A 72,089-nucleotide genomic window follows, 5' to 3' on the forward strand; every position below is an offset into this window, starting at 1 on the left:
GCTGTTATCTACTTGTCAAAACATTTGTAATTTCGATCTTTTGGATCAAGGTGTTCTATTTCTCTAGTTTCAAATTGTATACATACTAAAAGAGAAAATGAACTGAAACACTGTTCATAAGAACAGTGTTCTACCGAATTTGCCCTCACATGTTTACTCTAATCCCGGTTTTGCCCTTATGTACACGTGTTGGTCAGGATTTCTATTTGCCGTTTGTCCGCGCGTCGCTCATCGCTCTGCATCGACTGCTTCTCGACTTTTCCCTCCGTTTCACTTCTCTAACAATTCCCTGCGTCCGACCTCGATTCCTTTTGCTCTCCAAAGCTGCCTTCTCTCCCTCTCCGACCTTACGATCTTCGTCTGACATATTACCAACCGCACTTTCTTTCTGAAAAACCACCCAACCTGTAGAAATTTCTTCGATTCTTCAGTTGGATTCGGAGAATTTTTTTACCCAGAAAAGCTAGCGTTTCCTGGTGAGTTTTACGGCTTTCTCAATTTAGGTGTTTCAATTTCTTTTCTGTGATTTTGGATATGCAGATGGGCTTTCTGTTCAAATTTATTTTTTGCGATTTTGAGGGTTTTGTTAGTACCAACGGATCCTGCATGTGGGTGTTTAATTCAGCTGCATGTGTGTGTTTTTAATTCGGCTGCATATGGGTTTTTACTTCAGTTTTGTTTTCGGTTTCAATGTTTTATCCTAATTTTTCTATCTCTAGGCCAAGAAATTTAAGGTCTTTGTTTTTGTTTTTGCTGCGGATCTGCAGGTTGGGACAATTTTTTTGTGAAATTGATGACTAATCGCATGCTGCTCAGATTATTGACAAAGAAATTATATTGAACATGGGTATGTTTCAAAACAGCCAATTCTCAGTTTGTATATGTTTGAAAGAAACCCTGAAAATTAGTTTTCTCTCTCTGTAATTTTTTACATCCCAATTTTATTTGTTTGAAAAAAACTGTGGCAATTTTTTTTCTCTGTTGTGTTTATGCTGGCTGTAAGCCTGTAACATTGATTTACTGTTTTGCTGCAAAATTGTATTTGTTTGAAAGAAACCCTGATAATTTGGTTGTCTTGAGAGTTTTTTTGGTTATTGGTTTAAATCAATGTCCAGAAACCAAAAAGCTTTCAAAAGCAAGTATTTAACGTTACTTAAGGGTTTTACAGAGGTTTAAAAGCTTGAATGCTTAATTAAAGTTTTGTTTAGATCAATGTACAGAGACGAAAAAGGTTTGAAAAGGAAAGTATTTAAGATTGCTTGAAGCTTTTACAGAGGTTTAAAGGCTTGAGTGACTAATTAAAGCTTAATTATGAATTCAACCATATATTTATTTAAGTTAATCGATCATGTAACTACTGAATTAAGGTATGTGATTCAGTTACCTTTCTGAAAATTAGTACTTTTTTGTATTAAGGATCAAGAACAATTTTTCTCAAAGATGAGGCATTTCATTATCTTTAGGGTTCTTTAGATATAGGCCCTTAAAACTCCCATTTTCCAAATAAAAATCCACCTAAATTTAAACATTCAAATAAAACCCAAATTTCAAATAACCTACCATGTAGACAAATATATGACCAACTATTACAATACATTTACACCTTATGCCACAAAATCCTAATTTACTCATCCTAATTATGATGACCAATTAAATCCATATGGAAATTTTGCCTTTCTTGTGTCAAAATTTACTCATCCTAATTTACCTACACTATTTTGTAGGTAAAAATTGTGTGGAACATATAGCTTTTGTTTTGTGTATTAGGGATTGGAGTATTAGCCGAAGTTGTTTTACGTTTATTGTTGCGTTGGTAGGTAAATATTATACTAATTTACCTACATTTAAATTAATTTACCTATTCCAAAAAAAAAAAAAAATAGTGATATTAGATAATGTTCGAATGTTGTGGGTTTGTGCTTGTAGGCAATTAAATAAACTTTTAATCTAATGCACATAAATCATGTAGGTAAATTAGACCCTTTAAATTTTGGTTTGATGGAATAGGTAAATTAGACTATTTTGTAGGTAAAAATTGTGTGGAACATATAGCTTTTGTTTTGTGTATTAGGGATTGGAGTATTAGCCGAAGTTGTTTTACGTTTATTGTTGTGTTGGTAGGTAAATTAACTTATATATTTAATGCACAAAATTATGAAATTAGTATTATTATTTTTCAATTGGCACGTTATAACAATTTGAAAGTTATACATTGAATATACAATGAATGGCATGAATTATTTTGTAAAATATATAAAATTAATTAAATGGATATAACAAGTAACTGATCCAAAAACCCCATCCAAGTATTAATAGGGGTAGTTTAGGCATTCAGAAAATACACAATCTGAAAAGTCAAACTTAATTAAAGAATTTGTTTAGTTGGAGGCTAGTTAATGGGCTTTATTCAAGTAAACAAAAGGGGATGGGTTTTAGTAGAGGAGAATATAGTTTCAAGGGGTAATATCAAATTTTCAGTTATCTTTAATTGTCAAATAATGTTATCTGGTGGTTGCAAAGTAATACATACATACATACATACATACATATATATATATATAGCGGGTTAATAATAAACAATCTGTTTGGCTCTAATTTTTTTGATAATTCGGTATTACTGGAAAGATAATGTTTCGTTAACGATACGAGTATTCCGAGTTTTGTTAATTCAGTAAAATGTATTGTAGGTCATTAAATTTTGACATCCATTTCACTAATACTACTTCTATTCTTAGCAAATATAACATGACCTTACATTTTTTCAATTTTCATCTGATACTGCTTTCTACAGAGAAGATAATCATTGCAGCAAACTCAATCTAACGATCCTTTTCCTGCTACTAAAAGCGTTCTCTTAACCTTCAACTTAAGTAAGTGCTCAATTTTTATATATCTACATGGTTTACATAGTTTTTAACCATTACATCGCCCATTGTCTATAACTGTGTGTTGTTTCTAATTGCTTACTGTACTGAAATAATTGCTCAGTGTACCTATATAGTTCTATTTGAACTCAGCTTTTTTTTTTTTTTTTTTTTTTTCAATTTAAATTTTATTTCTCTGCATAGTCTAGAAAAATTCTGCTTTCCTAATTATGTCACACAATTTTGTTTAGTTTTAAAAGTTTTGCTGTAATTTTCTGTGATGAAAGGACATTCTGTGACCAAAAAGTTTATCTCCAATTCGAGGTATTTTCTCCCATTGACAACTTAAAATCAACTGCACCTCTATACTTGCATAACTCTGTTTTTCTCTCCTCCTTAAATTCATATATGGAAATAGGAAGTTTAAGAATCTTTGTTCTTGCTAATAGGTTTAATAATAGTGACATTTGAATGATCTTTGTTTCCAGGAAACTGATTTTAAAGAATGGTAATTGGTGATTCAGAAAATAGTTAGATATTTCAAAGCTGACACAGGTTTTTATGAATATCAGGCTTTGAGATACAATGTTGTTCTAGGCTGTCATCCAGATTCCCAACCACATGTTTCCACGGCGGTTTCCAAGAGGTCCTTGAGACGATCAGATGCTATACTGAGCAGCCACCATTATAATAAGGTTAAGTGTTGAGGTTTTTCCTCAACTTATTTTTCTCTTGGAATGTGAAACCATATGTTTTTCCTGCATGTTGGTGCATGTAAATAACACAATGTTTCATAATCTTTTACTTAGAGTTTAATAAATATGATAAAAGTGGATCATAATTTTTACAATAACCTAACATGGCTATTTTTGAAGGTAAGAGCGAGTGTTATTCTCTTGGTCACTAGATGCCTCGAGAATTTATAGCCACTCACCCAACTTGGGATTTGAGTAATCATGAATAACTTGATTTCATTTTACTATGTGATGTGTTGGTGAGAGGACTTGGGGATGGGAGGGAGGACTAGAGGGAGATGTTTAGATTTGAGAAAGGCAATTGGTATTGGAAATTGAGATGCCTGTATACCATGGCAGAGTCGGTTCCAGCTTTTTCTCTTCCTTGGTATGCATTCTCCCTCTCTCTTAATTTGTTTGTTTAATCTATTTCTGAAATTTGTGTATGAAAATTCTTGAATTTGCCTAACGGATTGATAATTAACAATAGTAATAGTTGAGTTCACTTTGGATAACTGTTGCTGACCAAAGAGAGGTCACAGTGTGCCATTTTGTATGAACTCTATGTGTATAGTGATAGATTGTAAGATGATTGAGATTTGTGCAGGTAATTACTATAAATACAAATGGATGGTGCATACAAATTACTAAAACTTCAAGAAAAAAATAAAACAGACCCAGATACCAATTCACTTCAATACCCAAACACCTTGATCCGTTCCAGCTTTTTCTCTTCCTCGGTATGCATTATTCCTCCCTCTCTCTCTCTTAATTTTTTTTTTTCGTTTAATTATTTATGGGATGTTGGAACCTGAATTTCCAGAATTGTTGTGATGTTGGAACCCTAATTTGGTATGCATGTAAACTGAAAGTCTTATATATTTGGATGATTTTCTCCCTTTTTTTCTTTCTTTGATATGCATGATTGGGGCAAAGCTGGAAAAGACCTATTGACATGGATAATGTCACCACTGTCCTCAAGTTAAAAGCTTGGTCTCTTTTCCATAAATTAATCTCATTTCTTTGCCTTTTGAAGCGTTTTATAATGTTTATAAAAGATCCCTTGCATTTTTCTTAGAAAATTGGCTTCACTAAAGATGAAGAAATATTGTAGAACCAATTTCAGGAATCACATCATGCAATTTGTCTTCAAATCACTACAGTTGTTGGGCATGTTTTCTTATTTTGGAGATAGTTTTGAGAGATAATTGTTTAGTTATAGCATAAAATCTCAATATTTACATTTACAATATTAGATTGCATTGATCTAAATAAGTGACTATCAAATCACTAAAAAAAAGTCCTCTCTAACTGGTATAAAACCAGATTCTTTTCCACCAATAAAAAACACTAGGTAACCATACTTTATCCTTATTTTTTTTATAATATAAACCTGTTGATGTATAAATTAATTGCATGTATTTTAATATTTCATATTTTTTCCTTGCCTAGGTTGCTTTCTTGACAATCAAGAGTAATGGTGGGAAACTTTAGGTGCTTCCGTGAATGACTTATTTTTTTCTATGCAGAGACAAGTTCTACGATTGTGTGTGGACTGTATCTTCAAACATTTTTAATGTAAGTAATATTAATCGTCTATGACATAGTTTTTCTTACAATTTCTAATCCCGCAGCAATGCGCGGGGTATCAATTTCTAGTGTAAAACAATAACTACGTTATATATCTAGTTATAGACATAATCTAATGGATGTTACCTTCCATAAATTTTTATCCCTCAATCGTCGTCAATTCATTTGATCCGATAGTCTAAAATTGAGAGTGTAAAAGATAAAAAGAGGTGTGTAGTTAACACCATCGTATTTCTATTTCAAAGTCATGTTTTTTGTTTTAACAAATAATATTATCTACGCTAAAGGGGAGGGGTGAGCTTAGCCTTACAATGGGTTAGCAATAATGTGGTTCAAATTTGCATTTGGCGAGAATGGAACTTAAGATCTCTCATTTATTAGTAAATAAGAATATCACTAGACTGTAGTACTAGTGGCTTCGAAGTCATATTACAGCATAACTATTGGCAGTTGCTGGTTAAAGGACCAATATGATTAGAAGTTAGAACATAAGTAATTACCACCAAAGCATCCATTTTCTGAGGACATCAACGACTTCTTTACAAGATCCATTTTTGTCCCATATAATCACATATAAGTTGAGAAACCAGGAAGATAATACAGACTCGTTATACAGGAGGAAACTTTAATACTCATAAATCATAAATGACTAATTAAACTCATAGGATCCCAATAGAAATCCTCCACACACAACTGGAACCCCCCCTTTCCCATTGTAAAACAGAAAATTACCGACGGTGAATGAAATAGTATGTTTGTGAGATAGTAAGAACGGAAAGGGAAACTGCAACAATGAACGATGTCAATGGCCGTGCCTTATTAAAATAGGCATGAGTCATGACTCAAGCTCATTTAAATAAGGCATTGCACGACACGATTAGCAATGAGTGACTAGGTTGGTCCTAAGGTTTAAGTCCAATAGGCCAGCCTTGCCGCAATTCATCATGGCCAAGCACAGCCCATGACGTGGGATCATTATGATGACCATCCCATTTAAACTAATACATAATTAAATATGGGAACTGGTATTAGCATTCTAAAAATCTCATTCTACACTCCTCATAAGTGTACTTTTCTTTTTAATTATAGAAACTTTGAAGTGCCAAATGAGATTTTTGTAGTGCTAATAATAATTCCCTTAAATATTAATATATTTATTCATTATTTTTCAAGTAAAACATATAGTTTGGAGCTAATAAGACTAAATAATTGTGATATTAGGCTTTAAACTAGATTCAAATAATTTTTTCTAATAATATAAAATAATTAAAGTTTGTTGAGCCGCTTGTTTAGTGGCACGGCCCAAGAACGGCTTAGGCCCATATGATACTTTTAGGTGTTAGATCGTTTGACACCTTTTAGTTTTTAGGACAGAAAAAAAATCGAAAAAAGATAATTTGTGTTTGTTGACCAAAAAAATCAACTTTTGACAAGAATTGAATTGAGCCAGTTCAGACTGGTTTCAATTCAGGTTCTCAACTTGAAAAAACTAGCACGGTCGAACTGAACCGGCTAATATTAATTTAATTTTTATGTTTTTTTTTAAACAAATAATATTATCTACATTAAGAAGAGGAAATGATAATTCAATTTTTATGTTTTTAAATATTCAATGAACATAGCCCATCTAATAGTAATATCTCGCAAGGCCGACCAAATTGAAGGTCCAAAGGCCCATAGCCTAACTAAACCCAAGTGACCATATGTCTCTTCCTCTTCCTTTTCTTTATGCCGTCTGGCCACCAAACCAGTCTCACATTTTGTCTTTCCCCCTTTAGAGCCAGTCCCTCTTTTCTTCTCTCTTTCCTTCTTAGCCCTCTCGTTTCTTCTCTACTAGTCTCACAAATCTTGCAGGTTTATGTTTTTACCTTGTACACTTCCAGTAGTTTGGCTCAAATTTGTAAGAATTTATCGGTGGAAACATACTGTTGGATGTTGAAGCAGAACTCGGAGGAAAAATATATCTTTGCAATAGAATGCCAGAAGATTACTTTGGTGTCTCAAGCCCCTTAAACCTAAAAACAAAAAAAACAAAAAACAAAAAACAAAAACAAAAAAAATAAAAAATAAAACGTAATGTTAGAACAATAAACTCCAGCGTAAAAGTGAAAAAGGTTTTTTAAAAAGAACAATAATTGACTACTTAAATATGAGTAGTATTTTAATCACAGAGTTTTGTACTGATGATTCGAACTGTTCATACTAAATATCATATCTGCAAAAAAATAAATTATTTCTATACTAAAACCCAAACTCGGGTGTACTGTTCACGGACAGTAAAGTGTCAAAAATGCCCTTGGCTGCTGCTAATTCTCAAGCTTTTTTCTCTGTTTTGAACATTGAATTTACATTTTGCCCCGATATCCACGTGTTGGTCATCGTGGAAAAGGAGTTGACGGGTCGTACTCTTCTTCTTTCTTTTCTGCTTCTCTCGACTTTTCTTTCTTAGAAAGCCTCGAGTTCACTGACGCTGTTCCTCCGCTTCTTCTTATCAAACGTCAAACGTTCGCATCTTTCTCTCGCCGATTATCCACGGCTGTTTTCTTCCTGGAAAACTGCCCCACTCTTTTGCGAATTTCTTTCATTGAAAACCCTAGAGCGGCTAGAAGTTTCTCGACTTTTCCTTCCGTTTCCACTTCTCTGTCACAAATCTCTGCTTCAATCGGCTCGCAAATCTCTGCCGACGGCGGTTTTTCTTGCCTGAGAAACCCCTGAAGGTTTTTTTTTTTTTGATTCAGCAGCTTCTTGATTGTTCAAATCTATGGTCTAGGTTGTTGGGGATTTCTGGGTTTTTTTTTTGGCTTTGAGGTTTGGGTTTATCCCTTTGTGCCGTCTGCAACAACACCACTGCGCTCAAACACACACACTTTCTCTCTCTCTCTCTCTCTCTCTCTCTCTTCTCTTTCTCTCTCTTGCAGTCTCTCCTCCCCCATACTCAATCCTCTACTTCTCTGATTCATGGTTGGGTGATTTGTAAAAAGGCTTCGAGTACAAATTTGGTATGGGATCTGTGTTTTCTCTGCATTGCTTAAATTTTGCATATTTTTTTCTGGATTTCAATTAAGAAATGAAAATATTTAGTTGTAATTTAAAATTTTGATTTTTTTTTTCAATTTTATTATTTCCTATGCAGAACATCTTTGATCTTCCATATGACTGCTTTGCGCTGCTTCCGAAATATCTCTGTCTCGACTCTCGATGTGAGTAGGTTTTTTTTGAATCTGTGTGAATTATCCAGTTTTTTTTTCTTTTCTTTTTTGTTAAAATCCAGTTGTTGAATTTGATAAAGAATGTGACTTTGAAATGACAGAGACAGAGAGAGAGGGAGAAGTATGGTTGTCCTAAAAGGGGTAGGATTGAGCGATTGGAGACAGGCAAAGAGTGAGGGAGGGATGGGTGTAGGGCTGATTTTTTGGTTCTACCCAAAGACCTACTACAAATCGCACATTAGTGTTTTAGGCTTTACTCCACACAGCAGACGATGAGAGTTCCAGAGACTCCAGCCCTTCGCCGCTGTCTCTCCCTTTTGTTGTCGTCAGCTCATCCGCAACCATGGTATTTTCTCGGACCAATTTTCTCTTATCCTCTGTTTGATTCCTGTAAATTGAGCTGGTTTCCACTATTTCCAGGGCTAAGTTCTACTAGGAAAATTTCGCTGATTACTATTTACTTTTATCTTTCCAGTATATTTGGATGCTGTATACTAACATTTACAACAAAACTGAATCTATGAACTACCATTTTAGGTTATTTTTCTTAACATTTCTCTAAAAAAGTTCGTACTTTTTGAATGGATCCTGCAATTTTGATGAAGCTGAGGTATAAATTTTTATTTATAAACAACAAAAAAAACTTATTTCTTAGCCTATTTTTTCTTGAAATGTAACCCACATTCATGATAGACTAGGCATTGGGCATATATAATAAGTAATAACCATAATAAATGATTTACTTAGGTGAATATTTGTTGATAATCCCTCTATGCGGATTGAAAAATATGAGTATCTTTGTTCTGATTATGCATCTTTTGAGGTAGGCAATAACAAGAAAAAAGTCAATGGCTCTGATAACATGTCGCTGGTAAATGAGAAGCAGAGTAAGCAAATTACAAAGATACCTCCAGAAGAGTACAAAATGCCATTGGTATGGATTGACTTGGAAATGATTGGTGAGGGTAATATTGCTCAAGTATGTATGAAAATGTATGACTAAATAACATTGATAATTTCTTCGCTACTCTTGGGAACTAATTTTGTGTGGAATTTTGTTGTATGGACTGTGGAGTAAATACATGTTGCATGATATGACTTATTTGAGTTTATTAGAGGGTCGTGGGGATGCCCATGGAAAGACAAGCGCAGGTCCTTTCCATGTTCTGTTGTAATCTTCTTTTCACAGTTGTAAATGGGGAGGTTTTGTTTCTGGGATGATATTTGGGTTGGGATTCCTATTTCAGTATCATTTGCTCCCATCTCTATAGGATCTCTTTGCCAATCTTCACAAAATTACACAGGTTGTTCACTGTTCGGCTTCCCTTCTCGATGTTTCCTCTCGCTTCTTTCTTGCAACAATTTGTTTTCTGTCTTAATATTAATTGAGAGTGTTGAAGGGATGTGCAAATAGATGGGAAGAAGTAGAATTCATTTTGATTAAAGAAAGTGAGAATTAACCTTGCTGTTTTATACTTCTTGGTTGTTTTGATGAAGTTGGCAATAAATTAAATAGATTGACTGTAACTACCAGTATATGGAGGAAGGAGGAGAGAGGGCATAATAATTCAATTTGGTTTCCATCTGTACATTCTGCATTTCCAATCGCAATTTCGAACCTTTTCTTTTCTGCTTCTAAATTTTTATGCTTTCTGGGTTTTTTATGGCAGTTTTGAGGAAAAGCATAACAACGAAGAGTACTACTACAACGATGTGAGTACCCTTTATCCTTAATATGGTCAAATGGGGGTGCAAATTTCATATTTTTCTTAATATGGTCAAATGGTATGCAAATGAGATTGGGTTAAGCTTTTGGGTTTAACTCTTTCACTCTCTTTTCGTTTGGGTTCCATTTATGGTTTTCTTTCTTCGTTTCTCTATTTTAGTTCTCCTTTGGTTTTAACCCCTTTTTTTTTTTTTTTAATTTTGTTTATTCATCTTTAACTATTATCGGCATATGATGAGGTTTAGAGAAAACTGAGAAATTGAAAATTTTTGAATACTCAAAGCATGCTCTTCTATCTAATGCTCTCACAAAAAAGTCCCATGGCCACGAGGGGAGTATATAAAGATTGATGAGTGTCAAGTATCCATATAAACTATAAAAGGATTGTGTATCCAAGTATTTGGAATCTTAAGAAAGAACAATAATTTACTATTATAGAAGGTTTTGACAGTTAGTTTTGATCCGTGGTCTTGATTGGTATTTTTGGACAAGTAACATATTCTCTTTATGATAATGATGATTGAGATAATATTGTTTAAATCATTATCTCCTTATCTCTAAATCTTTTTGTGCAATACTAATAATTTCACTGCTAATGAGAACTTTACTTGGGATTTTCTTTTGTGTTGTCGCTTCTGATTTTACTGATTAATGTATTTCTTGAAGGTAGTGATGTAATCATAAGAAAAAGTCGAGTTCTTTAGTTCATTGCAAGTTGACCCATCGCCATTCATTGCAAGTCGACCCATAGTCAGGTATCTCTCTCTCAAGATATTACCAATTAGGTGTATTCATACTCTTATTGGATGTGAATTTTTAAAATAGTGATGTAACTGCTTGATAACCTATGCATCATTTGGAGTTAAAATATACCACTTAAATTGTGGTTAAATGTAAATGTGAAACTTATAAACTATAACCTCCTCCATCATTTATTTTAGACATCACTCAAGTTGTGAGGAAATGTAACTAGCCAATTTATGAAAATTATTAGCACTTAATGTACAATTGTATTTCATAATTTTTGTGAATAATCTATTTGACAGCAGAATGTGCTTTAAAGAAAAAACAGTTCATAGAGTAAGAGAAACAGCCAAGTGCTACTGTGTAAGATTCTAGGACTGCTGAATTGGAATACTCAGAGAAACAATATGCATAGGGATCACTAATAATGTTTTTTTGGTGTATGTATCTCATATGTTGAAGGCACCCTAACATTGAAAACAACACTTCTTTTTGTACAAACTTTGCTTTCTGCTCCTCACGGATGATCCTCAAGATGTTTTGGTGGCAAAACAGGTTAAACTCGCTTTTTTACTTTAACCAAATATGTGTGTGGATTGATGGTGGACTATGTTTAGTGAATGTGTATTTGAGCTCTGTAGATGATTGCATGTTGTGTTGACTTCAGATTTTTGTTATCAATCACTCTTTCAAGTGCTTATTTGAATCATTTAATCCCAAATTCAAAAACCAGAAACTGCCTGATAATCTCAGTAAGTTCTTATTTTCTATGATCTTTAAGATTGTGCCTTTTAGATGCTTAACCTCTAAATTGTTTATGGTGTTGAGTTTCTGCGTTTAATTTGTTTTTGTTGCCTTTCGCATATGATGATGAAATGGTCCATCTTTGATTATGCCTAATTTTGGTTTTAAACTCAAAATTTTCTGGAATTGACATGGGCTTACTGAAATTTTTTTATAAAAAAAAAACCATTATGCATTTAAATGCAGAGATTGTTGGGTCAAAAATAAGAAAATGGAGAGAGTAGCACAACACTATGCGAAATTGGCTTTGGGTAAGCTTCCACTCTCTTCTATTTATAATCTCTTTGAGAAGTGATTTTGGTTGGTGGTTTTGGAAGAGATAATATCTAATTCATATATGAACTAAGAAAATAATATGCATGTATAATGAAGTGGAATTTTTCATGGTATTATTAACATGCATGTTATAATTTAGTTGTTGATTTTGGCTTGGCATGAAGAATGGCGTGAATAAAAACTGAAAAAATAGAGCTACTCTACTGTTTATGTAGCGAGGGAAGGGAAGGAAAGGAAAAACAGTTAATTTAGTGCTCCCTTTTCTCAATTGCTCTCCACGTTTTCTACAATCTCAATCGTTCGTATCTTTCAAACTTAATAGTTTTTACTTTTATATGTATATATTCTGGCTTGCATTCTTTTATTGGGTTTGAAACTATAACTGAGTATACCATAGCACTACAACTTTCCATTAAGTGGTTCCAATAATATAGTTTCATATATAATACATATAATACTATTACACTCTTTTACTAATTTTTGTTACACTATCAATCACTCACACGTCATGCTATTTATGGAGTGGTTTAAAGAATTCCAAGAGCTTCATTCACCCAATTTCTGTTCTTCATGTAAAAATTCTTTCAAAAAGCTCAAACATCTTTCAGTGTAAATAACGTTAACCTTCTTTAACAATTTCTTATAACTTTGAAACATATTTATTTCATATGGTTTCGAATCCCGCAGCAACGCGCGGGCAATATTTGTAGTATATTCTATGCTGGTAAGCAAGGAGGTTTTTTGTTAGAAATATTAGTTGCTGTTTTCGAGTTGCTCCATTTTTTTCAAAGTTTACTTCCTTAAGGGAATTAAGGTGTATGAAACAACAAGTTATTATGGTTCTGATGCTTCTAAAATTTATGTTTACAGGTTTCATTTGGCGGTTTGTTTTGCACGTGTCAATTTTTCAAAGTAAAGGACGTATGCAACACCTCCCACGATTTTAGAACACTTGAAGGTTGAAGGTGAGACCTAAGAAATAAAATAGCGGTTTGAAAAGTTGTCATGGCATGTTAATTCCCTTTTTTGTGAACTGATTTTACAGCGTATTTACCTATTTATTTTTTCATATTTTGTTTACATTTGATTTATGATAGATTACACATACTTAACGTGTTTGCATAAATTTAATGCCTTAAGCTTACACCTTAACAAATACCTATGAAATCTGCAGTATTATCTAATTGAATTGGTCAGTTTTGATTTGCATTTTGTTAATTTGTATATTTGTAATAGTCGACTGTTGAAATTTTAGTGTATCACTTTTTGTCAACACTCTGCTTCTTTTTCTTATTATATTTTCTGTGTTTAAATAGCATGAACATACTAAAAACCTGTTAATTACAGACTATCCATTACAAGTTTGTACTACCTGTTTTCTTCTTTTACATCCAGTAGTTTTAAGACCCGCAGCAACGCGCGGGCACTATTGCTAGTTAAAACTAAAGTTGTTTAATCAATCTATTATAGCAAATAAATAGACGGTTCGTAATGCTTTTACCAATACCGTTCATTTGTTTTTAAACAGTTTGATGACCAAACGACCTTAATTTTTATTGATTTTTTGCAAAGGTGATTTTTATAGGATGATTTATAATATGAATGGTTATGATTATAAACATGAAGTTCTATAAATTAACAACGAACAATTTTGAGTAGGAGTTCCAACTCGTTTTTGAGTAGCCAAGTATTATTATTACTTTTTTGTCCCATTGTTGCCTCATCCCATTAGCTCTCCATGATTGACAAAGACGATGACGTTGAGGCTATCGTCATGCGTGTAAAAATCTCCTTACCCTCCGTCATCTCCAATAGCGAATTCTCTAAGCCACTTGTAATATTTGGCCACGCTAAGGGCCATTCATAAACAATGCCAGGAGAGCATGAGTGATATAATGGAGCAGGAGAGGATATATTTTTTTGTGTGATCGGAATACGAGATGGTATACTACGTGTTATTATATAAATAATGGGATATATGTGCTAAAAAGTTAATAATTTTTAAAAAAAAAAATTTAACCACTTATATAAAAATACTTTATACGTGATATATCATCAGTATTCTAGTCCTAATGAAATTTTTTTCATGAGGACAGCGTTACACACGGAAAAAAAAGAAAAAAAAGAAAAAAAAGACAGTAGCTTTACGCCATAGGCCCGCAGGTATCAGTTTTAACCCGTCGTTTTCGTCCTAACTCTTCGGAGGCCCCCATGCCCAACAAAGACGATAACGTTGAGAGGCTATCATCATGCGTGGCAGAATCTCCCTCCAATCGCAAATTCTCTGATCCACTGGGAGGCAGCATTATGCCATAGGCCCATATAAGTCGATTGAAAGATAATATGTGGTCTCCAATCCTTTTTATGTTTCCCAAGAGCACTAGGTGTCGGTCCTTATAAGGCGAATTACACACAAAAAACGAAAGAGGCAGCTTTATGCCATAGGCCCATATAAGTCGATTGAAAGATAATATGTGGTCTCCAATCCTTTTTATGTTTTCGCAACAGCACATGTGTCGGTCCTTAAAAGGCTAATTACACACAAAATATAAAAAGACGTAGCTTTATGCCATAGGCCCATATAATCGATTGAAAGATGATGTGCGGAAAAATGATGATATCACATGGCCCACATAACTCAATAAGCCCCTTGAGAAACGGCTCATATTTTTTTTGTATTTGTGTTTGTTCCTTATTTTAATGGTTTGTATTGCATCCACATGTTAACAATTAATACAATTCAAACTCAAACTTAAACAGTTAAAATAATTGGTGAAACGACCTGAAACTTCATTTCAAAGAAGGTATCCAAAAGTCAGTTGTGGGGGGTTTTGGCTAAGGAATCTTCGATGCCAAAGTTAGAATTTGAGAGAAAAAGTGTTTGGAGAATTTTTGGGAGAGAATGAACTTGGGTTTTTGGAGAAATGTGGGGCTATAAATAGGGATGTGGTCGGTCTTATTTGGAGAAATAGGGACCGGCTACTTATGGTGGTTTTTCAATATAATTGCAAGATATTATGTCAAATAATATATTGCATTCAATTTTGTAATTAATCAATTCATTTGGTAATTAACCCCAATTTGAAAGGAATAATTGGGAGTTACCTTGTGGGTAGGATTGGATGAGGAGTGATGAAAGAGTTTTGAATAAATACCATTTTGGGATCACCTTTGACCTTGATTGAGCCGTTATTGTCTGTTGCTTGCGCGTGGGAATCTCAGTGTGCCTCGAGGGTAATTTTGTCTTTTTAACCCAAAAGTCCATGTGTCGCATCCAGAATTTTCTTGATTATTTTAGACTCCACAAATGCCCCCACACCATCTGCCATGTCTGCTTCTTACGGGTAAAAGGGTTGTCCGAACTCTACTTTCCACTTGAACGTTTGGTCCTTCCTTCGTCTTGGCATACAATATTATACAGTTTGTGCAACATGAGTTTGAGATTGACCCTTACACAACTCGCCATGTCTTGCATGTCTGGCAATGTTCGCTATTTGGTTTACTGCAACATGAGTTTGAGATAGGGATGGTGTAGACATGTAAATTTCATTGCATACAAATGGTGCATTGCAAAGCTCCACGTGGCATATGACTCATCACAAATGAACAAGTCATCAATGACATATGGCACAAGACAAGCAAAGGAAGTATAAAACTTCCGCAAAATTCGGCAATAAGGGAGGATACCCCTTAAATTCAGCTAGGGAATCCAAATTGATCCTAAAACTAGAAAGAAAGCCAAAGCATCTTCATAAAACAAGCAAGAATTGAAGATTGCTCACAAAATAAGCAACAAGTGCTCTTAAATTCGGCCAAGCAAGGGAATTAGGATACAAAACATGCCTAAATTCTCCCATGGATGAATTAGGACATAAATCAAAGCCAAATCCACCGAAGGGCAAGCCTTGAGAAACTTATAAATACAAGGTCCTACCACAAGCATAAGGGTCAAAAAATCTCAACACAGAATAACCTCCGCCAAAACCTTTGAAGACTAATACGCTACCAAAGCTCTCTTTGAAGAACATTCAACCAGCCGAAGCTTTCTCTCGACCAAAGCCAAAGCAATTCCTAGAAGAATCAACAAGCGCTTGTGTTGATTCCTTTAAGACTTTGTTGCAAGCTTATAAACTTGTAGCAACGTTCGTTTCAAGATCAAGTCGCCCAGACCCTTGAAGCAACGAAATCCTGCATCCACACTATCTTTGCCGCAACTTGAGGAGAAGATTATATTATACTCGCGTTGTTTTCAAGCTCAAAACTTGAAGCAATCATTCAACTCGTTCGTCCGAGATCAAGTCATTGCGACCCTTAGATCAACAATCAACCATCTACATCAAATTTGAAGACTGAATCAGAGGAAAAGTTGTAAACAGAGATTGTAACCTACAAATTTAAATCAATACAAATCTACTTTGTACACGTGTTCTCACCTCATTCGATGCAGAATTTTCGTGTTTATAGATGACAATCCTAACTGTTAAACCCGATAATCGTGAATAACTGTCCAAATGGATTGGATTTGGGTAAAATTCAGGTATATTTTGGATATGGGGAAAACCTGTGAATAATATTCGGTTATGGTTTTGGATATGGTTATAGGGGTTCCCAATCCGTATCCATCCTCGAATCCGAACCGAATTATATATAATATAATAGTGAATATATAATTATATAATATATACATATATATATATATATATTATTCATTGAATCCATTACCTTGATAATGCAAAAGTTGCACTATGCGAGTTGCATTTTGTGGACAAGTTAAAAAGTTTTGATATGAATCAAAATCTATGAAAATCTAGACCAATAGTATTTATGGAAGATATCAAAGATCAGCCAACATTATCAATGCTTAGCTTTAATTTTTATGGTTCACAATATCCATTTATTAAATCATTTTATACATCAAATATTTAATGCCAAAAATAATATTACTAAATTACCATGCATCAATTGAAGAATATATTTTTTGTATTGAAGATGGGTATAACCATTAACCGATGGAGAATCTGGTACCAGGTGGGTATGGTCGTCCCCTTCCCCCCTTCTCTCTCTTCTCCCCATCTTCATCTTCTTCCCCCTTTTTGCAATTGCAACCCAGAAAAAAAGGACAGAGAAAAAAAAAATCAATTTGTTTTCCCCATTCCCCACCCCCTCTTCTCCCCGCACCCAACCTCTCCACCTTCGCACCCACCCTTTGCACCCAACCTCGCACCCATTACCTGCAACCAATAAAACAAAAAAAAAAAAAAAAAAAAACCCAGATCCGAACGAACTGGGTTTTGTTTTTTTGTTTTTTTTTTTTTTCCTTTCTTCCTTCTCTCTTCTTCTTCTTGTTTTTCTTTTGCGTAGGGTGGGTGGGTATTTGGGGGAGGGGGGGACGAGAGTTTCCCTTTTTTTTTTTTCGCTTCCTTCTCTTTTCTTCTTCTTGTTTTTCTTTTGCAGGTGGGTTTTTTTGTTTTTGAGGGGGGGGAGGACGAGAGTTTCTCAATTTTTTTTGTTTTTCCTTCTTCTTCTTCTTCCTCCTTCGGGTTGGGTTGGGGTTGGTTTTTTTTTTTTCCTTCTTCTTCTTCCTCCTCCTTCTTTTTGGGTTGCAGGGGGTTGGGTTTGTGGTGGGGGAAGGAGGGACGAACTGGGTTTGGTTTGGGGTTAATTTTTTTTTTTTTTTTCCTCTTCTTCTTCCTCTTCTTCTTCCTGGATTGCAGGAAGATGGTGAAGAGAGAGAGGATGGAGGGACGAAAAGGAGAGGTTTATTTTTTATTTTTTATGTACTTTTTTTTATTATTTTAATATTTAAATAATATTAAATGATTTTTTTTTGTTTTAAATATTATTTTATTAGTTTTTTAATAAAAAATGGGTCCCGGATCAAGCCACGTCATCATTTAACTGAAAAATAAACGGCCAAACTAACATAAGGTATAACATTGACACAATTTCTAAAGATGAGGTATGACATTGTCAATTTTAAAAGATGAGGTATGAAAGTGTCGTGACACCAATAGTTGAGGTAGTTTTTTGTACTTTACCCAAAAAAAAACTCAAGATCTTAGCTTCTAGGGTTGAGGTAGCTGAAGCATCAGCAATAATGGAAGGATGTTGCCTTGCATCACAGATTGGTCTTGCGAGGATTGTAATAGAGTCTGATTCAAAGGAAACAATCCTATGTCTCAACAACTTTCCTATCTCTGGTAGATGGGAAGCATACCCTATCCTTCAAAAAGTTCTTCAACTAGGGCAAGCTTTCCAGTTATGTCGCTGGTCATGGATCCCCAGATCACCAAATAGGGCTGCTGATTGGCTAGCGTCCTTTAAAAATATGAGGATGTGCGTTTCTACAAAGGTTGATCGGCACCCATTGTCATTGGTCCATATTTTGAACAAGGGTGGTCTCCCTTGTCCACCTTGAATGTATTGTAGAGGGGTGCCGGAAAGAGACATTACTCTTTGCTTAGTAGTGTTACGTCCTTCCTATCTTTCCAGCACTCTTTTTCTTTTTCGAAGTTTGAGTTTTCTCTGTTAGTCCCTTGTTTGGGCTTTCTTATGTACTTTGATGTCTTTAGCCCTAGAATATAATGTCTAGTTTACCAAAAATAATAAGAGGTTAATTGTAATTATTTTTTAATTTGGTTAGATTCGAAGTTGGTTGGCTTGTATCTAATTTGGTTGTTTGCTTGCACAGGTTGAAGTCACTGGTTTTATTAATGTTGGTGATCAAAATCAATCCAAGTTAATGTGAAAATGATATCATTATTTTGTTATGGTGAGAACTGATTTAAATTAAGAAATTGAATTACTTTTTCATACCTCTTTTGTGATCATTTACTCAGAATTTGTTAATTGTTTTAATATATATGAGGTAGGATTTCTACGTTCATTTCCCATCTTTAGAGATTGCTGAATTTCTACATTCATTTCTTATCTTTAGAGATTGTTGGATTTCATATTGTCAAATAGTTTATGGATTTTCATATTAAGCGCGTTTATATGTTGTTGCAGTAATTCAATTAGCATGTTTATGCATGCAGTTTTTGTTTCAGTCCTCATAGAGTTTTTTTGGCCGCGGGAGGGATCGTTTTTGGTGAGTTTTGGGGGTTTCTGAACACAGATTTTTGTATTTTTTTGGTGTGATTTTCGATTTGTAAATGGATTTTCTGTTGAAATTGTTTCTCTTCTAATTTTTTATTTTATTTTTTTATTTTTTTGGTGCCGTCGGGTTTTGCATAAGGGTGTATAATCAGGTTTTCTTTTGAATTTCAGGGGATTCAGCTTTTTAATTTTCTGGAACTTTTGTCTGCAGCTTTGGATGACATTGTGCTTAAGGTGAGAAACTTTGGTTGCTCGCTTTTGGGTTTTGTTGTAGAATTAAGGTTTTTTTTTTTTTTTTTTTTTTGAGAGTTACATTCATGGTAATTCATTTGTTCTTCTTTTTTCCTGCATCTGAAAAATGCCACCTGATGTGAGTTTATAATTAAATATGAATATCAAAATGGGTTTTCTGTGCAAATTTTCTTTTTTCTGATTTTTGGGTTTTTGTTTTCAGGCTTTAGCGCCGTTGTTTTCCGAAACCCTCTATACTCAAAGGTAAGCAATTTAAATTTTTGGTGGATTTAGATTTTTGTTTTAAGTTTTGTTAAATTGGAGTTAAATTCGGTTGCACCTTGGAGTTGGTTTTGTTTAAGCTTATATTGAAGTTGAATTTGGTTGTTACTTGGGGTTGATTTTGTTTAGTTTTATTTATGCTTTTAACTTAAGGAGTAATGCGGGGTTGATTGAAACAAGCATATGCTACATGGCATATGCCTGACATGATTAGGACATTAATGTCACAATACCAAGAAAGACATCTCTATGTTCCTACTGAGTCAAGTAAGGCATCGTCGATGATATCCGTTGTTAGTATCTTGGGCAATCGGCACTCTTCTCATTATAAATAATAAATAAATATTCCAAATGTTAAAAATGTAGTCCGCTTATGCTTCAGTTATAGGTATTAATCTTATACATCTGTTATAAGCTCAAGACCTTTTCATTTGATGAAATCATATGTATACACCTTTCGACTTGCTCTTTTAATTTATCATTCTACGAATTTTTATCTTATTTCTTTTAACATCTCTTTCTTTTTGTTTTCTCATTCAAATATGCATTACTGATGTTTTGTTATGCACTTAGCTTTTTGCTTCCGTTGTCTACCATCATTTTCTACTATTGTAACAGAACTTTTTACATGTTTTATAAACTTTTAAAGCCCGGAACAATGTGCGAGCTCTACTATAAGTACGCCCAACTCTAATTTAGTGTTCATTAACAGTAAACTGCCTAAAACGCCCCTAAAGTTAGTCTTCAGTCAATGCTTTTTATACAGTGATTTACCGAATTTACCTTTTCTATTCAGCTATCCATCATCCGCGAAGCCTTTCTTTTATCCTGTTCATGGTTTTTTAAACCCACGCACATGGTTCGTGGTACAGAAAAAGATGAAAAAACAACAATAAAAAATCGGTTGTAGGACGAAAAAATGATTAAAAATATCAAAAGTTAAACCCGGCCACAGGATTGTGGCACAAAAACGATAAAGAACGTGTACACGTGTTGGTCATCGTGGGAAGGGATAAGGTTGGGTTTTCCATTTGTTTCCAGAACGAGGCCTTCCCAGTTGTTTACTGAAGGATCTCTCATGTTCTCAGTCTCAGAACCGCGAACCACAAACCATGATATCCTTCTCCGTTCGACAACATCTCCTTCCTCCTCCTTCGTTGTACAACATCTCACCCTCCAGGCTCCTCCCTTCTTCTTCCTCCTCCTCCATTGGGCAACATCTCCTCCGCTCCTTCTCATGGGTATTTTTTTCATCTATGTTTTTCCTCAGATCCCTCTTGCTTCTAACTTTTAATGAGTTTGATTTAAAAGTGGGTACTTTTTGGTTATTTGGTGAATTAGGTTTTTGGAGTTTTAGGAGAATTTTTAACAGTGGCGACATCTGAAGGAGCTGTTGCAGTGCTACACCACAAACTGGGTAAAGGTCACAATAAGTATTAGTCACTCCAAGAGTGTTGGACTGTCCTCATTCTGGAACAGGTTTAAGAAGGCCCTGACACTGACATTGAAAAACAATTGAATTCCAACCACATAATTAAGATAGCAAATCGACAACATAATAAGACAACATAATAAATCTAATCGTAAATTTTCTTTATGCTATATTGTCTCCGATACCTCTGTCGTCCCCAATCACGAATTCTCTAAGCCGCTTGTAATATTTGACCAGGCTGAGCCACTCGTAAACAATGAATTACACACAAAAATATGAAAGGTGTAGCTTTATGTCATGGGCACATAAATCGATTGAAAGGTGATGTGTGGGAGAAGGAGGATATCACATGTTTCTATCAAAAGGGAAATTACTCGATAAGTCCCTGAGAAACGAGTCATGATTTTGTTAATTAATGGGATAACTTGATATAGATTCAATTTTGTGAGCCACTAGTCGGATTAGTCCACTTTATTGAAATATGTCCAATAATTGAGATTCTATGTATTCTTATTTGTGGTTTGTACCATATTTACCCATTAAGCTTACGAATTGTAGTAAATACATAAACTTTCTTAATTATGGGATTATTTATGGTTTAACTTATCCCTTAATTGTAGGATTAGTTATAGCCATATAATCCCCTCAACCCCCAATCCGTTTCCCTCCTTCTTTCCTTCTTCCACACAATTCTCTCTGTTAGATCATGGAATCAATCCTCCTCTTTTTTGTCTCTTCTTTTCATGTGTGATATTTTTGTGCTCTTCCCTCCAAATTTGTTCCTTTAATGGAGGTATATTATATCATATTTATATTTCTATGTTCCGCCATGTAGGTTCCCAGAATTTTTCTTCCAATACAATAGGTAGTTTATTTTTGTTTTGCACGTAGATTATATCTGCTTTGTAGGTATAAAACATCTTTCTTCCTATACAATAGGTAGTTACTAGATTATATCGGTTTTGTTTTCTTCATAAATAGTAGGTAGTTACTAGATAATATTTTAGTTTGAGAATTTAAATATTCAAAATATAAAAACTAAATAAATGAAAAAAAAATTTAAAGAAATTAAATATTTTTATTTGAAAAGGCAAAATTGATATCAAAATTTATAATTGGATAACTAGATTCAGTCCCAAAAACTACTTATGTTTTTGGACCTTGATCCAAAAGCCCCTAAATTAATTACCCAAATACAACGCTATCAACTTTTAATGATTAATCATTGTCAATGAATGAAATGAGTCCACTGTAAAAAAAACAAAAAAAAAAAACCACCAAAGCAGATGAAAGAATAAAAATGCATATGAAATCAAACTCAAAAGAAGAAACAAATGGGACCACTGTAAAAAAATCACAAAAGCAGATGAAAGAATAAAATGCAGGTGAAATCAAACCCAAAAGTAAAAACGAATGGGACCATTGTAAAAAAAATTTCAAAAGCAGATGAAACTGAACCCAAAAGCAGAAGTCTTTTGATTATTACCTGTTAGACAATGAAGGGCAATCTATTGAAGAGAAGGGGAAGACAACGGTAGGGTTTCGACGGTCTGAGAGTTGAGTGTGAGTGAGTGAAAGGAAAGGGGAATCTTATCTCTACTCTGATCTTTTTTTTATTTTTTATTTTTTTGGGGTTAAAAGTGATATATATCCATCAATTAAACACTCAAAACGGGACTACAAAAACACCACCATCTATTCTGATTAAAACAAACAAAAGTAACCACGGGTCAATTCAGTTAACCGATATCCAAGAATTATAGGAACCTCATCAAACCTACCTTAGTCGGTGCGCATCGGTTTACTCACCAAAAAAAAAAAAAAAAAAACCAATTGGTTGAGTGGGAAGGGAGACAAATTATTATTAATTTGTTGAGTGGGGGACCTACAAATTAAAGATCAAATTTGGGAAGAGCATAAGTTAAGAATTTATATGTAAATAATTTGTGGTTCAGTTGGTTAAAAATATTCGTTCATGTGGTTTTGTGTTCAATTTTGTCACATCCTGGCCCGGGTGGGACCATTTCCCGGGCCCGCTCCACCACCGTAGCACGATATTGTCCGCTTTGGGCCCCGACCACGCCCTCACGGTTTTGTTTTTGGGAACTCACACGAGAACTTCCCGATGGGTCACCCATCCTGGGAGTGCTCTCGCGCGCTACTCGCTTAACTTCGGAGTTCCTATGGAACTCGAAGCCAGTGAGCTCCCAAAAGGCCTCGTGCTAGGTAGGATGGGAATATACATTTAAGGATCAGTCCCCTGGGCGATGTGGGATGTCACAATCCACCCCCCTCAGAGGCCCGACGTCCTCGTCGGCACATTTCCGGCCAGGGATAGGCTCTGATACCAATGTCACATCCTGGCCCGGGTGGGACCACTTCCCGAGCCCGCTCCACCACTGTAGCACGATATTGTCCGCTTTGGGCCCCAACCACGCCCTCACGGTTTTGTTTTTGGGAACTCACACGAGAACTTCCCGATGGGTCACCCATCCTGGGAGTGCTCTCGCGCGCTACTCGCTTAACTTCGGAGTTCCTATGGAACCCGAAACCAGTGAGCTCCCAAAAGGCCTCGTGCTAGGTAGGATGGGAATATACATTTAAGGATCAGTCCCCTGGGCGATGTGGGATGTCACAATTTTTTTTTTTTTTTTTTTTTTTGTAATTTAGTTAAATTTAATATAAATTATCCTATTATTTGTTAAAAAATAAAGATAAGAATTTATGTAATAAAAAAAGTTTAAAAAGCCAAGATGACCGACCGGTAAAATTTTTGTAGATATTTTTTTTTTCGGTAAAGTACAAAAAACTACCTCAACTATTGGTGTCATGACACTTTCATACCTCATCTTTTAAAATTGACAATATCATACCTCATCTTACGAAATTGTGACAATGTCAGACCTCCGTTAGTTTTTCTGTTAATTTTTCTATTAAGTGCTGACGTGGCTTGATTCGGAGCCCACTTTCTATTAAAAAATTATTAAAACTAAAAAAATATTTAATATTTTTTAAAGATTAAAAAAATAAAATAAAAAAACCTTAGTCGTCCCTTCCCCCCTCTCTCTTCCCCATCTTCATCTTCTTCCTGCTTAAAAATAAAAAATAAAATAAAATAAAATTTGAAAACCCAACCCCCCAACCCTCCAAAAAAAATTAAAACACCCCCTACTGCGGAAGAAGAAGAAGAAGGAGAAAAAAAAATAAAAAAAACCCCAACCCAACCCAATTCGGTCCCCCCCCAACCCAATGCGCACTCATCTCTCCTCCCCTATTTTCATCTTCTTCCCCTTTTCGCTCTACCTGCAACCCAGAAACAAAATAAATAAATAAAATAAAATAAAATTTCAAACCCAGTTTCGGCCCAAGAAGAAGAAGAACCCTCTCTGTCTCCTCCCTATCTTCATCTTTGTCCCCCTTTCCCTCTACCTGCAACCCAGAAACAAAAAAATAAAAATAAAAATAAAAACTAGAAGAAGGAAGAAGAAGAAAAAAAAAAATTTTGAAAACCCAACCCCCCAACCCTCCCCCCCCCCCCCCCAAGGAGAAGGAGGAAGATCCGAAGAAGAACAAGGAGGAGGAAAAAAAAATGGAAACTACAACCCAGAAAAAAAAAAAAAAAAAAAAAAAAAAAGGGAAAAAACTCAGAAGAAGGAAGAAGAAGGAGAAGGAGGAAGAAGAAGGAGAAGGAGGAAGAGGAAGAAGAAAATCCATCAACTCAACCCCCCCTCCCGGCCTGCCCGTGGAAGAAGAAGAAGAAGGAGGCAAAGAGGAAGAAGAGGAGAAGGAGAAAAAAAAAAAAAAAAAAAAAAAAACCCCAACCCAACCCAATTCGGTCCCCCCCTCCAACCCAATGCGCACTCATCTCTCCTCCCCTATTTTCATCTTCTTCCCCTTTTGCCTCTACTTGCAACCCAGAAACAAAATAAATAAAATAAAATAAAATAAAATTTCAAACCCAGTTTCGGCCCAAGAAGAAGAAGAACCCTCTCTGTCTCCTCCCTATCTTCATCTTCGTCCCCTTTTCCCTCTACCTGCAACCCAGAAACAAAAAAAAAAAAAAACAAAACAAAAAACAAAAAGAAAAAAAAATTCATACCCAGTTTCGGCCCAAGAAGAAGAAGACGAAGAAGAAGAAGGAGAGAGAAGAAGAACGAAAAAAATAAAAGTGACAAATCCAGTTTCGACCCAGGAGGAGAAGAAGATGAAGAAGAAGAAGGAGGAGAGAGGAACAAAAAAAATTGAAATTAGTGTGGGTGAAGGAAAGGGGATGCCGCATCCCTAGGATTTTTTTTTTCTTAATTTTTTAATATTTAATTATTAAAAATATATTTAATTATTTTTTAATCCAGCTGGATTAGTGAGTGGTTCCCATCTCTTGCCACGCCAACATTTAACATAAAAATTGACGGAGGTATGAAATTGTCACAAATTCGTAAGATGCGGTATGACATTGTCAATTTTAAAAGATGAGGTATGAAACTGTCGTGACCCCAATAGTTGAGGTAATTTTTTACACTTTACCCTTTTTTTTTCTTTTTCCAGTGGGTGTGGTAGATAGTCAGCGATACTATAAATAGCAAAGCTTATGAGCTACTGAACTCACACCAGCACTTGATACAAAGCAATAACACTTGGCTAGTTCGCTTCAGGTTTGAAATCTTTGAAATATGTCTTCTGTGGAAGTTCCACTATCTCAATCTTCAAACCCAAATGACACTTTTGATGTTCATCAGCCTAAGCCTTCAGCCACTTTTTCTCCCAGCATTTGGGGTGACCATTTTCTGTCCTACGCTTCTTTGGTAAGACTTCTTTCTTAGTACAATAAACTATTATATATTTTGAACACTATATTATTATGAAAATTAAATTTGTAATTTTAAACAAAGAGGAAAAAAACCAAAGAGTACTTTAATCATTTAAAATGCTACTGATTCGAAATCATTTTATCTAACTTTTCCTTCCTTAATGTGGCAAACATGTTGCGAATCTAACTACCAAAGTTAAATTCACACTTTTTTTTTTTTTTTTTTTTTGGGAAAAACAAGTTCTTAAAGTCATGAAAACTGCCACGCAATAACTATTTCAGGCTAGGTGCCTCTCTTTTCTCAGTGTTTACAATTTAGAAATTGACATCATAAGGGTTATGTGTTTTCTAATGTGTCATCAGACTTATAATCATCTTATATTAATTGTAGTCTATATCTTTTGGTACTTGGAAACCTCCTCATTCAAACATATCATAAAGGTTATGCGTTTTCTAATTTCTTAAATCAAAACGTGATCCTGTGGAGGAAGTGGATGCTGAACTTGAACAACATGTACAAGAACTGAAGGAAGAAGTGAGAAGGATGCTAACGACATCACCTGAAAATGTTTCCCAAAAGTTGAACTTGATCGATGACATTCAGCACTTAGGTGTGTCCTACCATTTTGGAAATGATATTGAAGAAATTTTACAGAAAATTCACAAGAGCTCTTATGATTTGGATGACCTGTACACAGCTGCTCTTCTTTTTCGATTGCTTAGACAACAAGGTTATAACGTTTCATGTGGTAAGTAATCTCGGATGGTGGTTTGGTCATATATTTTGTTGTTTTTCGTTTTTTTGTTTTTTATTTTTTATTTTTTATTTTTTGTCTAAATGCTTCTTGAGGTTCTGAATTTTCCATTTTGTTGGTCATGCAGACTTATTCAACAAGTTCAAGGACGGTGATGGAAATTTCAAGGAATCACTCGTTGATGATGTTGTAGGACTACTAAGCTTGTATGAAGCCACACACCTTAGGATACATGGAGAGGAGATACTAGATGAGGCTCTAACCTTCACCATGACTAATCTCGAGTCGGCGACATTCCGTTTAAGCCCCCCACTTGCAAAAGCAGTAACCCATGCCTTAAATCAGCCGCTCCGAAAGGGTTTACCAAGGGTTGAAGCAAGGTATCACTTGTCAGTCTACCAGGAACTAAGAGAATCACCGAATGAAACTCTTCTAACGTTCGCCAAGTTGGATTTCAACCGACTGCAACGAGTCCATCAGAAAGAACTAAGCGAAATCACCAGGTAAATTAATTCCTTTTTCATCCAAATACATCACTTACTAAAGAGTTGAATTCTCCACCTCTAGCTACAAATAAATAATTATTTTTGTAACTCAGGTGGTGGAAGGACTTGGACGTGCCAAACAAGCTACCTTTCGCAAGAGACAGATTGGTTGAGGTCTACTTCTGCTGGAGTATGTCTGTCTATTTTCAGCCTCAGTATTCCTTTGCTAGGAGAACATCATGCAAAGTTACTGCTGTAGCATCCATTATCGATGACCTTTACGAATATGACACAGATGAACAACTAAAGCTCTTTACTGAAGCTATTGAGAGGTATGAATATATCATTAGTTAAAATTATCTTATACATAAAAGAGTTTATTTCAGTTTACTAAACACAAGTCTCGTGGTTTTCAACATTTAGTACATAAAGTTTTTTTCGTCTTAGAGTCATACCTAAAATGTTAACTTTGAAACAGTTTCATACATCTATTAAGTTTTTCGTTAGAACGTCTGTTAACTGATGACGTAGCGCCCACGTGGACCATTACTAAACCTCACGTGTCAATACGAGCCCACTTCAATATTAAAAAATTATACAAAAAAAAAAAAAAAAAATCCGTACCCACCTTCTCCCCCGTACCCTCTCACTCCCTTCTCTCTTCTGCAACCCCCTTCTCTCTTCTGCACCTGCACCACCCTACCTTCTCTCCTCCGCAACCCGCACCACCCACGTCTCAAACAACAATCTCCATCCTCCACATCTCATCACATCTCACGAATCAGATCAGAAACCCTCCCCCCTCTCTTTTCCCCTCCCTAAATCTTCGCCCACAATTTCACGTCTACTATTAGGGTTTCTGAAAATGTCAGGTGCAGCAATAGCGGTGAGCTACTTGAGCTCCTGGGCACGCGCCCTCGTCCAGATCTCTCCTTACACTTTCTCCGCTATCGGCGTTTCTGTCCTTGGCGCCGCCTGGTTTTTCCCTTTTCCTTGTTTCCTATCCATTTAGTAATTAAAGTTCTGATCTTTAGATTAAATACTGATAATGAATATTATTGGATGGAAATTAGGGGGATTTATATAACTGGGAGGGTGGCTACGGGTGCTACCGCATCGGGTGCGCCTTCGCACCCAAAAAAGAGCATACCTTCACCCGAAAAAGAGCATACCTTCATCCAGCCCTCTCTCCTCCACCATGCCTCCTGATACGGCATCGATTTAGTCCCCATTTCAATCCCCGATTCCACCACCACGGCCAAGACCTTGATCAAGCAAGGCCCCTTCGATTGCATCATCCACAAGAGAGAAGGGAGGGAAAGGGTGCGGGTGCAGGTACAGAGGAGAGAAATGAGGGTGGTGCAAGTGCAGAAGAGAGAAGGGAGGGAATGGGTGCGGGTTCCAGAAGAGAGAAGGGAGGGAGAGGGTGAGGGGGTGAAGGTGGGTAGATATATATATATATATATATATATATATCTATTTTAATATTGAAGTGGGCCCATATTAACACGTGTCAGTCAGTAATTTTCCACGTGGGCGTCACGTGAAGTTCTAACGGAAAACTTAATAGATATATGAAATTGTTCCAAAATTAACATTTTAAGTATGATTTTGGGATGAAAAAATTTTCATGTATTAAATGTTGAAAACCACAAAACTTATGGGTAGTAAACTGAGATTAACTCTATATAAAATATCTTCCCTTACATCACCATCCGATCAAAAGGAAAAACTAACCTAATTACACACAACTGATTTATGTATTACTTGATAAGGTGGGATGTCTCAGCCATGAATCAACTACCAGAGTATATGAAAGTCTGCTATAAAGCGTTGTTAGATGTATACAATGAAATTCATGAAAAGCTTTTGCACGATGGGAAGCTATATCGCATCCACCATGCAAGAGAAGCGGTACTAATCCTCAATATGAATTAGCGGTAGAGATGATTTTTGAATTATTATAATCTCATGATCTGGTATGTGTCAGATGAAAAAACAAGTTAGAGCCCACTTCGATGAAGCCAAATTGTTCCACCAGAAGCACATACCATCACTGGATGAATACATGCCTCTATCACTCGTCACCAGTGGCTACCCGTTGCTAATAACCACATCCTTTGTTGGAATGGAAGAAGCTACAATAAACTCCTTTGATTGGTTGTCAACTTTCCCTCAGGCGGTGAAGGCTGCATCAAAAATTTGCAGACTCATGGATGATATAGTGGACCACAAGGTACTTAATCGTATATGTAAATTCTATTAATGAGTATTGTCAAATGCAACAAGTCTCACACTAAAAACCTGACAGAACAAAATATAACCTCATATTAAGTGGTTCCACTTCTAAGTACACCGAACGTTTTTATGACAAAATTTTACACTTGATGGGCTAGCAAATGGTTAAGTTAGAATAATATCCTGTTTGATCAATTAGTAGTGGCCCCTCCCCTCCCCCTTCCCTCCCCTTCTCTCTGAAATCTTGACAAAGCACGACTATTATGATTGGATTAATACTTATGTTACTTTTTATCTTAATCCTCATGCATGACTAGTTTGAGCAAGAGAAAGAACAGTTTATCTCAGCTGTGAACTGTTACATGAAGAAATATGGTGTCACAGAAGAAGAAGCGATAATTGAACTTAAAAGACAAGTGCATAATGCATGGAAGGACATAAACGAAGCATGCCTCCACCCTACCGCTGTCCCCATGCCCCTGTTAATTCGTATTCTTAATTTTGCTCGGCTCATGGATGTTGTGTACAAGTGTGAAGATGGCTACACTAATGCTAAGGGCGTGCTAAAAGATCTTATAGTTTCTACACTAGTGGAACCCGTGGCTTTATGAGCCTGAAATATCTAGGTGTTGTGATGTTTCTTTTAAAAGTAGTCTGTAGGGCCTAAGTTGCCTACAAAAAATAAGGAGTTACGATCCGTTAAGACCGTAAAAATGTAATTTGGGTTGTGCGTTTGCTTTACATATTATGATTTTATGATTAATAAAAGAACTTCTATGCAGTTGGAAATGAATCATATATTAATTATTCAGCTCAAATAGCACACTAAAACATGCATTTATATGGCTGTTGGTGCCAAAACTTGGACGGAGCTTGGTTACGCAGTTTAACACGTATTTTTCCTGAGGATTGTTTTTAGTCTCAGTGCCACAAGATTGTTCGAGAGAAGAGAGAATATGTGTGCCTCTGTTGGAGACTGTCAACATAGACAATGTTTGTGTGTTGTGCATGTGTGCAAGTTACGTGTTAATCTGACTTCAGAACCACACTACAGGACAGCACCACATTTATCGCAGTTAATTCACCACGGACATAAGAGACTCGTTGTAGAATATCCAATATTACCACGGACATTTAAAATCCGTTGTGAGTAAATGGTTTTAACAACGAGCAAAATCGGTCTGTAATAGAACATGTTAAAATAATAACGCGCAAGTAAAGCTTGTTGCAGTTATTTGATATGACCACGAGGATAGCTCATTGTTGAAATAAATTTAATCACAGCGCCTTCTTGAAATCAATCACGGTATATGAATGTTGTAGGTTAATTTATTTAATATTACTCCAAATTTGTTATCAGAACCAACTCTATCTTAAACCCAATCTATATACCAATTCCAGATCTGATACCACCAACCACCCAGTCTCACCCATTCGCTTCCTTCGGCGGTTTCTCTGAAATCTCCAAACTACTCATTTCTCTCTCCAAAGCCCCGCCCCCCTCTTCTTCGAAATCACAACCGTCTTCTGTCTGGTGCTCACACAAGAACTCGTCACTGATGTAGAGCCCGCTGGAAGCTTTCCCTAGAGAACAACATGTCGGTCGCCGTCCCTATGGCCTCGCCCAGTCGCCGGCTCGACTTGGATGACCAGCCATTCCTCAATTCCAGGATTAGTATGTCTCTCGATTTCTTTGTAAAGATATTAAAATTTAATTCCGTTCATTGAAATGATACCGGATTATTCTGCCATTAAAGTGTAATTATGAATAAGTATGTTTTTTTACAATTCGATTTTGGCTAAATGTGATAAATATTAAAGCTTTACTTAGTTTTGGTTCAATACGATAAGGTGCAAGAGAAAGGGATATGTTGATAACTAGGAGGCAAGCATGCCCAAGCATAGAACGAGCAGTGTGAAATTTGTTGGGGTCGAATTGTGCCCTGACAATGTGGCTATTGCCATGGTATTTTGTTCAAGGTGTCCTAGGCCTTGCAGGGCTTGCTGTCAGTACTGAACGAAATCAAGTGAAAACTAGAAAACTCGTCAAAAACTGGGCAAACTTTAAACGTTCATAACCTCTTCAATACTGAACGAAATAAAGTGATTCAAAAACAAAAATCATATTTCCCGACGAGACGAAGAGAATAGTACCTTTTTTAAACGGCTAACTTGTCGTGGTTTGGCTGGAAAGCAACTCGAAAGTAGCTATCTTGGAATGGAAGAAGCTACAATAAACTCCTTTGATTGGTTGTCAACTTTCCCTCAGGCGGTGAAGGCTGCATCAAAAATTTGCAGACTCATGGATGACATAGTGGACCACAAGGTACTTAATCGTATATGTAAATTCTATTAATGAGTATTGTCAAATGCAACAAGTCTCACACTAAAAACCTGACAGAACAAAATATAACCTCATATTAAGTGGTTCCACTTCTAAGTACACCGAACGTTTTTATGACAAAATTTTACACTTGATGGGCTAGCAAATGGTTAAGTTAGAATAATATCCTGTTTGACCAATTAGTAGTGGCCCCTCCCCTCCCCCTTCCCTCCCCTTCTCTCTGAAATCTTGACAAAGCACGACTATTATGATTGGATTAATACTTATGTTATTTTTTATCTTAATCCTCATGCATGACTAGTTTGAGCAAGAGAAAGAACATTTTATCTCAGCTGTGAACTGTTACATGAAGAAATATGGTGTCACAGAAGAAGAAGCGATAATTGAACTTAAAAGACAAGTGCATAATGCATGGAAGGACATAAACGAAGCATGCCTCCACCCTACCGCTGTCCCCATGCCCCTGTTAATTCGTATTCTTAATTTTGCTCGGCTCATGGATGTTGTGTACAAGTGTGAAGATGGCTACACTAATGCTAAGGGCGTGCTAAAAGATCTTATAGTTTCTACACTAGTGGAACCCGTGGCTTTATGAGCCTGAAATATCTAGGTGTTGTGATGTTTCTTTTAAAAGTAGTCTGTAGGGCCTAAGTTGCCTACAAAAAATAAGGAGTTACGATCCGTTAAGACCGTAAAAATGTAATTTGGGTTGTGCGTTTGCTTTACATATTATGATTTTATGATTAATAAAAGAACTTCTATGCAGTTGGAAATGAATCATATATTGGAAATGAATCATATATTAATTATTCAGCTCAAATAGCACACTAAAACATGCATTTATATGGCTGTTGGTGCCAAAACTTGGACGGAGCTTGGTTACGCAGTTTAACACGTATTTTCCCTGAGTATTGTTTTTAGTCTCAGTGCCACAAGATTGTTCGAGAGAAGAGAGAATACGTGTGCCTCTGTTGGAGACTGTCAACATAGACAATGTTTGTGTGTTGTGCATGTGTGCAAGTTACGTGTTAATCTGACTTCGGAACCACACTACAAGATAGTACCACATTTATCGCAGTTAATTCACCACGGACATAAGAGACTCGTTGTAGAATATCCAATATTACCACAGACATTTAAAGTCCGTTGTGAGTAAATGGTTTTAACAACGAGCAAAACCGGTCTGTAATAGAACATGTTAGAATAATAACGCACAAGTAAAGCTTGTTGCAGTTATTTGATATGACCACGAGGATAGCCCGTTGTTGAAATAAATTTAATCACAGCGGCTTCTTGAAATCAATCACGGTATATGAGTGTTGTAGGTTAATTTATTTAATATTACTCCAAATTTGTTATCAGAACCAACTCTATCTTAAACCCAATCTATATACCAATTCCAGATCTGATACCACCAACCACCCAGTCTCACCCATTCGCTTCCTTCGGCGGTTTCTCTAAAATCTCCAAACTACTCATTTCTCTCTCCAAAGCCCCGCCCCCCTCTTCTTCGAAATCACAACCGTCTTCTGTCTGGCGCCCACACAAGAACTCGCCACTGATGTAGAGCCCGCTGGAAGCTTTCCCTAGAGAACGACATGTCGGTCGCCGTCCCCATGGCCTCGCCCAATCGCCGGCTCGACTTGGATGACCAGCCATTCAATGCGATAAATATTAAAGCTTTACTTAGTTTTGGTTCAATACGATAAGGTGCAAGAGAAAGGGATATGTTGATAACTAGGAGGCAAGCATGCCCAAGCATAGAACGAGCAGTGTGAAATTTGTTGGGGTCGAATTGTGCCCTGACAATGTGGCTATTGCCATGGTATTTTGTTCAAGGTTTCCTAGGCCTTGCAGGGCTTGCTGTCAGTACAAATCAAGTGAAAACTGGAAAATTTGTCGAAAACTGGGCAAACTTTAAACGTTCATAACCTCTTCAATACTGAACGAAATCAAGTGATTCAAAAACAAAAATCATATTTCCCGACGAGACGAAGAGAATGGTACCTTTTTTCAACAGTTAACTCGTCGTGGTTTGGCTGAAAAGCAGCTCGAAAGTAGCTATCTTGGTCTCGAGCCATTTTTTGGCCAAACCAAGGCGATTTAGTCATCAAAAGGGATACCATTGTCTTTGTCTCGTCGAGAAGTATGATTTTTGTTTTTGAATCACTTGATTTCATTGAGTATTAAAGAAGTTATGAACATTTAAAGTTTACCTAGTTTTCGGCAAGTTTTTCAGTTTTCACTCAGACCAGTCAACTTTGAGGCTATTTTTTGGCCATCTCTATCAACCATTGGGCTTCCAAATAGGTATAATCTTATTCTACACTTTTCTATCTTCATTTTGATAAATTATGGGTCGATTTGGTTAAGAAATGATTGAGTTACGAAGTTTTGAAATTTGCCCAAACTTCCGACCAAGAACTCCAGGACATAACGGAGTTTTTAACAGAATGACCAAAATGATGGATGGTGCACAATTTCAGGGACCACTTCTATTGATTTGAAATCTCAGGGGCCAAATTGATGTGTTATGCAAATCTCAAGGATCATTTTGGCAATTTAGCCTTGTTTGAAATTCTCTCTTTATTGACCTAAAGGGCAATTTTGTCATAGTCAAACAAAAATTTGAGAAAAGTCTAGGGCTTAGACTAGTTTACGTCACTTAATACTATGGTCTAGTAGTATTATTTTTTATTTGTAAATGAAAGGTCTTAGGTTCGATTCTAACCAAAAGCGAATTTGAACCACATTATTGCTAGCCCATTGTGAGGCTTAGCCTACTCCCCCACTCCTTTAATATAAATAATATTGATTGTTCAAAAAATAGATAAAATAGTTTATCGTTTTGCCAGTCAATACTAGAGTCTGGTGATATTTCTCTTTATCAGTAAGTAAGAGGTTTTATGTTCGAACTTGTAAATGACAAATTCAATACCTAATGAAATTGCCTATCTTTGATTTTGCATTTTGGTTTCAGGAAACATTCTTCTTCGAGTTTTAGGGTTTTGTTCTTCCTAGCTTTTTCTGGGTCGGGTATATAATTTATCTCTTTGGTGTTTTTTTTAAACTTTTTTTTTTTTTTTGGGGTTTTTTGATTGTTTGTGCTTCGATTTTTCCCTCAAACTTAAAAAAAAAAAAAAAAAAAAGAAAAAAAAAAGAAAAAAAAAAAAGAGGAATACTGTTGATTAGTTTTTGGGTTTTGCTTTGTATGTTTCGGTTTTGTACTGTGAGTGAGGAATTTTTTATTTTGGTTTTTTAATTAAGGGCTAAACATTTCCAGCAATACAAATGGATGATCATGATTAATTTTTGGGTTTAATTTAGCTTTTGATTATTGTGGATGAGTTGCGAAACTTCTTTTCGATTATGTGATCTGTGCCTGTTATGTTGTTCTTATCTTGATTATATTTGGTTGAGGTCATGATGATTTATGGGTTTTTTTAAAATATGATCCAGGTTTGAGCATTCTGGTTAGCAGGCCCGCTTAGTTGAATCAGCTAAGTTTCATGTCTGACATCGACGTACTGCTTCTAATGCGTTTGGTATGTTTTCTGTTAACTCGTAACTCATCTGAGAGATCATTTTTTTATTGAATTCAATTGAATAAGTTTTTTAATTGAAAACCTGGGTACCTAGATGCTCCAGAGATCATTTTCAATCATCGATACAATACTGTTGTAATTTAGTAGTTGTGCAGTTTGAGAATTGGTGTGTAGTTGTTCCTTCAGCAACCTGACTAACCTGATATACTCAAGAAACCAAGCAAAATTGCTTATCTGGGCATTATTGACAACCTAAATGGTTTGGTTTGGCTTGGCTATAATTCATATGAATTTGAAGTCGTTAGTTCTGGTGTCTTTAAGATCTGATTTAAAAACCTGGAGCAATATGCATATATACTGGTGAAAATATAAGGTTGTGAGTGTGGTACTGATTCTTTCTTTGTATTAATTGAGCTTATAATATATTTTAAGGCCTCAAATATAGATTTGTTTTCCGTATCAATTCTTAACTTATCAGTGTTAATAGAATTGATTTGGTTTTGTAGATCAGAATTTTTAAACAACAAAATTAACCTGCAAATTCAGTTCAGGTATCAATGCTTACGCTTATTTAGATTGTTGAATTCATCTTTACCTTTATTAGATTTTATTTTTCAATGTTGTTTGATGCATTATCGTGTTACTTTATTATTAATAAAACTAATTTGGTTTTGTAGATTAAGATTTTTTAGCGAGAGAATCAAGTTCAAAATTCAATTGAGGTATGAATCTTTTTGCTTATTTGGCCTGTTGAATTCATGTTTGCCTTTGCTGCATTTTATTTTTTACAGTTGTTTGGTACATTATGGTATTAATTTCATTGTAATTTTATGGATTTGAAGTCGTTATTTGGATTTTGGACTGTGAGAAGGATCTGGTGGGTATAAAGCTTCACTGCTTTGTATTGCAGCTCATTTTGATAACATTTATAATGGTATATAATCTGCTGGATTAATATTCCAGTTTAATATTGTTGTTTATTATGTGTGACAAGTTATATTAGTAACATTTACACTGTTATCTGTCGTAGTTAGACTTGCTGACCATTTTTATCCTGTTTATGACATTTTTGTGCTAGGGTTTTTGAGCTTTGTTACTTACCCTTTCGTTTTTTTTTTTTTTTTTGGTTGCTTGATTTGTTTTGCAGGTTGCATTTGCAAAAGGGAGAACAACATCTTAGATAGTTTTTGTGCTTATGAAACATTTGAGGGTAAGATTCACATGGTTATTTAAATCTGTGGGTTTTGTTTCTTTGATTTTAAAATAGAAAAAACTTAACATTTTTTTTCCCTAGATTTTAATTAGAATGTGTTGTAAAGCTTTTTATGCATTGCTGTGGTTTATTGTAATAAGTTGGCAACTATGTATAAGGAGCTATTAGTTTTGGATTTACAGAAATTAGGTGTTCAATTAGTTGAGATTATTTGGTTTCCCTTCAATTTTCTTTGCTTTCTACTTTCTCTTATTGTCATGTATTTTTATGACTTATTCTTATTTTGCGGTTTAGTATTATGTTAGTTTGGCAGAACATTATTATTTAGTCAGTGGTGGTTCTGTTTATGCCCAGAAAATGGTTAGCTAAAGTGTATTGACACATGGTCTTTTTTATCAATGTGTTGTAAATTTTTTTATATGTTGTGGTTTACTATGGTAACTTTTAGCAAGTATGTATGGGGGGAAATGCTTTTGCTTTCCCCTATTTCCCTTTCTTTTTTTCGCAGAAAAAAAATTTCATGCAATATTTTTCTGTTTTTGTTAAAATAATGTCCTGATGTGATTAAGTGCCTAAAGGTTACACATTTGGTCTTAAGTGTTATTGTTGACTACAAAAATTACAGAACCTACGTGGCGCGCAGGCCGAATAACTAATGAGCTAACTAATGTCCTTCGGTTGAATGCAGGGCGTGCCAACTCGTCGGCCGAGCTCGGCCGAGGAGTAAAATTTGATGCGGTCGCGTTGAGCGCGCTGTTGACTTCTGTATCTTGCGATTACGACCGAGTAAGGAACGCTCTCGGTCTCTGGATTCTATAGCCTGAAGACAAGGCTACTAATTCTACGGAGTTCACAACTCGTCGAAGCCTGATTCGGCCACTGTGATTATATTCGTAAGAGTATAAGCACGCCGAATTGAGACCAAACTATACGGGCACAGGTACTCGAATGTGATGTATGTCTTAATGGTAAACGTAGTTCGGCCGTCGGAATGCCGAACCCTGAAACTTACTTGTGAGTATCCAATCATAAACTCACTCGGCCTCCAATGCGCCGAGCAAGGTAATTCGTAACACCCAACTATGCCGAAACGGCTAAGTAAGATGACCTCTACCAACAAAGGTTCGAAAACCTTCCTCGGCCGAGACTTAGATAGATAATCGGTCGACCTCGACGCAGTGCTGTTTATCCAAACTGAAGGTGTGTCTTGGTCGGCTGATTCTGCGGCAGCAGTGCTGTTTATCCAAACTGAAGGTGCTCACCGGTTGCTTCCACAGTGCTGTTTATCCAAATTGAAGGTGTGTCGGCGGGAAAAGAAAAGGAAAAATCTCAAGGTGTTTGAGAGAATTTGCGCAGGGCAATTGTATGCTGATTGTGTAGGTCTTTCTATTGCGTAATTTCTTGTATTTATAGCACCTCGTTCCTTGATTCCCATTCTGATTCGGATTGGGAGTCCTTGTCCCATCTTACCTTGAGCAAAACAATCCCAGTCTTATTGGGATTCTGAATTCTCCTACTTTTGAGGTTCTATCCCTTGCCGGTCGAGAATCCTGGTTGCATCAGGATTTCCTCGACCCTTCCTCGTTTATCTGGACTACTTAAGATCGGATCTGGCCGACCCTGCCAGCTGGTCCGAGTCTCATTATTTGGCCCATAGCATGTGTAATTACCTTGGGCCGAGCACATCCTGCTGCTCGGCCCAATCCCAATATTTTGGGCCCAAACATTGCCCCCTCGCTTCTGAGGTCGCCGACTGTCACTCTTAGTCGGCTCTCGGCCTTGAAGAAGCGAAAACATTTATTGCTTTTCTGGACCTTACTTCATTAATGACCATTATTCCTGCATATTTATGAGACATGATTGCATCTTCCTCGTTGCCCCCAACGCATGGCCACGCGTCAATTCTCCGTCTTTCAAAAGCTTCGATCATGGGCCTCGAAACCGTGCACTAATGGAACCGTCTTATCCTCATTAAATACATTGAACTTGTCGCCGCACGCAATCGTGCGTCCTGGATTTTCGACTCCTCGATTCCATTTTCGCAGGTTCCCGAAATATCCGAAATGATTGCAGACTTTCCCGGTTAACTTTCCCCCCAATTTGGAACCACGCTTTTCAAATTCCAGTGTCTTTCAAAATTCAGGCGTTTGATTTTCTATCTGAAAAGCCTATAAATACCCACATTTCAATCTATTCGCTTCTTACGCCTTCAGATATTCCAAACTCCCTTGCTTGTTCAAACCAAAACTTCTAGTCCTTCTGCAATATTCTCTCCAGTTCTTCTCCCTGCAATATTTCCTTCCAACACACCTCTCTTTTCCACAAATGGCCTCCTTCATTTCGAAGCTTTCCGAGGAGATCAACAAATGCAAGGACTTTATCGACCGGAACACAATCAAAACGGTACGCTTCGAGGATGACATGGCCGCTTCTCATCAAATTCTGGGCCCAATTTTCAAAGATGCAGTGCCGTCGTGCATCACCGACCTTCTCAAGGAGCAGTGCCTCACACCCCTGCTTCAAGGGTTAGACTGGTCAAAATGGTCCTTGGCTCGGCCTCAAGGAGCCTGGCCCTCGACCACCACAGCTTGGGCCGCCTGGGTGGACCGAATGAGATCATTCTTCGGCGAGGAGTGGAAAGCTCTTGGTATCTATGATGCCATCATGCTCTCGACCATGGAGATCACCATGGACAAAGAGCTGCTCATGGCGGCCTTGACCCTGTGGTGCTCGGCTACCAACACTATGATCCTTCCATTTGGCCCCCTAGGCCCCACAGTGCTCGACGTCTCGGCTATCCTTGGGACATCTCCATCCGGCCTCCCAATTGATGCCGCTCTTTCAGGATGCCCCTCCTCTCTCGACCTGAAGGCGCTTTTCGACGAGCGGGCCTTCGAAACGCTCAGCAGAGGCGATCGGGAGCCCTCGAGAGAAGAAGTTCACAAGCTTCACAAAAACTTCTTCAATTACAACACCCTCATCCTCCATTTCGCCGGCCGGGGGGAAGAGAATCTCAGGAAGGGGGAACATGAAGCCTTCCTCTTCTACTGGTACAACAAATTTATTTGTTGTACCAGGTCGAACAAGTGCTTGGTCGAGAATATGCCGGTGGCCCAGGCCCTGGCTAGTGGTCACTCTTTGGCGTTCAGCCCGGCTATTCTTGCCAACCTTTTCCGTTGCTTGGCCGAGACGACCATCAACAAAATCGACCCGCACCAGAACGGGCCCCTCTGGGTCTTCCAACTCTGGCTGCAGATCTATTTTTCCACTATTCGGCCAGAGATCCCCGCTTTCCAGCGCTCGGCCGCTCTCGGCCCCCAACTGGCCTCCCGACCGGCACCTCCTCACCGGGCTGACGAGGTCCTTAAGCACTTTTTCAGTCTCGACGTCCTTTCGGACGACGAGTTCCTGGTGTGCCGGCGCCAGGAGTACCCTGCTTCGATTGGGCTCCCGACGGCAGCCTGGGCCGAGGCCGAGGATGCAGGCCTCCGTCAATCCTGGGGGTCAATCGTACTGGCTCGCGACCTTCCCCTTGGTTGCGACGCCCGCCGAGCCAGCTGGGAGGTCTACCACCCCCACTTTGTCGCCCGGCAACTCGGCTACCTCCAAGGTTGCCCCGTTCCCTTGCTCACCTCCCGTTCCCTCTTGAGCCGGGGGCGTCTTTCTGGTTCTTCCGAGAGGGAATGCCGGTCGATGGAGCAAGAATTCCAAGATCGGTGTAAGAAGTTCCGTCCTCGGCCGATCGTCCCGGAATCCTTGGGCACCGAGACCTTTGGGGATTGGTGGGACGAGTACACCTGCGACTTCTTCGGCGCCTCGGTCGAAGACGTGGTGAGCAAAGTCTTTGGCGATCGGCCCGAACTAGCGCCCTCGACCCAACCTAAGGAGTCGGCTCAAGGTATATTGTTGACTAATTACTTTGTCATTTCAAAACTTGCCCTTGTTAACAATTACTTTGCCTATTTCAGGGGGTCGTGGGGCGAAGAAGGTTGAAGTGGTTGCCGCGGCGGCGAGGGTGAAGAAGTTGGCGCCCAAGAGGAAAACCATCGCCACCGAGCGGCCAATCCCCTCCAAACGCCCCCACCGAGAGGCCGAGCCGGAAATTGATGCCCTTCGCCCTTCTAAACGCGTTAAGAAATTGGCGAAGAAGGGCGACCGGGAGATTCATGTCGTCTCCAGTGACGTTACTGGGACGCCTGCTTCTGCCGGTTCTCCTACTGTGCCGGTTGCCCCGGCATCTCCATTCCCGATCTCTCCGGTCGTTCCCCTCCCTGGAGCCACAGCCGATCCAATCGTCGCACCAGCTCCAGCTTCGGAGCCGGCCGTGGCGCCTGCGATGGGTAAACCGGCTGCGCCTATTGGTGCGCCCTCGACTCCCACGGTCATTCTGGAGGTAAAATTCTACTTCCACTTGCTTCCTTAGGTCTCTGGTCGTAATGCTAAATGTTCTCTTTATGTTCAGGATATCGAGAGCGAAAGTGACGAAGTCCCGCTGGAACGCCGTCGCGGACGAGTTAATTCTTCTCTCGTTCATCCTCCTCCAGTTGTTGAGGCGACCGCTCGACCGACTCCTCCTGCGGCGGATCGCGGCAAGAGGCCCATGGCCGACCCTGAGGCCACGGCCGAGTCGCCGATCCATCCGCAGGATGCAGATCTCCCCATTCCTCCGCAGGAAGTCTCCTCGGCCTATGTAAGTCTTCTATTTTTTGTATTAATTTTCCAATGACACGTTCTTAAAAGATTATTAAAATGTCAGGTGCCCGATCATTCATTTCACCGGCAATTTTATGCGCCGAGGGGTGTTATTTATATTTCCTGGCCGCCGTCGTGGCCATCAAATATAGATAACCTCCATCGGCCGCGTGAATTGCGTAGCGGTCTAAGGCACTGGGCTCGGCCATTAAGTTCCCTGGGTTCGAGCAATGACCCAGAGGGCATGGCCGAAGTCTCCTCTCGGCAGGTCTAAAACAATCCCCTTTTCCTTTATGCATTATATCACGACGTCTGTCTTTCCTTCTCACCGATCTTCTTTTATGTGCAGCCGTCGTGGGAAGTAGAGCTTGACGCCCTTCTTCAGAGCACGACCGGTGAGGCTGGTTCTTCTGCTGCTCCAGCCGAATCGGCGGGAACTACGCCTGCCGAGGTCTTCGTGAAGCTGCACGAAGTCTTGTCTCTGACTGCCTCCCAAGCTCTCCGGTGCAAAGGCCTCGACTCCGTTGGAGAGTGTCTAAATGACCTCGCCAGCGGTGGTCATCTGAGCCCGGAGGGTATCTCTTTTCTGACCGACCTCCTGGAACGAACTCGACAACACTTCTACATCTTCGAGCGAGCCCTTCAAGCTGAGGATGACTTGAAGGCTGCCAAGGTCGCGCAAGAAGCCGGCCGATCTGAGATGGAGGCACTTAAAGCCAAGAAGGCGAAGCTGACAGAGTTTGATCGCCAGATTTTTGACCTCCAACGTCAGATTTCTGACCTTCAACGGCAAAGGTCCGTTGCCGCTGCCGAGCTTGAGAAGGATTTCGAGGCTAGCAAGGCTCGGCTGACGGCCTTTGCTGCTGGTGCACGGCATGTCCAGCAGCTGCAGCTCAACAAGAAGACCAGGCAGGCCGAGATCATCCTGGGCGAGGCGAAGTGGCTGGAGCTGAAAGCTGCCCTTGAGACTTTCCTCCCCTCGACCCCTTAGGAGCCTATCATTGTATTTGTATTTGTTTTTTGTAATAAATCTTTTTGCTATCAATACAATGATCCTTTTGCTATTAATACAATAGTCTTACTCTTGCATTTCCCATGTAATTGGATAGTACTTCTTTAAAAACTTTCCATTAATCGGTAATTTATGAACTGAACCCGTCCGATCTCTCAGATGATATGCCCCCTTGCCGAGGACTTTGTGAACGACGAATGGCCCTTCCCAATTCGGCGACCACTTCCCAAATCTTGGGTCCTTAATCCCAATAGGCAACACAGTTTGCCAAACCAATTCTCCTTCGCCGAACGTTTTTTGTCTTACACGCTGGTTATACGCTCGTTCGGCAATTTTCTTTTGTGCTACCAGTAAGTTACTCGCGTCGATTCGACTTTCTTCTAAATCTTCTAATTCCTGCCGCATCGCTTGACAATATTCAATACTGAACAAGTCACTCTGCTCGATTACTCGTAACGAATTTATACTCAACTCGACCGGTAACATAGCGTCGTGTCCGTAAGTTAACGCGTACGGGGTGGTTCCAGTGGCCGAGCGGGGTGAAGTTCGGTATGCCCATAACGCTTCATTTAACTTCAAGTGCCACAACCCAGGTTTCTCTTTTACCATTTTTTCAAGGATGCCGATCAACACTTTATTGCTTGCCTCAGCCTGCCCGTTTGCCTGTGGGTAATACGGCGTAGATTGCTCGAGTCGGATGTTCAAACTTGCTGCGTATTCCTTAAACCTATCAGCCGTGAAGATAGTGCCATTATCAGTTATGATCGTTTCTGGCACGCCGAATCTGGTCACAATATTTTCTTCTACGAAATTGCATACCTCCTTGGCCGTTAATTCGGCGTATGACCTTGCCTCGACCCACTTAGTGAAATAGTCAGTTGCTACCATAATCCACGCGTGTTTCGCTGCTCCCGATGATGGCGTGATTTTGCCAATCACGTCCATTGCCCAACCTCTGAACGGCCATGGTTTGGTGACGGAATGTAGCAATTCGGCCGGGGCTCTCTGTACGTGTCCATGAATTTGGCATGGTACGCATCTCCGTGCGTATTCGATGCAATCCTTTAATATACTGGGCCAAAAGTAACCGTGTCGTCGGAGCAACCAACGCATCTTTCGTCCAGACTGGTGTGCTCCGCAAATTCCTTCATGTACCTCGGCCATTGCTTGGGCAGCCTCGTCTGGGCCGAGGCACAATAACAGTAACCCATCCTCGCCCTTGCGATATAATTCATTTTGATACGACACGTAATTCGTGGCAAAGACCTTCGTTCTCCGATCGTGTTTCCCGTTGGGATTATCGAGGTACCGTAACATCGTTTTTCTCCAATCATCTGGTTCTACCTCGACGGCACATATTTCTACGGGGTCTCCTCGTTCTAGTAGGGATGGGAGCGACATTACCCTTGTTCGTATTACGTGTGTGCGCTGGAGGGTTTGCCGATCGATCAAGGCCGGGTACGATTGCAGGCCTGTGGCCGCGATGCGGCCGAGTTTGCCCCCCATGAGTTGTGCTCCGGAGGCGATCTGAGCGAGTTCATCGGCATCGGTGTTGTGGATTCGTGAAATATGTTCAAACGTGATCCGTTCGAAGGACTCGGCCAGGTAGGTGGCGACCATGTGATATGGCGCCAAAGTACAACTCATGCAACGAAAAATGCCGTTCAATTGGTTAATCACAAGTTCGGAATCACCGAGGACAAGAACACGGGAGGCCCGTAGATCGTGTAAAACGTGGAGACCGATAATGAGGGCTTCATATTCGGCCTGATTGTTTGTGCAGCTGAAATCCAACTTGAGAGAGAAGTACCATCGGCAGTGGTCGGGCGACTGAATTGTGATGCCGACACCTGCCGAGGTCGAAGTACTGGATCCATCGAAATGCATAGTCCAATGGTTATCGCGTGTGGTGACTAGACCGATGTCAACATCGCCCCCTTCAAAACCATATGGGGAAGGGTGCTGGGCCAAGAAATCGGCGAGAGCCTGCCCCTTGACCGCTTTTTGGGGAACGTACTGCAGGCTAAATTCGGATAAGGCGAGTGTCCATTTCCCGATTCGGCCTTTAACGATAGGCCGAGTGAGCATGTAACGAATTACGTCTGTCTGGGCGATGACCTGCGTAACTGATGGGAGCATGTAATGCCGAAGCTTGGATGCGGCAAAAAACAAAGCTAAGCAAAGTTTTTCGACCGGTGAGTAATTGAGCTCTGGTGCATTCAGATTTCGGCTAAGATAAAAGATAGCTTGCTCACGACCGACGTTGTTGTCTTGTGCAAGGAGACAACCAATGGATTCGGCGGCTGCCGAAATGTATAATTTGAGGGGTTTGGTGCGACAAGGTGGAACCAGCACGGGTGGGGTCGAAAGGGCCACCTTGATCTGCGTGAATGCACTCTGATGTTCTTCGCGCCAAACAAATTTATCGGTATCCTTAAGTTTGAGGAGAGTAGAAAATGCCTTCATTTTACCGGCCGAATTGGCGATGAAACGGCGGAGGAAGTTGATCTGTCCGAGTAACGACTGCAACTGTTTCTTTGTTGTGGGAGGTGGGGCGCTAATGATGGCGCGGGCTTTATTGGCGTCTACTTCGATGCCGCGATGGTGCACCAAAAACCCTAGGAAATTGCCGGCCGAAACACCGAAAGCACACTTGGCTGGGTTCATCTTGAGACTATTCTTGCGCATGCGAAGGAACGTTTGTCGTAGGTCATCCAGGTGTGTTTGGCGGCGTTTCGACTTTACCACCACATCGTCGATATAAACTTCGACGATGGTCCCAATTAAGTCGTGGAAGATCATATTCATGGCTCGTTGGTATGTGGCGCCGGCATTCTTGAAGCCGAATGGCATGACTACCCATTCGTACGTGCCCAGTGCCCCTGGGCAACGGAAAGCCGTTTTGTGGACGTCGGCTTCGGCGATGAAAATCTGGTTGTATCCCGCATGACCGTCCATAAAAGATAGTAGTTCATGATTAGCTGCGGCATCAATGAGCAAATCTGAAATTGGCATTGTATATTCGTCCTTGGGAGTCGCCAGATTCAGGTTACGGAAATCGGTGCAAATGCGGAGGGCACCGTTTTTCTTCAACACTGGGACGATATTGGCCAACCATTCGACGTACCGAGCAGTCCTAATAAATCCGGCCTTGAGAAGCCGAACCAATTCTTCCTTAATGCCGAGTTGTAACTCGGTCGAGAATCGGCAAGGGGGTTGTCGAAAAGGCTTACAACCGTTTCTGATGCGTAGCTCATGTTCGACCAAGTTTCGATCGAGGCCTGGCATTTCACGGTAACTCCACACAAAGCAATCTTTAAATTCCTGGAGTAACTTACGGAGTTCGGCCTTCGTGGCCGGTGGGAGTAACGCGCTTATAAACAATATGCGAGGATCATCGGCCGTGCCTACGTTAACTTCCTCTAATGGGTCCTTGACTTGAGGCCGATGGTCCTCGAGTTCGGCCGGTGCAGCCCGAACTTTCTCGAGAGACAAAACAGGGCCGTCATCTGCTTCGGCCAAAAATTCAATTAAATTAATGCCAGAATGCGGTTGCTTGGTAATGGCATACCAGTGGGCCAGCAGACGTTCCATCGTTGATGAAACCGCGGCCTGACGCTGTTCTTGCTTGGTGTGCTCAATCATCGGCATTGGTGACTAAATCTGCCAAGCCAAGTCTCGCCGAATCCTGTTGGACAGTCTCGGCGCCGACCTCAATCACTTTCTGCACTGAAATTCGAGTCGGCCGCCCATCCTCGTTAAGACCTTGGAGGGTGATGTAGCCGACGTGATCGTCATAATAGCGAGCCTGAATCATGTTGGTCTCAAATGGTTGGTTATCGGCTGGATGGACGGTGACCGATTTGCCGTCCCAAAAGATGAGAACTTGGTATAGTGATGAAGGAATGCAACTGGTTTGGTGGATCCAGTCTCGGCCGAGTAATGCATTATAGTCGGTCTTTGAATCAATTATGAAAAATGCCGTCATGTGTTGCCGACCGGCAATGCTAACTTCCAATGGTAGCACTCCTCTGGTCTGCGACTTGTCGCCAACGAAGCTGCTCATAGTGATCCCTGAAGGAATGAGTTCATTATCAGAACGCCGTAAAGCCTTCATGACAGATATTGGCATAATGTTGACTGTAGCTCCACAGTCGACAAACACTTTGGAAATAGGGAATCCTTCGATGTGAGCTGTGACGTACAACGGCTTCAGGTGTTGGAGATTAACCGAAGGGGAGCGAGGAAATAGCTCGGCCAAAGCTGCCTTAAGGTTGTCCGTGCTTCGGGTTTCTCGGTCGTCGTCGTTTACGACGAAGTCGACTTGTGTCGACTCCTCGGCGACCACATCCCCATCCAAGAAATTTGACTGGGGGGTACTTGGTTGGAATTCGGCTGGTAAGACGTGGACCATACTGATCTCCATTTCTTCGAGGATCGAGGGACCCATTGGATCGTGGTCGTCGTCTTCTGCGGAGTTAACCATAGCATCGGTTGGCGGAACATCCTCGATCAGACTTTTGAGTTCCTCGGTAAGAGCCGGTATCCGAGACGTATTAACCAAATCGAGTGTGGGTGGGCTATTTTCCTCGACCATGTGGGCTGTTGAAGACTTAGGTTGGTCCTGCGTTATACGGGCTCGTTCTTCATAAGCAATACGGGCGTTCCTTGTGTCCAGATACGCATCCAAACGTGCTATCCGTTTTTCCTCGTCGGCCGTGAGGCCGAAGAGTGATACAGCCGAAAAAACTTCGAAATGATAGCGCAGATGCTGAAGGTCATCGAGCGAAAAAGGTAATTCGGAGGTGTCGATATCTGTATAGGGATCGACTTCGAAACCAAGTACCCGGGCCTCCCGTATATGTTGGAATCTTGCTTTAATTGCTGGGTCAGAAGTTTTCTGAATGATCTGCTTGGCATCCGGGCAAGTGAGAGCGAGGTCAAGGGCCTCCTGACATGCTTTGGGTAGTCCGTACAGGTCATTGGCGGAGTATTTCTTATGAAATTCTCGCATGTATTCCAAGGATTCACCGAGGAATGGGGGGTGCAGGTTGCGCCGTACTTTGATAAACGGTTCGCGTGTTGGTAATGGGGAAAGCTTCCTTTCGGTCTCTTGTGTGAAGTGTTCTAAACGAGCTCTCGTTTCCCCAGGCCGCAGAAGGATTTTGATACGTTTCTCAGCATCCTCAATGGTGGTTTCAAAACCGGCAGCGGCTACTTGCTTCCCTGCGGCCAATTCGGTCATGATAGTTGGGGTTGGCCGTTCACGTATGCTTTCCGCGGCCTTCTTTGGTTGCCACTGGTTGGCAGTGCTGGCCTGCGCTTCTCGTCGCCGAGCCATGCAATCAATTCGTTGACGGCGACGCTTTTGGGATTTAGACAGCGCTGTATATAAACCAGTCGGGGAATTGTAACTGTACCAGCGTTGATCCGACGTTCTAGGTGGTTTGAAAGTTTTGCGATCGGCTGACGAGCTGGAACTATTGGTATTGTACGAGTAGTAATCCTCATTATAGAAAGGCGCGTCGAAGTTAAGACGCCGCCTGACTGAAGCCTGATCTGTCGGCCGTACTTGTGGGCCGAGTCGATCGAACACTTGACGTCGCGGACCATCTTCCTTTGGTGATGTCATTGGCGCGGTAAGGGCCTTGGGTGGTGTGGAAGATGTTTTCTTCTCCGGCTCAACGGGTGTTTTACAATGGTCACATAAAATCTTTGTTCCATGAGAATCGTCGGTATTTGACCGCGGCGTAGGCTCGCAGGCAGGTGGTCCCGATTGCTCCGTGGGTGGTGCATTCGAAAAGAGATCGATTTTTAGCCTTGTTCGACCATTCCCTTTACGGATATGTTGTATTGGGACGTATTCGGCCTTTCCTTTGTTTTTTGGAATATGAGCATCCACCATACCAATCGTTGTTGACGGGAAGGGATTGACGTCGACCGCCATCTGCTTTTCTGGAAATTTCAACTTTCCTTTCTCGATCCAACCTTGGATTGTATCCCGGAATACGACACAATTATTGGTTGCATGCTTATTAGAGTTGTGATACTTGCAGTATACCTTTCCCTTCAACTCATCGGCCTTAGGGATAATATGTCCTGGCCGAAGCTTGATGATCTTTGCTGCCAATAACTGATCAAAAATTGCATCGGCCTTGGTAATGTCGAAAGTATAGACTTTCGAAGACTTATTCATTTCCTCGACGGCCGAATGGGCTTTGGTGTCTTTGCCATTTACTTGAGCCAGAGCCTTGCAGACGTACGGCTTGTCTATGACTATTTCGGCCGCATCCACACTAACACACTGATGGTCCCCGCTTTCGGCAGAGGCATAGCTAACCGTGGGGTTTTTGTACAACGTACCCCGTGAAGGCGATTTTGATATCTTTTCTTCTCGGAGCAGATAATCGTACTGTTCGACGTGTTGAGCAAGTTCGTACATATCGCGAATGTTTGCCCCCAAGAACTTCTTTTTGTACTCCACGTCTAATCCGTTGAGAGCAATCCTGACGAATTCCACTTCGGGGAGTGGTACTCGGCACCAATTCCTGGCCGACTTGAACCTTGTTAGATACTCCATTGGAGATTCGTCGGATGCTTGAGCCATCCTGGCCAAGGACGATACGGACATTTCCATCCCTGGCCGATAGAATTGTTCATGGAATTTTTCGACCAACTCTTCCCAACTCTGCACAGAATTGGGTGGGAGATTAATGTACCAAGCGAAGGCGGAGCCTGTTAATGAAAAATTGAACAAACGCAGTTTGTAGAAGTCGCTATTGACGTCCCCACACTGCGCTGTGAAACGAGCTACATGCTCTAATGAGGACAAAGACGATTCCCCGGCGAAGAGGCTGAAATCAGGGATCTTGAACCCTCGTGGGTATTCGAACCTTTCTACGTAAGCTGGGTATGGATGAATGAACTTTGGAAACTTCGGCCCTTTCTTCAAGGCCGAATCGATCATTCTCTGGACCTCGGTCATATTCACGGAAGCGGCTTCTTCTCCCTGGCTCGGTCCCTCGGATCTGTTTCCTGGTCCCCTTCTTTCTAAGGTAACCGGTTGCGGCCGAGTGGACCCTCTCTCGGCTGGTACGGGAACATTCGTTGAGAGCTGCCGGGGTTGGCCAACCGGGCCATCTTCGAAGGCTTTACTAACCAATAACTCGAGCATTCTGGTTTGCGTATCATTGTTACTTCGTATTGCTTCTAGCAAATCATTCATCCTTTGACCAATCGAGTGTTCGACCTGACGATACTGTTCATCAAGTCGTCTCCGAAGAAACGACCTAGTTGGTGGATCAGAGCCTTCTCCACCATCGTCGTCGCAGTCTTCCACTATCCCCTCCACAAATACGGGCGTCGTTTGATTCGGGATCGCCGCGTTGTGAGGTTGCCCACCGAGACAGATCTCATTCTCTCGGCGGGTCACACTTGTAGCCTCGGGTGGCAAAGCAATGACCGGATTTTTTGCTGGTTGCGAATCCTGCCCAAGGCCTTGCACTGGTAAGTCAGCTGTTGACTTTCCCATGTTTATTTTCTTCTTGGTAGACCGTGTCTCTACGGTCATGAACTCCGAAGGTTTAGCACAATGGTCCCACTGGGCGTGCCAAAATGTTGACTACAAAAATTACAGAACCTACGTGGCGCGCAGGCCGAATAACTAATGAGCTAACTAATGTCCTTCGGTTGAATGCAGGGCGTGCCAACTCGTCGGCCGAGCTAGGCCGAGGAGTAAAATTTGATGCGGTCGCGTTGAGCGCGCTGTTGACTTCTGTATCTTGCGATTACGACCGAGTAAGGAACGCTCTCGGTCTCTGGATTCTATAGCCTGAAGACAAGGCTACTAATTCTACGGAGTTCACAACTCGTCGAAGCCTGATTCGGCCACTGTGATTATATTCGTAAGAGTATAAGCACGCCGAATTGAGACCAAACTATACGGGCACAGGTACTCGAATGTGATGTATGTCTTAATGGTAAACGTAGTTCGGCCGTCGGAATGCCGAACCCTGAAACTTACTTGTGAGTATCCAATCATAAACTCACTCGGCCTCCAATGCGCCGAGCAAGGTAATTCGTAACACCCAACTATGCCGAAACGGCTAAGTAAGATGACCTCTACCAACAAAGGTTCGAAAACCTTCCTCGGCCGAGACTTAGATAGATAATCGGTCGACCTCGACGCAGTGCTGTTTATCCAAACTGAAGGTGTGTCTTGGTCGGCTGATTCTGCGGCAGCAGTGCTGTTTATCCAAACTGAAGGTGCTCACCGGTTGCTTCCACAGTGCTGTTTATCCAAACTGAAGGTGTGTCGGCGGGAAAAGAAAAGGAAAAATCTCAAGGTGTTTGAGAGAATTTGCGCAGGGCAATTGTATGCTGATTGTGTAGGTCTTTCTATTGCGTAATTTCTTGTATTTATAGCACCTCGTTCCTTGATTCCCATTCTGATTCGGATTGGGAGTCCTTGTCCCATCTTACCTTGAGCAAAACAATCCCAGTCTTATTGGGATTCTGAATTCTCCTACTTTTGAGGTTCTATCCCTTGCCGGTCGAGAATCCTGGTTGCATCAGGATTTCCTCGACCCTTCCTCGTTTATCTGGACTACTTAAGATCGGATCTGGCCGACCCTGCCAGCTGGTCCGAGTCTCATTATTTGGCCCATAGCATGTGTAATTACCTTGGGCCGAGCACATCCTGCTGCTCGGCCCAATCCCAATATTTTGGGCCCAAACAGTTATACTCTAATATATTAAGTATACATGAAATATCTAATTTATCTTATTTATTGGCTGTATATATGCTGCTTAGCAATTTGATTAGCTGAAAAATTTAGCCAGCAAGGCAATTTTTTTTATGCTAAAACTGTTGCAGAGATGTTAGTTAACAAAAAGTGGGTCACTGTTTTTATCTTCTCAATTAAGTTTTAGAGAAACATTTACAATTTTTTGAGGCATTATTTCATCCTTTTTCCATTTAAGTTTTCATTGGCATTTCATCTTTATTTGAATTCTTTTTTGTCGTTTCAAATTAACATTGCTTCCCACTTGACTACAGGCTTTCTGTCACATCCCCGCCTGGGCCCCCACCACAATCAGGGCTCGACTCCATCGTAACATGATATTGTCCGCTTTGGGCCCCGACCACTCCATCATGGTTTTATTTCTGGAAACTCACGCGAGCAAAACTTCCCAGTGAGTCACCCATCCTGGGAATGCTCTAGCCCCTTGCTCACTTAACTTTGGAGTTCCGACACGCCTTGATTTCGGTTGGGGTGTGTTACTTTCTGTACAGATTTCATTTTGTGGCAAAAAAATTTCATTATATATACCTATCATTAGTCAAATTCAAACTTAGCAATAAGATAACTTTTTAATTATATACCTATTAATTCTCAATTCCGTCATCAGAATTGCTCTCAATCTCAGTTTCTCAATTCTTTAGCGTCTAGAACACCCATTCCAAAACACTAGCTTCACTCTTACTAATAGACTTTATCTTTTATGTTTAGCATAAAATAGATAACAATGCATGATAATGAATTACAAATTGTTTTTTATTTCTTATATTCAAATTTAGTTTTTGCTCTTTCATCCTACGTATGACTCCATTTTTCCATCCATCTCAACTAATTATTATATATTATTTATTAACTGCCATACAACCTTTTTTTAACACTTTATTTTACAATTTTAGGGAAAAAAAAGAAAAAAAAGAAGCTAATTCAGCAAGGGATTTACAACGTTGACAGATACATTTTCAAGCAATGAAGACACAAATATTAAAAGGTATGAAAAATTAATTAATACTTTGTTAACTTTGTTTTATTGACGTTCTACATTTAATAACAATTTTTACTAGGCTTTGTTTTATTGGCGAATTAGCTATTACTAATATATATATATATATATATATATATATATAAACTAGCTTCTTTTCAGTAGAGATAAAAGTATAAAAGTTGTCAAACCCCAATCCCGACATACGTCCAGAATTGACATGTGACGTCACCAAAAATCCGTATCTATCATATCCCACCTCCGGGATATAGGCAAGCACAACTCAAAAATCGAATCACATAGTTATTTTTCGTAAACTTTATGGCTGCATCTAACCTCCCTGTTAGACTACCTACGTACCCTAGACAGGGATCAAGCCATTCGTAGTTCATCAAGCACAATAATTGACATATAACACAGTCCGATTAAGTCGAAAGGCATAACGTTTCTCAATCAATCAATAGAATTCGACAAGCATGAAATTACTTGACTCAGGGTTACATAACAAACCCACCTGAAATCATGATTTCCCTTCCATCTATATATAAATCATTATGTCGCAACATGATACTGCAATTCACAACATATATCACTTCAAAGAACCAACGAAGCACAATACCATTCTCTAGCCACATTTACCAACAAGTCTAGTCATAACAATAACCATGGTATCCAACATAACAATCTCACATGACGGTTAACATTTCCACTTCAACCATCACATAATTCATCACGTTTTCCACATAAAATCGCATTTCATAGTGTGTAACATAGTTAAGAATTAACAAAGTACACATTATTCTCTAGAAATATTAATCAACTAAAATACTCATGATAACCCCACTCATATCCAATTCCATAATTACATCAATCAATAATGTCAACCATCACATCATCGATAACACATACAACAAGTCGAAACGCAAGGCTAAAGCAACATAATTCAGTTGAAGACTACATCCTGGAAAAAGGGGATTTTAGACCACCCAACGGACCAAGGCTCCAAAGAGGATTCCGGACCGTCACTCAACGGAATCCAAACAGAACTCAGTTCCAGACCACCCAACCGAATTGAACGGAAGTCCAAGAAACATAACAACGGCTCGAAGGAACAAGACATGATTCAAGTTACTCAATTCCCAAAAACTCAACGAAACGAAACAATATCGAGCAACAAATCCACATCACAATGGGTTATCGGCCAATTACTAGACCTCACATCTCCCAAGCAATTCAATATGCATTTCAATCACATGTCACAACTATTTCCAATACACAAGTCAATTCACATTTCACTTCATCTTACCAATTTACTATACTTCCAACATTATATCTCAATACATAGCTTGTAACATATCAAGGAATCACAAAGCACAATGTTAATATTTAATTACGTTAATCAATCAGTGAGATAACATATCATTTCACGAATTTAATTAAAGAACTCTACATAATTCCCAATTTGGGTTAAGAATAATAACATGGTAATTCTAATTTATTTTCCCAATATCTATTATGGGTAATTCCCATCTACTCGAATTTAGGATTCTAAGATCACCTTACGGAATGAACAAGAGCAAGGATTCCGGACCACTCAACGGAATCCAACAACATTGGGTTTCGGACCACTCAACGGAACCAAAATGCCAAGCGGTTTCCTATAATTTACCCAGACCTGTCATATGTAAAGTCAATGCCAATATTATGGAATTGGTGCACTAGCAAATCAGGCATTAGATAAGCTGAGAGGCTCGGGTGAGGGACAATAAAATAAGCATGTGATACAATAATAAAACCAGCCATCAATCATAATTTATAAACCTTGAGTATAAATCTTTCATAAGAAATCAATACCAAACTTTTGAAAACTCCGAGGAGTCACCCAGACATCCAAAAGTTCATTTCAAACAACCATAACATCTCACACCCATATTCACATACACACAATGAAAGTAGAATTAGGGCGACACTGTTCATCCAAAGCCTACACCTTTGCAACCATCTCAAACTAAATTCAATGAACTAAGGTGGATACAATTCCGGACCATCACTCAACGGGATCGCGAAGTAAGAGGGATTCTGGACCATCACTCAACGGAACCCAAACCAAGATACGATTCCTGACCATCACTCAACGAAATCGCAGAGTGGAGTAGGAAGGATTCCGAATCATCACTCAACGGAATCCAATCCAGGATACGATTCCGGACCATCACTTAACGGAATCGCGGAATCCATTACATAACCACCAATCAATGAAACAACACATGAATCAAGTTACTCCAGTTATAAAGGCTCAACGAAACAAGATATGAAATAATGAGACGAGCATTGACACATGTTTCAAAACAACAAACCCCATGACAATGGGTTAACGGTCCACTACTAGCCCTCACCTCATCAAATCAAGCCAATCATACAAAACAAACCATAATTCCAATATGCACGTCAAATCCCACTTCATATAACAATATCATTGGCTAAATATGAAAATTAACAATTTATAGGAAAAATGATTATAAAACCATTTCATATTCACATAAATTAAAGTCACTCACATTTCATCATATCATACCATCTATGTAAATCAACCACCTTTCGAATATGCACGTCAATTCACATATCACGATCATCATCAGTACACAAGCCAAATCATGTTTGATAAACATAGGTCTATGGCTAAATATATATAAATATATATAATCACATTTCAATAGAATCACATTATAAGACCAAGTAAAATTCACAGATGATACCAATATAAAAAATCAAGATAATAACCATACCACATATGTTCAAGTCACTCTCTAACCAATGTAGGCCCATTAGACTTCACTTAAGTCTCCCATAGTACTAATTTTATTATTTAGAACATTCCGAGACATGTTGACCATAATTCAAATCTCAGTCAACGATGAGGTCCACAACAATCCGCAATTCAGATTTATGATCCATAACTTCCCAAAGTCTACATTATGCTTTGAGGATAACATACTAAGGTTTCATTATAATCCAATGGTCGGATTGTCGTCAGTCACACAAACAAGTGGCGGTCCAAATTGATCACCACACCCAACAATTGAATCTTTGGAAACCAAGCTAGACATAGGTTCACATGGTCATTAGAAGGTTAGACAACACTTGTGAACAATCCCACGCACCGCCACACGCGGTGGAAGTCAAGATGGAGGGTTTACAAACCCTGAAATTTCAACATTAACTAGATGAACTCAAATTCACATAGTAGCTAGAGCTCAATAAGGGACACACTTTTCATCACTAGGCCGACGATAAATTCTAACCGGAAATCGTCCAATTTCACCGGAGAAAACCGGATCTCTAAGGTTCTAAACACCCAACTCTAAAATGAATACGAAAGCACAAACTAAGCATACCCACTTGAAGATTATGAAGAGTAGATGAAGTTTCATACCTCACTCGAAGGAAATCGTTGCCAGAATCGCCGGAAAAATGATAAAACCGCCAGCAAAGTCGTGGACTTTGCGACCTCGAACTGAAAATATGGAAAAGAAATGGGAAAATCTAACATCACTAGAGATGTAGGGCTCGTCAAGAGCTTTCCATGGACACCAAGATCATCCAAAACGGAGCTCGGATGAAAAAGATACAAGCGGGTCAAGTTTGGTGGGTTAATGGGTCAATTTCTACCTGGGTTAGGCAGCTCTCCCCCTTTCATTTTCTGAAAACCTCCCTCATTTATGGAGGTTTCCCTCCCATTTATAGCATTTTGGTAATATTACCAAAATGCCACCAACTTCAAACGACTCTAACTTTTACGTTCGGACTCGGAAATAATATCTGTTTACGCCTATGCATTCATGAAATCGAACTCTACCTAACCAATTTAAGAGTTGACCAAAAAGGTCGAGAAAATTTGAAATGACTAAAGTTCCCCTCCCTTCGTTTTCTTAAATTTGGAGAAATAAAGAACTAATTCCAATCAAATCTTCGAAATACGTCAAGAATAAACTAAAATAATAATTTTAGGGACGGGATATCACAAAAGTAGACATTTGCACTAGAGATATACCCTCTCCACATATTTTAATCTAATATGTTCTTTCACAAATTTATAAAATATGGGCAGGATTTATCTTTAGTGGAAGGATGTTTGTTTATACTTTTGAATATTGGCCTTAAGTCTTTCACTAGACAAACAAATAATAAGCCATGTATTCACAATAAGTTAGAAGAAGAAAGTATCCATATAAATTGATAATAGTTAATTCATCTGAAGAGAAAAGACAGAAATGATTATTCTTACTCAAGATAATCAAAACTAAGTTTACCAATTTATATAAATCTAATCCGTCTTAGAGCGCCATTTAATTTTGTTTTAAAAATTATAAAATTGGCAAATAAACTGCTATTTAATCATAGCATGATTTGCAACACTTTTGTAACTCTTATATAACGTTATCACTAAATATATTTTATTGCATAAGACACCAATTTCCATCTTTGTTGTACTAAATTACAACAAACTTATCTTTTCTTAGACATTATTCAAATTCTCATTCCATGTTTCCAATTTCACTTACTCTTTATTTCTCAATACATTTGTCTGTATAAATTAATATAACATTAGCCAAAACTGAACAACTTACAAATTATGCTCAATCTATTTTTAATAATTATTTTAATTGTTATGACCTACGAACTTTCTTATCTCGCAGCAACGCGCGGACACCGTTTCCTAGTTTATATACACTAAAACCCAAACACTCGGTTACTGTTCATTAACAGTAAAGTGCCGAAATTGCCCTCCAATTGCTCTTTGGCATTCTATTTTTTCCGTTTCTATACAGCGAAGTGGCGGATTTACCCTTGCTGGCCACGCGTCTCTCATCGCTTCACCTTCTGTTTCTTGACTCTTCTACTTCATTCCACTCTCTCATTCAAAAAATCAGATCGCTCATCGCTTTTTCTCCAAACCTCTACTTCGACTACACTTCTAAATTTTTCCTTTTGTGTTCACTTATCTCTCTCTCTCAAATCTCTGCTTCCGTCGCACTCGAACTCCTCCCGTCGCTTTCAAACGCCGGCTAAGGTATCGACCACCCCTTCTCTATCTTCTTCTTTCGCTTCTCCTATGCAAATCTCAGCATAAAATTAGTTTTCATGTGTCCTTAAATGCTATTCTTTTTCCTCTCTAAAATCCATCTAAAAAAATGTATAATGGTTATTGTTTCTCTCAGCAGGTTACTCGGAGAAGTCTGTGAAGGGTCAATAGGACAAGATGGATTGCGTTTCAAAGTGCAAAAAATACAGGGCCTGCCTCTCTATGCGTTTCCAATCTTCCATAAATCATGTTCGTGGAGGCGATTTGAGAAGGATTTGAAGCTCGGCTACAGAGATTTGATTCAAATTGGTGGATTTGGGTAAGAAACTAAGAAACCCTAATACTGTCTTTTGGTTTTAAGAGAACTACCATAAAATCCCTCCGAAGTGTTTGTGATTCCAAATCTAATCAACTTTTCTTAAACTCATCCCTTTCCCATGTAGCAAATCACAGCTCTAAAATATTCCAATTAATTAATTAATTATCATAAGCTTTTTGTAAAGTACTACTTCAATATATCTTTTGTGATTCCAAATCTTATCAACTTGTCTAAAACTCATCCCTTTCCCATGTAGCAAATCACAGCTCTAAAATATTCCAATTAATTAATTATCATAAGCTTTTTTTAGAGTACTACTTCCATATATCTTTTGTTGCAACGGATTTGAAGTTTCCCGGGCTTGGATTCTTGGAGTATTCCCTATTGTTTGCTGCTAAACAACTGCCTTTCGTTTGCTATCTTGCATGGTGTTTACGACTTATTGCAAAACTGAGTTCTCTTGATAGTTGTTGTTGTTTTAAAATGCATAATTTACTGCAACTAAATCGTTTGGTTGGTTTATATTTTAGAATCCTATTGTTTGCAGTGATTTTATGTGTTATATTATGTCTTTTACTGCAAAACTGAACTTTCTTTATTTTTTCGCTTTGTGTGCAGTTAGAGCTGACTATATGAGCACCCAAATTGTTACTCGCAACTTGGTAAACTTCCATACTAAATCTTGCTTCTTTGAAACCTTTCTTTTAGTTTTAGCCTTTTTAATGTGGAATATTGGTGAAAATAAGAGGTGTTTTTAATGTGCACAGTTGTTATATTAATGTGCTTGATTTCAGCCTTCTCTTTTGAATTCCTGAAAGAGTGGTATAGTTCTCTCATTCACTTCCTTCTTCTTTCAATACATACTCGGTTACAATTTCAATATTTTTGTTCAAATGAGTGATGGAGATTTCAAATAGGTTGTGCACTCTGTATTCTGCAGTTTATAATTCCCCTCCTCATTTGAGTTTTCCTTATCATAAGTATTTATGATCTTATTTTTCATCTTGCAGTCTGTGTGAAGTGTTCCTTGTAATAGCAGTGTATCTTATGGTGGGTTTATAATAGCAAATGTGAAGTGTTGTTTCTAATAGCACTGTATCTCATTTTATGTCATAAAATAAGGAGGGGAATTTTGAATACAGATTTCAATTCAAATTGTATGTGAAGTGTTGCTTGTTGTTGTTATTGGTTTTTTTTTTTTTTTTTTTTTTTTGCCTTCTTCATACAATTATCATCATTTGGTCATAGCTGCTCGAGTTTAAGTAGTTTGTGTCCAACTTTCGGATTGTACTTTCTGTTGACAATGATCTCATTGTTTTTGATGTGGGACAAGGTTTGAAGTTGGAGAGACCAAGAACTGGGCACCCTCTACAGACTGCAGTACTACTATTGCTAAGGTCTATTTCAGTTCCTCTCTACTCTCTTAGTCTTCATAACTTGCTTTTTATCTGTCTATCACTCTATCTTTCTTCACATTTATATATTAGAATAGACTTAAACCACTTACTACTTGATTATAAGGCTATTTCCTTTAGCATTTATTTGTGGAATGATCCATGTGGTTTCACCAATGAACTCACATCCTTGGATGGCAAGAGGACTCAATAGAGCTCAGTATATAACTCAAAATCGAGTAAGATCTTGGATGTATACTACTTGAAATCAATTAAAATCATACGATTAAAATACTTATGGAATTACAGTCTATGATATCATTTTTCTGTTCATTGAAATGTGGCGAAGATTGTCCATGCTCATTGCTCCTCTCCTCCGTACGCATGCTCCTCTTTTTTTTTTACTCTTACCATTTTTTCTTTTTAAATTGTAATATTTGTATATGTCTTTTATAAATGCTTTCAACTTTGAATTTTGGTTTTGTAATGGCATACAATTGCACCTTGATGTTTGTAGATTACAATTTTTTCGTTTCACTGTAGGGTTATATCTTCTACACTCTTGAGCAAGAATATCAGATTGTATATATATATTTTGACTTCACGTTTGTTGGTTTTATTTCAGTAGTTTTATGGGTGATACAATTACGAAGGTACTGTATGAAGTTACAGAATTTCATGCGAACTTTCAAGGTTGGACTCTTGGTCTTTCTCTCACTTTTTACTTGAATGTTGATCGGGCTTTAAGTATTGTTACTTAATTATTTTATTTTATTATTTTTCTCAATCAAATTGTTTCACTGAAAAATTCAGTTTATATTCATCAATAAACAAAAATAAGTTAATGTTAGTGATGCGTCTTTCTATCTGTATGTTATCTCACTTAGTTTGGGGTTAACTAATAATTAGGACTCATAAGAAATTTATAATCCACTCATGGGAAAAGTTTTTCCCGCACTAATCACTACTATAGTGTTAACGTTTGATTAGATTGGGTAATCATTCAAAAATTCAGAACAAAAGCTCATTGTAACCTCCTCCCTCCCTCCCTCCCTCTTATTGCATTTGGGTTTTCTCATGTTTCTCTTTCTGTTGATCTAATGTGGGGTGAATTTGTTGAATTTTGGTTGAATTGGAATGTGGGTTTAACTGTGTTGAGTTTTTATTTAACTTCTGCATTTGGGTTTTCCCATGTTTCTCTTTCTGTTGATCTAATTTGGGGTGAATTTGTTGAATTTTGGTTGAATTGGAATGTGGGTTTAACTGTGTTGAGTTTTTATTTAACTTCTAGAGTTAGTGGATTCAAAATTAAAAAATAGTAATTGTTTGTAGTTAATCATATAAAAGATGTGTATGATTTTCATGTTGCATGTGAGATGTTAAAATACAGTAATTTTATTCTTAGTCTTGCTGTTAAAAGTTGTTTCATTGATGTATATACACCCTTTTTTGTTGTGGATCAGCAGGTCCAGCTCAAGATATAGATAAAAGAATACAAGCTCTTAAAAAAAAAAGGTATAATTTATTAACCCTTTTGGCAAGTTAGGAATATGTACTCCTTTCCTTGCTTCGGTATGACTATAGAAATTGTTTGGCAGGTTAGGAATATGTACCCCTTTTCTTGGGGTTTTCAGTGGTGTTTTTAATAGAATTACAGATTTGAGTGATGAGTTTTTTCAATGGTGTTAATTTTTTAACAATTTATGAAGCTATTTGTAAAATTTAGTCAGATTTTTTTTATTAACAACTATTATATCGTTTTTTATTCCAATTCGCAATTAGTTCATTTGTTAAATTTAAGCTTGATTATTTTAGTAAATTTTTATACCTTATGTCCAAATACATATACAATACTGTATATGTATAGTTTTCATAATGTTGCTGAGCATTTTGAGTATGCATTTTTTGTGTAGAGAGTGAAGAATGTACTGTTCACAAAGGCAAAACAGGGAACTACTACTTCATATGGGAAGAAGAGGTTAGTTTAATTGTAATTTTTTTTTTATTTGGTTAAATTCGAAGTTGGTTGGCTTGCATCTAATTCGGTCATTTGCTGGCACAGGTTGAAGTCACTGGTTTTATTAATGCTGGTGACCGAAATCAATCCAAGTTAATGTTAATACGATATCACAATTTTTGTTATGGTGAGGACTAAGAACTTATAACCTTTTCTTTATCTCTCATTTTTTAAATTAAGAAATTTACTTTTTTATACCTCTTTTGTGATCATTTACTGAGAGTTTGTTAATTGTTTTAATATGTATGAGGTAGGATTTCTACGTTCATTTCTCATCTTTAGAGATTGCTGGATTTCATGTTGTCGAATAGTTTATGGATTTTTCATATTAAATATGTCAATATGTTATTGCAGTAATTCAATTGATGTGATATAAGTTGATGTATTTATACCTTTAAACATAAAAAAAATTCACATAATTTTTAATCCCACAGCAACACGTGGGCAAAACTTTATAGTGTAAAACGATAATTGCGTTATATATGTAGTTGTAGACATAATCTAATGGTTGTCTTCCATTAACTTTTATTCCTTAATCCTCATCAATTCATTTGATCCGACGGTCAAAAATTGAAAGGGTTTGTAAAAGATAAAAAGAGGTGTGTGGTTAACACCACCCCATTTCTATTTCAAAGTTGTCTTTTTTTTTTTTTTTGAACAAATAATATTATCTGCACTAAAGGGGAGAATTGAGCTTAGCCTTATAATGAGCTAGCAATAATGTGATTCAAAATCGCATTTGGCAAGAACAGAACCTAAGATCTCTGACTTATAAGTGAATAAAAATATTATTAGACCGTAGTACTAAGTGGTTTCGAAGTCATATTTTAGCATAACTATCGGCAATTGCTGGTTGAAGGACCAATATGATTAGAAGTTAGAACATAAGTAAGTACCACCAAAGCATCCATTTTCTGAGGACATCAACGATTTCTTTACAAGATCCGTTTGTCTCCCATACAATCACATATAAGTTGAGAAACCAGGAAGATAATACAGACTCATTATACAGGAGGAAACTTTAACACATAAATCATAAATGACTAATTAAACTCATAGGACCCCAATAGAAATCCTCCACACACAACTGCAACCCTGATTTCCCATTGTAAAACGGAAAATTACGGACGGTGAATGAAATAGTATGTTTGTGAGAGGAAGGGGAAACCGCAACAATAAACTATGTCAATGACCGTGCCTTATTAAATTAGGCACGACCCAAGCTCATTTAGATAAGGCACTGCACGGCATGATTAGCAATGAGTGGCCAGGTCAGTCCTAAGGTTTAGGTCCAATAGGCTGGCCCAACAGCGATTCATCGTGGCCAAGCACGACCCATGACGTGGGGCCATTATGATGACTATCCCATTAAACTAATACAGAATTAAATATTAATATATTTATTCATTATTTTTCAAGTAAAACATACGGTTTGGAGCTAATAAGACTAAATAATTGTGATATTAGGTTTTAAACTAGATTCAAATAATTTTTTCTGATAATATAAGATAACTAAAGTTTGTTGAGGGGCTTGTTTAGTCGCACAGCCCAAGAACGGCTTAGGCCCATATGACACCTTTAGGTATTAGAGCGTTTGACACCTTTAGTTTTTAGGGGTGGGCATGAGAACCTAGAATCGAGAAACCGAATTGAACCATGACCAAAAAAAAAAAAAAAAAAACTTTTGACAAGAATTGAATTGAGCCGATTCAGACTGGTTTCGAGTCAGGTTCTCAACTTGAAAAAACTAGCACAACCAAACTGAACCAACTAATAGTAATTTAATTTTTATTTTTTTTTAATAAATAATATTATCTACATTAAGAGGATGGATGAAAATTTATTTTTTATGTTTTTAAATATATTCAATAAACATAATCCATTTAACAGGCCCTTAAAGGGATCCCCAATTTTTTTTTTTTAAATGGGGGCACCCTCTTAACCATTAGATTTGGCTTTAATGAAATTATGTGGTTGAGATTAAATCATAGGCTACATAATTTCAATCACAGAATTTCATTAAAGCTAAATTTAATGACTAAGAGAGTGTCTCCAATTTTTTTGAAAAATAAGAATCCCTCCCTTAAAGGCTTCCACCCATCTAATACTAATCTCTCGCAAGGCCTACCAAATTTAACTAAATCGAAGGTGCAAAGGCTCATAACCTAACTAAACCCTAGTGACTATATGTCTCTTCCTCTTCCTTTTCTTTATGCAGTCTAGCCACCAAACCAGTCTCACGTTTTGTCTCTCCCCGTTTAGAGCCAGTCTCTCTTTTCTTCTCTACCATTTCTTCTCTCTCTTTCCTTCTTCGCCCTCTCGTTTATTCTCTACTAGTCTCACAAATCTTGCAGGTTTATGTTTTTACCTTGTACGCTTCCAGCAGTTTGGCTCAAATTTGTAAGAATTTATCGGTGGAAACATACTGTTGGACGTTGAAGCAGGACTCGAAGGAAAAATATATCTCTACAATAGAATGCCAGAAGAGTACTTTGGTGTCTCAAGCCCCTTAAACAAAAAAAATAAAAAAATAAACAAAAAAATTAAAAAAACGTACAGTTAGAACAATAAACTCAAGCGTAAGAGTGGAAAGGTTCTTAAAAAAGAAGAATAAAAAAAGTATAACGTGGGAGAAAGGATCGATCACCACGTTCAGTTTTGCAACTACATTCAGCAGTTACCCTTTCGGGTTTGCAGACTACCACACTCGTACGTGGGATAATGTTCGTTTTTGTAGACTCCGACACTCCAACACTCCAAAGTGGGATAAAAGGGGTAGAAACCAACGTCCAGGTCACCGATTCTTCTTTTTTCAATTTTTTGCTTTGAGATTTGCGGTAATTCCTCGCCCTCTCTCCCTCCCTATCCCAGGTGCTCAAATGAAATTAATCTGGGTATAAGCTTCCGTTTTGCTTTGAGGTACACAGTGTTTGCTTTTGTTTGTTTTGCTTGCTTCTGTTTTCTCCACTGATAAAATTATTTGTATTTTTAGGATGCCAAGTTTGGTAGCAAGAAAGCGCCGGAGTCGCAGCAAAACGGGCAGTCCACTGATGGTGCGGTGAGTAATCGGAGTAGTTCACATGAAGAGAACATGTAGTGGATTTGATCTTATCATGTGGTGCATTGCATGGACTTTGTAGAGTTGGACTCATTTGTTCTTAGATTTTGTCTGTTTTTCAGGCAAAAAACTCGGCAACTCCTTCAAATGGAGTCTTATCTGCATGACGTGTTAAATTTCATTGAGGATGTCTTCTGGAAATTCCAGTGCGAGGGTTCTATGTGATGTTCCCGTGGATGAGGAAGCGATGCAAAGGCATCTTTAAATTCATATGCCTTCTGGAAATTCCAGTGTGAGGGTTCTCTGTGTTGTTCCTGTTTGCACCTAAAATATGCACCATTTCACTTATTTGGGCCATTTGGGTAAAATATGGCATTTGGAGGATTAATGTGCAAGAAGGCTAACTTGGAAAGATACTTGACTGTAAGTGGAGTTATTTAACATTATAATATTGCTTTTCCCATTTGTTTGGGTGGTGGAGGTTTCCCAAGAGCTTTGTTTAAACAACAATTGCATGTTTTCCTAATGCAAGTAGATGGGAAGACACAAACATTCTGACAGAGGATACATGGTGAAAGAGGCTAACTTGCTTCTTTTAATTAATAGTTTATTACAAGTGGTGAAAACATGTGGTGGAAATGCAAGTTCCCATTTTAATATTATTTCACAATGCAAGTTGGCCAAGCTTTTTCCAGGCAAGTTCATTGTTCTCAACAAGGGGGTTCTTTCAGATCTCTATATAAAAAAGCAGAGGTAGAAGGATTATGGACACTCAAACAATCAATCAATCAACTCTACTCAAATCAATCATCAGCTTCCTTGTAGACATTTAGCTTTAGCCAATCATCCATTGCTTTCCTTGTTTATTAGCTCTGCTGTTTACTAGTAGTATCGATCTCATATTAGTTTATGTACAACTCATTTTCAGTCATTTAAATTACAAGCAATCTACAAAACCAGTCATTTATTTTCCTCTGTCATTCACACTTCCAGCAACCTTGTGATTTAGTTGTTACATTTCTCCATATAAGTAAAGTCCTTATCTTTAAGGCAAAGAAAGAACCCTGATTTGAGTCACTCCCACTCAATGACACAATCTCTTGGTTTGAAGTTGAATTTAGGCGCAACTTCAATCATTCAGATCCCGTCTACTAGCGGCATCTAGTAGTGGCGCGCTCGCACCCACCAGTTTCATGTTTGAGTAAATTCCCGGCATGCCTGAGAGGCCCATGGCGAATATAGGGAGCAAACAGTTCCCGTGGATGAGGAGGCGATGCAAAGTACGATTTAATTTTGACGATGGAGTTCGTTTCTTTTTTCTATTTTACTCGTGTCTTTTTTTCATTTATGTTTGACTGGATTTTGATAATTTGATGGTGGTCTTTCGTTTCTCATATGGATGCTTCGCCTCCATGACTTAGGTTAGAGAATTTTTGTCTTTTAAATTACTCTTCTCTCAGTAGAGAAGAATATATAGCTCAGTTGAATATCAAAGTGCGCGATAAACAATACTGCAAACTAATAGAAATTTTATTAAACAAATAAAAATGCCGAAACGGCTACAAAACCCTAAGGCGTTACATTGTGACTAACTTGTTTCACAAATTAAATTACAAGTAATATTTATAGAGAACTAAACATAAGAAACCCTAACTTGGATGGGTTAGGCCCAATTCTTAAACTAACAAGGAAAACCCAAATACTAATATTTTCCAACACCTCTTGTCAAACTCATGGCAGTATACGACATGGGTTTGCAAACAAGCAGATGTGGACTGGCTCCGTTAGGCGGATTGGCAGGCATGCAATCTTGACTTGACTGAACTTGACTTGACTGGATTGGCAAACTGATTCTTACTGGCAAACTGATTTTGACTAGTGTTGAGAGTATGGAAAGAACCTGTCACTAAACGGACGAGGTTTCCATATCTCAATTGTAACGTCAACAAATTCTAACAACTATCACTTGAGTGGTCAACACTCCAAGCACCCGAGGAACTATTGCAGTCAGCAACAACATGCTCCAAACACAAACCCAATATCAAACGTGGGCCCAAAGAAAAAAAAAAAAACCAACAATTTCTTCTCCTGCCGGTGTGGGCCTAAAACACAATTTTATTTTAAGAAAACTAATGAAAATGGTTTGAAAACTTTGAGTTTTAATGATAAGGACAAACTAAAAGATAAAGTGAATAGTACCATGATTGACTTTTTAGTGTAAAAATGTGGTTTTTCTTTAAAGTGAACAATACCATGGGCTTTTCGTTAAAACTCCCTTTTTTTTTCTTCCTTCTCTCTACCTTTCTTCAATTCATGCAAAACCAATTGTAGCAAACCAAAAAACTTCTAGTGCAAAGTCAAACTGCAGAAGGGGACTTCATAGGATTGTGACAAATCCGACTTGTACGAGTCGGTGCAGGTACAGTGAACGGGTGGATGTAGCAGCGGAGATGGTGGTGCGGGTTAGAATGCAAGTGATCTAAGGCGAAGACGAACTCGATTAGAGTTTATGGTTCTCGGGTCTGGGCTTCGTCAAACAAGCAGGTGACCAGAGACGAATACGAACGGCGGAAGGCCGTCAACACAACTAAAAAAATTATCACTTTTTTTCCTTGCAAACTGTCAAACACAACTAGACAATCTGAACACGAACGACAACGGACATAAGCAAATGGATACCAACCCAAAGCAGATTACATCCCGAAGGATGAAACCTGCTCTGATACCAAGTTGAATATCAGAGTGGACGATAACCAATACTACAAACTAATAGGAATATTATTAAACAAACAAAAATGCCAAGACGGCTACAAAACCCTAAGGGTGTGTTTTTTTGCCCTCGTTAAAGTTCACTAGACTAGCTGCTTTATTAAGACTACTAATCCCGTGTTTGGTGGAAGCTGGACTAAACTTAAATGGGATTAAGTCGGACTCGTTCCGACTAAGCGCTTCGCTAAGTCGTCCTTGTGAGACCCCCCAAAAACCACGAGATTGCTAATCCCGTCTCCAACATCGTTTGCATACCTTTGTCGTTTGCAACTCCTACTCCCTTACCCCTGCCCAGATCTGAAACCCACACCCACCCACTGCCTAAATCTCAAAATCCAACATCTAAAATTCCCCCAAAAGCACATGTAGACGAATCTCCCAAACAAATTCAAAACAAAAACGCAAAATCACCAGAAAATCCTAAAATTTTTCAAGAAAATTAGAGGAGACATTGGGTGGTGAGCTCTGATGAATCCTTTGCACGAATCCTCTGCATAAGGAAAAAAGGGAGAGGTTAGGGAGAGAGTGGATGGTGGAAAAGAGGGGATGGGAAAGAGATGGGAAGAGGAAAATAGGGAGATGTATACGGAGAGTGGAAGAGAATTCTAGAAAATGGTGAACTAGATAAAAAGAGGGATATGGGGGGAGAGAGAGAGTAGCGGAGGAAAGAGGAACATGTTAGAAAGAGGTGTTTCTAGAAACAAATAAAATGATAGATTAATACTAAAATATTAATAAATAGGAATTAGATAATATAATATCTAAATTTGATAGTTATCTTATTTTTTAGTCTGATACTGTATCAAAAGCTTGATTAAGCCAGTCCATCTTAGTCCTTGAAGCTGATCCAGTTCGAGATTATCTGGTGCAACAAACACACCCTAAGAGGCTACATTGTGACTAACTTGTTTCTCAAACTAAATGACAAGCAATATTTATAGAGAACTAAACATAAGAAACCCTAACTTGGATGGGTTAGACCCAATTCTTAAACTAACAAGGAAAACCCAAATACTAAAATAAACATAAATACTAATATTTTCTAACAAGCTCTTCTCTGCACTGATATTAATATGAAAGTTATTGTTATTGCATATATTGTTTCCTCATGTTATCTTTTCTTTTGTCAAAAAAATTATTGTGTTCTTGTTTTTTTTTGGTTTATGTAGGAATACAAAGAAAATTTAAAGTGGATTTCAACAAATCGAGAATGGACACAAATGATAGGAGCAATAATTTAATTTTACATAATGAATAGCATTTGTGACCTATATAAATTAATTTGATTTGCTTCTGTATCTCCAGTTAATGCTTGACTTCACGCATAAAGACATTCTTGATTTCTTGGTTTATTAATTTGATACCTTTCATAATGTAGGTTACAAATTATAAATGATTATAAGAATGTCTTTATGCGTGACCAAATGTAAAAAAGAAAAAAGAACTTCATAAGCCGTGCGTAGCGCACCGTGATGTAAAAGGGCATTTTGCAAGTGCATGAGTACGTGCAAAAAGGTTAGTATAAATAAAGCTTTTTATATTAACATCCTACATATTGTTGAATGCACGGTACACCACACAATTGCTTTTACAATTAAAATTTAGAGACGTTTTGATATAGACGCCTCGTTTTTTGATTTTTTAGACTAAACATACACTCCTTTTAAAAGTTTGATCAAACATTTTCCTAAAATTTTGATTATTAATTTCAGCTTTTCATATAACTTCAACTTTGTTTAGAATTTTAATTTTTCACAACTTCTCCTAGGTATTTCATTTCGTTTCCAATCGCGAATTCTTTGAGCCACTCGTAAACAACGTTAAGTTGATTGGTCTCCTTCTTCAAAGTACTTTGACTTTGATAGCTGATGGTACCTACCTGTCAACAGGTACATAACACGCGGCAGGATTCAGATCCTAAAAAGACACGAGTTACACACAAAAACAAAATGAAAGACGTAGCTTTACGCCATAGGCCCACAGGTATAAGTTTCAACCCGTCGTTTTCGTACTCGCTCTTCGTATGCGGAGGCACCCATGCCCGACAAAGACGACAACGTTGGCTAGCATCATGCGTGGCAGAATCTTCAAACCACTCATTGTCTGCAATTGCGAATTCTCTGAGCCACTCGTAAACAACGTTAAGTTGACTGGTCTGCTTCTTCAATCCCTATTAAGACACGAATTACACACACAAAATGAAAGATGTAGCTTTATGCCATAGGCCCATATAAGTAGATTGAAAGATGATGTGTGGAATTGAATGACGATGTGTATAAAATGGATGATATCACATGTTTCTATATAAAACGATTGAATGATGATGTGTGTAAAAAGGATGACATCACATGTTTCTTGAGATACGGCTCATATATTTTGTATTTGTGTTTATTCTTTATTTTAATGGTTTATATTGCGTCCATTGGTTAAGTTAACAATTAATACAATTCAAATTCAAACTCAAACTGTTAAAATAATTGGTGATATGAACTGACACATTAAGAAATTTGTTGAAGCATGAAACTGCATTTCAAATAAGGTATCCAAAAGTCAGTGATGAGGATTGTCATAAAGAGTTTGATAAGGGAGGTATGTACAATTATTAAAAAAGTCAGTCTCTGGTTTAAATTGATACTTGTGGTTGACACTAAATCAATCAGTTAATTAACATGTCACTAACGAGTCTACCCGTTTCAACCCGAATCCATTAATGCTCAACTCAAATATTTAATTTTTCATATTGTATAGTTTTATGTTATTACCGTGTTCTTTGCAATATTGTCAAGTCTTCTCGTATATTTCCAATAGTTTGGCTATGAATTTGTCGGGGGAAACATACAGGTTGAATGTTGAAGTAGGACTCGAAAAAAATAATATATAATTCGGTTTACAATCGATAACCGGTCAAACCAAATTGGAACTGCAGGAACCGAACTGCTTAGTTTCATTAAGAAATTTAAGTAAAACCAAACGTTTCGGTTTGGAAAGTTATTCGGACCGAATCACCGACATTTTCTCTGCGTCCACATGTCTCAGAAAATGTTTTAGCCACGCTGAGCCACTTGTAAACAATGTCAAGAGAGGGTGAGTGATATAATAGAGAAATTTTTCATTGTGACAAGAACATAAGTGATACATCAAGTGTTTTAATAAAAGTGGTGGGAAATTTTATTCTTTAAGTTATTAATTTTTTAGCACATATATCCCACTATTTGTATAGTGACATATGGTATACCACCCTATGTACCGGTCTTACTGAAAAATCTCTCACCAGAGCTAGAAGAAAAGTTACTTGATTGTTCACCTTCAATCCCTTTCAAATTTCACAAAAAATGTGAGCACCAAAGAGTTGGTTCTTTTGGGCTTCACTGTTGTGAGGCCTCTTTCTGTTTTTCTGTTGATTTCGGTCTTTTTTGGTTGTGTATATTTGTAAGTTAGGCCTTTGTTTGCTTGTAATTTTAGACTTGTTGTTTAATAAAAGTTAAGGGAGTTTTAGCTGTAGTTTAGCTACAGTCATTTTCCCAAAAAAAAAAAAAACAAAGAGTCGGTCCTTATAAGACATGAATTACACACAAAAAATGAAAGATGTACTGATGTAGGTTTGAAAGGTGACGTATTTTGAAATTGGGCTGATTGTGGGACTTTAAATAAGAAACGAGACATATTTTTTGTGCTTGTGTTTATTTATTATTTTAATGATTTATGTTGTGTCAATCGAATAAGCTAACAAGTAATACAACTCAAATTTAAATCCGACTTGTTAAAATAATTAGTGACGCTACCTAACATGTTAAGAATTTTTTTTTTTTTGGCGATTGAAGCTTGAAACAAGAATCAACAAGGCCCAAAAATCCAGCTATAATCTTTTAAGCATGTACTGTAGGAAATTATTTGCCTTTCCGATAACCAAAAGTTAGTTAGAATGAGTTTGATAAGGGAGTTATGTACAATTATTAAAAGGAAAACTAATAAAAATTGCTTGAAAACTTTGAGTTTTAACGATAAAGACAAAATAGAGGGTAAAATGAATAGTACCAGGATTGACTTTTTAGTGTAAAAATATGATTTTTTTGTTAAAGTAAACAATACCGGAACTTTTTCGTTAAATTTTTCTTTATAATATTAAACGAAAGTGAGCTGTCATTTGTCCCTTATCACTTCAATCATAAGCTTGTTGTCTATTAGCTGCCAAGAAATAATATTTAATTCTGTCTTGGGTCTTTGTTTCAACTAACCCAAATCCAAAAAGCCCTTGCATGCTTGGGCTTTTAATATTTTTCAGCCCAATATTAATTAATTACCCAAACACTAACAACTATTAGTGATTAATCAAATACAACACTATCAACTTTTAATGATTAATCAAATACATTAATCATTGTCAACGAATCTAGACCCTTGCATGCTTGGGCTTTTAATATTTTTCAGCCCAATATTAATTAATTACCCAAACACTAACAACTATTAGTGATTAATCAAATACAACACTATCAACTTTTAATGATTAATCAAATACATTAATCATTGTCAACGAATCTAGACCCTTGCATGCTTGGGCTTTTAATATTTTTCAGCCCAATATTAATTAATTACCCAAACACTAACAACTATTAGTGATTAATCAAATACAACACTATCAACTTTTAATGATTAATCAAATACATTAATCATTGTCAACGAATCTAGACAACTAATCAAACAAATGGGTCCATTTTCCAAAAAAAAAAAATTAGTGACCCTACCTAACATGTTAAGAATTTTTTTTTTGGGCGATCGAAGCTTGAAACAACAATCAACAAGGCCCAAAAATCCAGCTATAATCTTCTAAGCATGTACTATAGGAAACTATTTGCCTTTCCGATAACCAAAAGTTAGTTAGAATGAGTTTGATAAGGGAGTTATGTACAATTATTAAAAGGAAAACTAATAAAAATAGCTTGAAAATTTTGAGTTTTAACGATAAAAATAAAATAGAGGGTAAAATGAATAGTACCAGGATTGACTTTTTAGTGTAAAAATGTGATTTTTCGTTAAAGTGAATAGTACCGGAAGTTTTTCGTTAAATTTTCCTTTATGATATTAACCGAAGGTGAGCTGCCATTTGTCCCTTATCACTTCAATCATAATCTTGTTGTCTATTAGCTGCCAAGAAATAATATTTAATTCTGTCTTGGGTCTCTGCTTCAACTAACCCAAATCCAAAAAGCCCTTGCATGCTTGGACTTTTAATATTTTTCAGCCCAATATTAATTAATTACCCAAACACTAACAACTATTAGTGATTAATCAAATACAACACTATCAACTTTTAATGATTAATCAAATACATTAATCATTGTCAACGAATCTAGACAACTAATCAAACAAATGGGTCCATTTTCCAAAAAAAATAATTAGTGACGCTACCTAACATGTTAAGAATTTTTTTTTTTATGGCGATTGAAGCTTGGAACAACAATCAACAAGGCCCAAAAATCTAGCTATAATCTTCTAAGCATGTACTGTAGGAAATTATTTGCCTTTCCGATAACCAAAAGTTAGTTAGAATGAGTTTGATAAGGGAGTTATGTACAATTATTAAAAGAAAA

At 38.1% G+C, this 72,089-nt stretch overlaps 2 protein-coding genes and 2 long non-coding RNA genes across 31 annotated transcripts; all 4 read left to right on the forward strand.

The window, feature by feature from the left end:
• Positions 1–208: 208 nt before the first annotated feature.
• On the forward strand, positions 209–13,227 carry LOC103936606. 16 transcript variants are annotated; one of them, XR_007258192.1, is made up of 9 exons: positions 209–476; positions 768–847; positions 2,792–2,870; positions 3,437–3,559; positions 10,790–10,878; positions 11,170–11,230; positions 11,330–11,422; positions 11,535–11,922; positions 12,818–13,227. It is a non-coding gene; the product is annotated as an uncharacterized LOC103936606 (long non-coding RNA). The 16 variants fall into 16 exon arrangements; XR_007258184.1 differs by having other exon boundaries at positions 213–476; positions 11,170–11,422; positions 11,535–11,619; positions 11,858–11,922; XR_007258188.1 differs by having other exon boundaries at positions 11,330–11,922.
• On the forward strand, positions 7,619–9,540 carry LOC125476925. 2 transcript variants are annotated; one of them, XR_007258195.1, is made up of 4 exons: positions 7,619–8,187; positions 8,322–8,388; positions 8,499–8,743; positions 9,284–9,540. It is a non-coding gene; the product is annotated as an uncharacterized LOC125476925 (long non-coding RNA). The 2 variants fall into 2 exon arrangements; XR_007258194.1 differs by having other exon boundaries at positions 7,620–8,187; positions 9,225–9,350.
• An 11,531-nt stretch (positions 13,228–24,758) lies between the features above and the next one.
• On the forward strand, positions 24,759–32,375 carry LOC103931177 ((-)-germacrene D synthase-like). Of its 2 annotated transcripts, none has more exons than XM_048582969.1 (7): positions 24,759–25,792; positions 26,285–26,546; positions 26,680–27,055; positions 27,151–27,369; positions 28,813–28,951; positions 29,028–29,273; positions 31,921–32,375. In XM_048582969.1, exons 1-7 carry the CDS (start codon positions 25,661–25,663, stop codon positions 32,212–32,214), a joined length of 1,668 nt encoding a protein of 555 aa, XP_048438926.1. In that variant the 5' UTR covers positions 24,759–25,660; the 3' UTR covers positions 32,215–32,375. The 2 variants fall into 2 exon arrangements, with proteins under 2 accessions (XP_048438926.1, XP_048438925.1); XM_048582968.1 differs by lacking the exon at positions 31,921–32,375 and adding an exon at positions 29,593–30,047 and having other exon boundaries at positions 24,761–25,792.
• A 24,284-nt stretch (positions 32,376–56,659) lies between these two features.
• LOC103936609 lies at positions 56,660–64,030 on the forward strand. 11 transcript variants are annotated; one of them, XR_007258196.1, is made up of 11 exons: positions 56,660–56,932; positions 57,081–57,263; positions 57,882–57,925; positions 58,031–58,085; positions 58,597–58,660; positions 59,283–59,350; positions 60,571–60,635; positions 60,720–63,449; positions 63,546–63,593; positions 63,667–63,767; positions 63,855–64,030. XR_007258196.1 is itself a non-coding variant. In XM_048583589.1 (8 exons), exons 3-8 carry the CDS (start codon positions 57,896–57,898, stop codon positions 60,810–60,812), a joined length of 375 nt encoding a protein of 124 aa, XP_048439546.1. In that variant the 5' UTR covers positions 56,750–56,932; positions 57,084–57,263; positions 57,882–57,895; the 3' UTR covers positions 60,813–60,949. The 11 variants fall into 11 exon arrangements, 6 of the variants coding, with proteins under 6 accessions (XP_048439546.1, XP_048439548.1, XP_048439547.1 ...); XM_048583589.1 differs by lacking the exons at positions 58,031–58,085; positions 63,546–63,593; positions 63,667–63,767; positions 63,855–64,030 and adding an exon at positions 60,121–60,171 and having other exon boundaries at positions 56,750–56,932; positions 57,084–57,263; positions 58,596–58,660; positions 60,568–60,635; positions 60,720–60,949; XM_048583591.1 differs by lacking the exons at positions 58,031–58,085; positions 63,546–63,593; positions 63,667–63,767; positions 63,855–64,030 and adding an exon at positions 60,121–60,171 and having other exon boundaries at positions 56,752–56,932; positions 58,596–58,660; positions 60,720–60,949.
• The last annotated feature ends 8,059 nt before the right edge of the window (positions 64,031–72,089 follow it).

The sequence above is a fragment of a genome, unplaced genomic scaffold, assembly GCF_019419815.1.
Source record: "Pyrus x bretschneideri cultivar Hongxiangsu unplaced genomic scaffold, Pyrus_bretschneideri_v1 Contig2, whole genome shotgun sequence".
Lineage (NCBI taxonomy): Eukaryota > Viridiplantae > Streptophyta > Magnoliopsida > Rosales > Rosaceae > Pyrus > Pyrus x bretschneideri.

Excerpts from the sequence above, each read along its gene's own strand:
- LOC103936609 (XM_048583589.1), top strand. The coding sequence starts at position 57,896 with ATGAGCACCCAAATTGTTACTCGCAACTTG. Across the intron at positions 58,661-59,282 it reads GCAGTACTACTATTGCTAAG|TAGTTTTATGGGTGATACAA; the intron begins GTCTATTTCAGT and ends GTTTTATTTCAG. Across the intron at positions 60,172-60,567 it reads ACAAGCTCTTAAAAAAAAAA|TAGAGAGTGAAGAATGTACT; the intron begins GGTATAATTTAT and ends GCATTTTTTGTG.
- LOC103931177 (XM_048582969.1), top strand. The coding sequence starts at position 25,661 with ATGTCTTCTGTGGAAGTTCCACTATCTCAATCTTCAAACCCAAATGAC. Across the intron at positions 27,056-27,150 it reads GAACTAAGCGAAATCACCAG|GTGGTGGAAGGACTTGGACG; the intron begins GTAAATTAATTC and ends TTTGTAACTCAG. Across the intron at positions 28,952-29,027 it reads TCCACCATGCAAGAGAAGCG|ATGAAAAAACAAGTTAGAGC; the intron begins GTACTAATCCTC and ends GGTATGTGTCAG.